This window comes from Papaver somniferum, chromosome 4 (genome assembly GCF_003573695.1).
Source record: "Papaver somniferum cultivar HN1 chromosome 4, ASM357369v1, whole genome shotgun sequence".
Lineage (NCBI taxonomy): Eukaryota > Viridiplantae > Streptophyta > Magnoliopsida > Ranunculales > Papaveraceae > Papaver > Papaver somniferum.
The window spans coordinates 9,777,706-9,849,794 of NC_039361.1; the positions used below are offsets into that span (position 1 = coordinate 9,777,706).

Sequence of the window (72,089 nt, forward strand, 5' to 3'; positions counted from 1 at the left end):
GAACTGAGATATACTCTTATTTAGAGAAAGGGGAATTCCCGAAGAAAAGATTAGAGGCACACAAATTAAAAAGTCGTGCGACAAATTATGAATTAAGGGATGGTGTTCTTTATAGAAGGTCATTCCTTGGACCTTCGCTCAGATGTCTTACGCGACAGGAAGGAATCGAAATTCTAAAGGCATTACACTACGGCGATGATGGAAACCATAGTGGAGGAAGATCACTCGGATATAGAGAAAAAATACAGGGCTATTACTGGCCATATATGCATGAATATGCAAAACAAGTTTCCATGAGATGCGAAGAATGTCAACGTCATGGAAAGAAGATACATGCACCTGGGGCTATGCTTAATACTTCAACAAATGTGTGGCCCTTCGGAAAATTGGGAATAGATATTGTTGGACCATTTATATCAGCAACAGGACAAAAAAGATTCCTAATTGTCGCAACAGATTATTTCACTAAATGGGCAGAAGTAAAAGCAGTTCAACATATACGCGATAAAGACATCTTCACATTCATTTATGGAAATATTATATGTCGATTCGGCATTCTTGCACAATTGGTGTCTGATAATGGGAAGCAGTTTGAAGGCGAAAATATAACAATGCTGCTCAATGCGTTCAAAATTCAAAGTGGCAAATCTACTCCTTTATATCCTCAAAGTAATGGACAAATAGAAGCTACAAACAAAACAATCGCAGACAACCTGAAGAAAAGTTATAAGGGCACAATAAAGGATGGTGCGAACAAGTACATGATGTAGTATGGGCTTACAGAACTACAAGAAGAGAAGCAACCGGAATGTCGCCATTTTGTCTGACATATGGAGTAGAGGCAGTGCTACCAACAGAAGTGATCATTCCTATCACAAAAAAGATAAGCTTGGGAAACGAATTTAAGTGCGGACTTGATCTTAACAAAGTTAGATGATTTGGAAGAAGTAAGAGAAGTCGCTTTGCAGCACATGGAAAACTATCAAAAAAGACTATCTCGAGAATACAACAAGCGGGTTAAAATAAGAGAATTTCAACCAGGCGAATTAGTTCTGCGCGAAATTCCAGTATATCAAAGAGGAAAAGATGGGAAATTGGAGAAAAGCTGGGATGGACCTTATATAATAAAAAGAATAGTTGATGAGGGAGCCTATGAATTAATGGATCCTGAAGGACGAAACACAGGTCGTAAACTAGATCTCCCTTGGAATAGACAATTTTTGAAAAAATATTATCCATAGCCACCTGCGAGTCAATTCGCATGAATAAACAGTTAATAGCCTGAAAGTTCATATATTGGAACAAGTTTGTAATGCGAGTATTTCGCTTGAAAGTTAAGAAATTCTATAAAAAGAAAAGTAAGACCTTGATAAAGGCTACAGAAAATGACATTTATTATCAGATTGGCTAGGAATCCGAATGTGGCGTGCACCCTAGTTCGCTCATATGCAAGAGGCAATATAGTAAGACCTATCGCACGTCATAATCGGAAAGACCTAGAAGTCATGACTCAAGGGAAGGCTACACCGACCCCGGAACTTGAGTTGTGGAGATTTGGGGTGAGAATTAAACAATAATGCCCATCCGGGAGAGATACCTTAAAATTTCAGTCTAAGATAGAAATCTTAGATTGAGAGCCTAAGGTGAGAAAGGCTCTCCCAAGGAGTGCAAAAACTCGATCAGGGCGCCGAGGTACACGGTTGAGTCAAGAGTGCTCGGGACGTCTGGAGCGTACCTTGCCACTCTTGACAAGTCCTGACTATGATGCACTCGGGTCCGAAGATACCCCACTTTGGGTGCGATCTTTCTGCCATAAACCCTATCGGTAGTGTATGCAAGATTGCGAAATCAACTGGTTGTTGAACAACCGGATGGGAAGAGCCATAATCTTAACCCGATATAGGTAAGCTTCCTTGAAGGGGCAATCATAGGGGAAGATAAGGACGACACCCTCCATTAGGGAGCTGAATTGTGTCAAAAGACGCAAATATCACAAGGCTTTTACTCATGGGAGTATTAAGACTTGTGATATTTATGCGACAAACCTAAAGAGGAAATAATACAAGCGAAAAAGATAAGACGAAATCAATGGGTCGATGTAATAAAATACAAAGACCTCTTGCGATTTCGTCGCACAAAAATAAGGCAAGATAAGACCTTTACATAGGAAGGCAAAATAAGACCTAAGTAAATTAAACAAACCACTGATAAATTCGCATGATTGTTTCTTACAAGGAACATAATAAGACGCAAGTATGGGAATTAAAACAACAATGTATTATCTTCCTTGCAACAAACAAATATGCGAAGGCTCAAAATATGTTGAAATAAAGAAAGGAAATCAAGAATGCTTAACAGTAGCGTCTTATTCAAAATACTTTTCAGACTTTAGCACTGGATCCAAGATTTTCAATCTTAGTACCGGCTTCATTAAAAGATTTCTCTTCTTCTTGCTGAATTTCTTCATCATCTTGATCTTTTTCATCATCGCTTAAAAAGTCAAAATCACTATCTGGCTCAGGATATTCTTCATCCGCACTCACATTGCATACGAAGATTTTTACTGTTGGAAAAGAGTTGCTTGAGAGAATTCCATCAATAACAGATTGAGCACTAGAGTGGCCTTTGCGAATAGATGCTCTTTCAAGATTTCTAGCATTTATCTCTAGAAAATTCTTCTGAAATGCAAATCTTCTTCGTGCTCTGCTTCGAGACGCAGAGAGAGAGAGAGCTCAAGGTTCCCACGAGATAATTCCAGATTTGCATATTCTTTGCGAACCTTGGATAATTCAGAATCTACAAAGAATAATAAATAACCATAAATAGAAATAAAGAATTAATATTGTGCGAAAAATGCTAAGAAATCATAATAAGGCAGTCAATCCTAGCTGACTACCTTGGAAGAATTTGGAAAAAGCAAGGGTATTGTCCTTCATACTTTCCATAGCCTTATCATATCCATCACCAACCGAACCACTGAGACGGGAGCGAATTTTCTTTTCTTCAGAAGAAATAGATTTATTCTTTTTCTTAAGAATGTCATAGGAATTCTTCAATTGACTGTATTGTTCTTGAAGCTGATTCTTCTTCATAGAAATATTTATATTATTCTGAATTAGTTTCTCATTCCGGGAGCTTAAATCTTTAAGCGAAGTATCGTACTGCTCCTTCAGTATGCGAAGAGTTCGCGCTTGGTTTTTATTAATTTCATGAAGAATTGAATACTGATGTGAAAACGTTGCTTCTTTCTTCGAGAAAGATAGTTTCTCCCTAGAAAGCGTATGGTTTTATTCTAATAAAGATTGATGAAGTAAATCAGCATCGCGTGACAATTTAGAAAATAAGATATTTGATCACTAAGAAAGTCAATTTTTTGAGTAAGACGGTCGTTTTCATGGAAAGATTGTCAATCTGATCAAGTGAATATGAATATTGATTATTCAATTTATTTTGTTGAGACTGCAACTTCACGTTATTCGCTTGGGTATCTTCAGAAATGAATTGAAAGTCACATCTCTCATTCGTTCGCTTCTGGTTTAAATCTTAATCAATGCACGAAGAAATTTACAAAAATGAATGTACGCGAAGGAATACAGAATACGATAAGTGAGTCAAATATAATAATAAATACCTCTAAGTTTTTGATTTTCGCGGAGAAGATTTTCAACCTCAAAATTTGAAATTTGGAGTTCTCCTCTCAGCCTTTGTGTTTCCTTTTCCAAAGAAACATTTTTCTGCGAAAGTTCCAACTGAGAACGGCAAGATTCAAAATGCTTTTCAGCAACCATCACACGACGATGAGAACCCTAAAAAGCAAAAGATGAGGTTAGTATGACTTGGAAGAATCATTAAAGAAGATAAAGTTAAGGTGCGAAGGATAATTACCAGAACATCTAGAGAAACATGGAAACTCGAGTCAATTTGAGAAAGGTACTCATCCCTTGAAGCTTTATCAACGGGAAATTCACATAGAAGCTTGCTTAAGGCAGAACAAGAGTGAAGATTGCAAGGATCATCAGTTAAAGATTCAGCATAGTGGATGACATCGGATAGAGTTTGAGCAACAAGTTTTACACTATCCAAAGCTTTCTTATTCAAAGGAAGAGAATTTAGTAAGGAAACAGAAGAAGGAGTAATAAAATCTGTTGGAATGGGGGATTTATTTTGAGAAAGGTTCGATTGAGAGATAGAGTTAATGGGTGAAGGAAAGACTTGATTTTCATGCGATGGAGTTGCAGAGGCAACAGGAGGACTGCTTTTTATTACTTGGCTAAGAGAAAACTCCTTATTCATAGGAGACTCTTTAAAAAGTTCGTCATAAGTAACATAGGCATTCTCATCCATAAGAGGATTTGTCGGTGAAGGAGTAGCAGAAACATTCTTCTCAGAAACCTGGGGAGATATATGGGTGACAGAAACATCTTTTTCAAGAGTTGGACTTATTATCAGAGTGATATAAGGACTAGTATGCGAAGGCTGAAGTATGGATACAGGAACAACATCTGTAGCGCTAACATCTAGAATAGAAAGATTTGAAGAGAGTGGTATGGTTTTGCGAGACTTTTTAACTGTATTACCATCAACCATCTCAGCATCGGAAGCCTGCAAATATAAAGTAGATAAGTAATAGAGGAAACAATATTTTTTTAAGATAATTGGGTATTCCTTACTTCTTTATTATGCGAAGCCTTCCTCTTGTGAGATTCCTTATTTTGAGATTCATTATCAATGCTCGGTGTCTTCTTCTGCGATTCCTTATTTTCATGTGAAGAAGACTTGGATTATTGCATGATTCGAAGAGCGCTAATGGAAGAGCTTTTACTGCGAAAGTATGGGAATTAGGTCATAAAAAAAAATTAAAAAAATAAAAATTTAAGAATGGTTAAAATCAATTGTCATCATGAAGAAAGGAAACAAACTTTGATTCAGAGTTCATGGTGGAAGAACAATAGCAGAAGAAATCAGTGACAACAGTGGAAATGGGTAATAACAGATGAAGATGAACAGCAACAAGAGAGAGAAGATAAATGATGAATAAGGAAGAGATTATTGTGACAAAACCCTTAAATATATGAAAATAAATAACCGGTTGAAGACGGTTCAAGCCGGTAAAAGGGAAGAAAATCGACACGTGTAGAGAGGAACTTGAAACCCGGATGACTGTCGACAAGGTATAATGGAAAAAGATAGGCATGTGCGATTTTCAAAAGGAGAATTTCTCATATCGCTCACTCTGAAGAATAAGCAATATGAGAAGAGGCAAATGTAGGAGTTAAATATCACACGCGATAATAATTACGCGAAGTGAAGAATACAACCTGAGTGAAGAGAATCGCACATAGAAAAGTTGAGATGACGCACTAGATGATGTAAGCAAAGTCACGAGTAAAGTGTGAATAATTATGCGAAGATGAGCGGTTGTATATGAGCGAATATGTCGCATAGTGATCCCGAAAATAATGGGATTCTTAGCTGTCATCCACTATGTAAAATCCTATATAAAGGATAGAGTCATTGTTTCTGGGAGGATTCTAGGACAAGTCTTGGAAAATAAATAGGAAGAGAGAGAAAGTGAGCTTAGGTTTCAAGTAGAATTTTTGTAATACTTGAATCATTCTTGTAAACATTCTTAATCTTTGGTTAATAAAAAAAGCGTTCATAATGATCACCTAGAGATTAAATCGATTATTGTGGAGTGTAGTTGTAAGATTTCTTACAACTATAGACTCAAAGTCGACAAGGTCCTTTTTGTGTCTGCTAATGTAAACCTAGTCAAATGGCAGTATATTTATTAATAAAGGTCCATGAATGGTTGAACTTGATTTCTAACTAATCGAAAGCTTCTGCTAAGTACTCCGATTACAATTAAAAACTCGATTTCTAACTAATCGAAAGCTACTGCTAAGTACTCCGATTACAATTAAAAACTAGGGTTTAATAAAATGAAGGAAATTTAAGGATACCCCAATTAATCTTTTCCAAAATATGGGTTTTTCTATTCGGATCTATGAAGAGAGGAGAGAAGACGAAGAGCCCCATTGTTTATTATCAATTTCAAACGAAGTGTAGTTGCAGGAAATCCTACACTACACTCCTCGTATGATTTTATTATTAATCAACTCATTTTAGGTTTAAACTCTTTATTTTATTGAACAATCTTTGAATATTCTTACAAGAAAAGATAAAGAAATCAAGAATGATCTCTGTTCTAGACTTTCTCTCTCCTATTTACTTGTTTCTTACTCAAATAAGATCTCCCTCATCTTTAAAACTTGAATGACTATTTATAGGGAAATACATAGTGGATGACAGCTAATTCTGTCCTTTATTTTCGGATATGGCTTGCGACATTCTCGCAACCTTACAAATGTTAATTTCGCAAGTTCTCTAATCTTCGCAGGACTATCACATCTTTCTCATGATCCTAACTGACGTCGTTTGTTATATTCTTCCTGAAATTGTTCTGCGATGCTATTGTGATGTGCCTTTGATAATTTCGCTGAGACATTATTGTTGCGAGATTCTGATCCTACATCTTGCCTCTTATCATATCTTCTCTACGAAGTAGAGAATGATGTCAGAAATGCCGCAGCTGTTTTCCTCTTCATATTATGCATTTATCACACGTATTCTTTCCTCCATTTATTTCTCGACACGTCTTTTGTAACCGTTGCTTTTTAATCGCTTATATTTTTCCGTATTAATCGTGTTTATTTTCTCGAGGAGAAATTCCCTATATATATATTCATTCCCACTCTCTTTTTCTTTATTTTTATTTTCTCTGCAACTTCATCGTTCTTCTGCAAATTCCATTATTACAATTTTTCTTCTTTCTTCTTCAATGTTTTAAGTTCTTCTTCATCTTCATACTAGATCTTCTTAGTTCGTAATTTTCTTTGAGACAATCTCCCTGCTATTATTTTTCATGGATTCATCAAGGTTAGACTTCTCTTTTCTTCTTTATGAGTTTTGCTAAGATTGATATATGTGAAATTGATCTTGTTTATTGCCTTATTTGATGTTGTTTATGTGATTCCCATACTCTTGTTATTTCAGCAAAAGCGGCTCCAAAACTAAATTTACAGTTCAGAACCCTAACATTCCCAAACCACAGCATAAGGTTGTCGCACATAAAAGGAAGATTGCGAATAAGAAGGTAGTAAGAAACACTATCTTTTTCTAATAACAATATTGTTGCCACTGTTTCTTATCTGGATTGTAATTCGCAGGGTGATAAAGATCTTAATAAACCTCTCAAGAAATCTCTCCACCTTAAAACTGTTCCAACTTCTGTTCCCTTCCACCTACTCATTTCTTCCAAATCTCCCGCGACGTCTTTGCAAGATAAACCTTTATCTTCAATTCGCGAAAATGCTGCCTCTGACTTCATTTCTTCTGCTGACCTTTCTATGATTGAAATTCCCCTTGTGGATCTTTCTGTGAATGAAACCTCTTCTCTTCCCATTGAGAATGTTTCTCAACCTTCTATCTCTAACAGTTCTCTACCCAAGTCTCTTCCTCTTTCGAAAGAAACCGTGGAAGGGATAGATATTGCTTTCAAAGTTTTATCTGAAATTCTGGATGATGGCAATAAATACTCTATTGATCTTATCAAGTCTAATGTTTGCGAAATTCTGAGCAAACATTTGGGTTCTGACAGAGCTGCTTCGCAAATAACTTTAGAAAAAGAGTGTAATGCTCTTCGTCTTGGAAATCAGAAGCTTCAGAATGTTTTGCTAGATCGTGAAAATCTTCGCAATAAGAATGATGAATTGAGAGGTATGATTTTCTTATCTATGTCTTTAATTTGTCTTTTCGATGGTTTTATCCTTCCCATGTTTAATTATCCTTGAAATCCTTCTTTCGCATGTTAAACGTTAAACCAGAAACGTATAATGGAGAGATATCAATTTGAATCTGTTGTTGAAGAAGCCCGTGTTGATAAAGAAATCTTGATGGATCAATATAACCAATTAGATAACCTCTATTCATATTCTCTTGATCAGATAAATAATTTTACCAATGAAAATACCCAATTAGTTCAAAGACAAGTTCTATCAAGTAATGAAGTATCTCGTCTTTATTATTCTTTAACTAAAGCTAATTTAGGGATGGAAACTTTATCAGATGAGAATAAAACCTTATCTCAAGAGAAGCGAACTTATTTAAACAAGATGGCGATATCTTCGCAACAACTTAGTATTCTCCAAAAAGTATGTGCTGACCAAGAGCAATCTCTTCGCTCTTTGAGAAATGAACTTAAAGAAGTAACAGAGTCATCTATCGCTGAAAGAGATACACTCATTCAAGGTAGAATAGCTTTAAGTGTAAAGGCGAATCAACTTAAAGAACAGTATTCCAAATTAGAAGAATCTTATTCTTCTGTTGCGAATAAAAATGCCTTTCTTATTTCTAAAGAGAAAAATCTTCAGTCTCGACTTAAAGGTTCAGTTGGAGATAAGTTTGATGACGTAATGGATCGTTGGGAGAATAGTTGTCTGTCTTTGATTCAGCACCTTATTTCGCAAAAGGAAGGTAGTCATAATAGTTTGACTGCCTTAATTATCTTTTCTTTGTCATATCTCTCTGAACTCCTTATATTAATAAAATTTTGTATTCTATCTTTCGAAGAGTCTGAGAAGAATCTTCATTATTCTATTTCTGTTTTGGAGGCTAAATATGCCAAAATTCGCAAAGAAAATGCATTGCTTGGCTCTACTATTACTGGTTCATGCGATCGAGCGGAAAGAAGACTTGATTATCTTGCTTATTTTAAGGATATTCAAGATAGGAATCATCAAGAGCACTTCTTCGCCAAGTTCATCTCCGGGATGAAGTCCTTGTAAATGACATTTTATTAACCAACTCTCTTCCTCCTACATCAATTGATCCTTTAGAAGTATGACGATGAAGTTCCTCGTCCTGCTGATAGTGATTATGATTACGAAAGCGGTGCAGAGGATAATTTCTTGGAAGATGAAGAAGAGGTTCCTTCTAAAGAAGTATCTGCTGGTGTTAATCAGAATGAGAAAAAATTTCTCCTGAAGAAGTAATTGCTGGCGATAATCAAGATGCTAGTCATGGCGAAGATCAAAACCGAAATGAAGGAGAGGCTTGCGAGAATATTGGCGAAGAATTTTTTGTCATCTCCTGCTACTGAAATTAATATTGAATCTTGAGCTTCTTTCTAGCTTTGTCTTCTTGAATTGTCTTATTTCTATCACTTTTGCGAATTACACTTTTCTACCAACTTTGGAATCAACTTTTTTTTAATATTTTGTTGATGAAATAATGCTTCTTGTGTATTGATTCCCATACTTGCCTCTCATTATCTTTCTTGCAAAAAATAATCTGTTCGAATACTTATATTAATTTGTTTTATCATATGGTCTTATTTTTCCTTCCTAATTAAAGGTCTTATTATGCCACCTTTGTCATTGCGACAAAATCGCAGGACGTCCTTGCACTTTCATGCAAAAACCCATTGATCTTGCCTTAACTTTTTCTTTTGTATTATGGCCTCTTCAGGAATGTTGCGACAATATGACAGGCCTAAATATTCTTGCGAAAATAAAGCCCCATGACATTGCCGTCTTGCGACGAAATCGCAGGACGTCTTCGCACTTTCATGCGAAAACCCATTGATCTCGTCTTATCTTTTTTTTTATTATTGCCTCTTCAGGATTGTTGCACAAATATGACAAGCCTTAATATCCTTGCGAATAAAAACCTCATGACATTTGCGTCTTAAGACATTCATCAGCTCCCTAATGTAGGGTGCCGCCCTTATCTCCCCCCTGGTTGCCCCTTCAAGGAGGCGTACTTCTACCATACAAGGTTAGCTCCTCCCATCCAGTCTTAACAACAACCAGTTGTTTTCGCAGCCTCTTATCCCTTTTACCTATAGGGCTCATGTTTACGAGACTGCACCCTAAGTGGGGTTTTCTTCGGGCCGAGTGCAGTATGAGCCAAGACTTGTCAAGAATGGCAAGGACGCTTCAAACGCCCCCGGCACTCTTGACTCAACCGTGTACCTCGGCGCCTTGATCAGAATCTGCACTCCTTGGGAGAGTCCTTATTACCTTAGTCGCCCAACCTAAGTCATATGCTTAAGCTGAGAATCCAAGGTGCCTCTCCCAGATGAGCTTTATTGACCCCAAATCTCCATGACTCAGGTTCCGGTGGCGGTGTATCCTTTCCCTGATCCACGCAATAGGTACCCCCTAATATGACGTACTTTAGGTCTTACATTTTCCTCTTGCGAAATTTTATTCGCGAACTAGGGTGTACGCCATAAAGGTTCGCCTCTTTCTTTTATGTCATTATTCTGTGATTATCTCTGCGAAAATTTCGCACATTATGATCTTGTGTTTGATATGAGTAATCTTGCAATTATTCTTTCAAATTCCATAACTTCTCAAAGCTTCTTACGGATAATATCTTTTTAAGTACAACCTGTTCCATGGTCTGTCCAGTCTATGACCAACATTTCTTCCTTCTGGATCCATTAATCTATAAGCTCATGTTCCAACTATTTCCTTAATGATGTAAGGTCCATCCCATTTTTTCGCTAATTTTCCACCATTTTATCGCTGATATATTGGTGTTTCTCGCAGAACTAAATCTCCTGGTTGAAATTCGCGTACTTTGACACGTTTATTATATTCTCGAACTAATCTTCGCTGATAATTCTCCATATGTTGTAAAGATTTTTCTCTTCTTTCTTCTAATTCATCAAGTTTGTTTAAAATTAATCCCGCACTAAGATTTTTCTCCCAAGCTTCTCTTTTTGTTGTCGGAATAACAACCTATGTTGGTAACACCGCTTCAACTCTGTATGTTAAACAAAAAGGTGACATTCCAGTAGCTTCTCTTCTAGTTGTATTATAAGCCCATACTGCATTATGTACTTGTTCGCACCATGCTTTGTGATGTCCTTCCAATTTCTTCTTTAATATATCTGCAATTGTTTTATTTGTTGCTTCTAATTTCCCATTAGCTTGTGGATACAAAGGAGTTGACTTTCCACATTTTACCTTGAATGCATTAAGTAACATTTCTATATTCTTCCCCTCAAACTGTTTCCCATTATCAGATACCAACTGTGCAGGAATTCCAAATCTGCAAATGATATTTTCGAATATGAAGGTAAAGATATCTTTGTCGCGAATATGTTGTATTGCCTTCACTTCTGTCCATTTTGTGAAATAATCTGTTGCGACTATTAAGTATCTTCTTTGTCCAGTTCCTGGTAAAAATGGACCCACAATATCTAAGCCCCATTTTCCAAAGGGCCAGACACTGGTTGAAGATGACAATGGTGCTCCTGGTGCATGTATTTTCTTTCCATGCCGCTGACAATCTTCGCAACGTCTTGATATTTGTTTTGCATCTTCATGCATGTATGGCCAGTAATAACCTTGAATTTTTTCTCCATGTGCCAAAGATCTTCCTCCACTATGATTTCCAGCATCTCCACTATGTAACATTTTCAGCACCTTTTCTCCTTCCTCCCGTGTCAAACATCTAAGTGATGGTCCACTAAAGGATTTTCGGTATAACAACCCATCTCTTAATTCATAATTCTTTGCTTGGCTTTTTAACTTGTGTGTTTCCAACCTATTTCTTGGTGTTTCTCCTTTCACCAAATATGCATGAAGTTCCATTCTCCAGTCTGCGACATTGTTTACTTGTTCTTCTTTTTCATTATCTATTATCATCACATCCACATCTTCCTCTTCTTTATTGATTGATGGTGACAGAAGTGTTTGTATTTTTATGCATCTCGTAGTTGGATCTGTCATCATGCTTAAGATGAAAGCAAAAGCGTCTGCGAGTCTATTATCTTTTCTTGATATGTGTCTCCATTTTATTTTTGGGATTTTCGCTGACAATTCTTCAACTAGATTCTTGTATTTCTTCAAGGATGGTTCATTTGTAGTATACTCTCCTTTTATTTGGCGAATAACTAGATGCGAATCACTAGTGATCCTTGAATTTTCTAGTTTCATTTCTATTGCGAATTTTAAGGCATGTATCACAGCTTCATATTTTGTTTCATTATTAGTGGATGCAACTTCTAATCTGAATGAAAAAGCCATCTTTATTCCTTCTGGAGAGATTAAAACAATTCCAACTCCATTTCCTTCTCCATTTGATGACCCATCTATTTGGTTCTGTTAATAAATATTTTGGATCTCCATGCTCTTCTTCTACATCCATCATTTCTTCTACTGCTTCATCTTCTTCTAAAGGAAATTCTGCCAAGAAATACACAACAACTTGTGATTTTGGTGAATACAAAATTTCATATTTAATATCAAAGTGGCCTACTTGTGCATTCCATTTCTCCACCCTTCCTGATCTTTTAGAATTCTTCATCACCGATTCAATTGGTACTTTTGTTAATACCTTTATCTTGTGTGCTTGAAAGTATATGCAGAGCTTAAATGATGCATAAACTAATGCTAAGATTAACTTTTCAATCTTTGAGTAATTTTTCTCAGCAGTATTAAAAGTTTTGCTAATGTAATAAATGGGTTTCTCCACTCCTCCGTCTACTCGCAATAACACATCACTTAGTGCATGCAACGTTGTCGCAAGGTAGATCAATAATTCTTCTCCTGGTTCTGCTTTTTGTAAAATAGTTATATTCATAAGATGTTCTTTGATTCCTTGAAAAGCCTTTTCACATTCATCACTCCATTTGAATTGCACCCTTCTTGAGTATATCGAAAAAATATTTGCATTTGTCTGATGATCGCGAAATGAATCTCCCCAGCGAAGCTAGAAGCCCATTCAACTTCTGTACATCTTTTATTGTTGCTGGTGTTGGCATGTCACGAACTGCTTGCACTTTCTCTGGATCAACCTGTATTCCTTCCTTTGATACAATGTAGCCTAAAAAATTTCCCGATGCAACTCCAATAGTACACTTCTCAGGATTCAATTTAATGTTATACTGCCGCATTTGTTCAAAAATCTCCCTCAAATCTTGTACATGGTCTTTAGATTCTTTACTCTTTACTAACATGTCATCCACGTATACTTCTAACGTCTTGTGTATCCATTTTGCGAACACCTTCTCTACCATTCTTTGGTATGTCGCTCCCACATTTCGCAAACAAAATGGCATTTTCGTGTAACAATATAAAACTATAGGGGCAAAGAAAGCAGTATGTTCTTGATCTTCTTCAGCGAGAGGGATTTGGTTATACCCTTTGTATCCATCTAAAGATGATACCCTATTGTTTCCCGCTGCGGATTCTACCATTTGAGGAATATCTGGTAATGGAAAACTGTCTTTGGGGCAAGCTTTGTTTAAATCAATGAAATATATGCAAATACTGATTCCTTTGTTTTTCTTTGGGACAATGACCATATTCGCTATCCATTCTGGGTATTTAGCTTCTCTTATGATTCCTGCATCAAGCATTTTCTGTAGTTCTTCTTCTATTTGGGAATGGTAAGTTGTTGCAATTTTTCTTATTCTTTGTTTAAATGGTCTCATATTTTTGTTAATCTCCAACTTGTGGCATGGAATTGATGGATCTATTCCCGGTATCTCATCCATGCTTCCTGCGAAAACATCTTTATATTCTCGCAACAAGTTAACAGTTCTTTCTTCTTCTTCCTTATCCATTTTGGTTCCAATTCTCAATATTAGAGGTTCCTCTATAGTCCCAACGTTTATTTCTTTTGTTGGTTCTGCGGCAGTGTAACTGGGTTTAGGTTCTCCCATTGGTGTTGGTTCTTTTATCGTTTTCATAGGCTCTTCTCCTTCTTCCGGAATTTCGCTGGGTATAACTTTGCCTTCTTTTGCCCTTATCATATATACTCTAAATTCTTCTTCTTTCTTTGCGTCCTTTGCCAATTTTCTGCGAAATCGTTTCTTTTTTGCTTGTCCTTCATAATGCTTTACTTCAATCTGATGACATAATTTCGCATTGTCAACATCTCCTATGATTTCACTTATTCCATTTGGAGTATGGAATTTAATACATTGATGCAACGTTGATACCACAGCTTTTATCGCATGTATCCATGATCTTCCTAATAACATATTATATGGTGATTCCATATCCACTACGGACAATGTTACATGTGTTTCGATTTCTCCAAGTGGAATTCGTACCACTATCTCTCCTTTAGGTTTTGTTGTGGATTTTCCGAAGCCGTGAACAAAATATGTTGAACTGGACATTTCTTCATCTTTAAATCCCATTCCCCGGAATGCGTGATAAAATATTATATCAACTGAACTTCCTGTATCAATTAAAGTTCTGTTCAACATCCATTGTCCTGTGGATTTTATTATTGTCTCCTTCTATTTTCGTGTAATAGGCACTGTGATGACCAACGAAGATGTGTGGTTCAAATTTTCTTTTGGTATTTCTTCCGCCATGAATGCAATTTTTTGCTTTTCCCAATCTTTCAAGGGTGATGTTTTTTCTACCGCCATAACTTTCCTTCCTTCAAAATTTCGTTTATGTATTCTTCCTTTGATGTTTTCATGAAATTCATTAATCATCGTTTTTTTATCATATTACACTCCAATCTTTTGCCATTTTCATTAATTCTATTCATCTTTATTCTAACTGATTCACTGATTTATTTAATCACTTTCTTGACTTGAATATTCTCAATCAACAATCTTCAACTTTCAATCTTCAATGTCCTGTTTCTAGCGCCATTATGTAGTTGCAGGAAATCCTGCACTACACCCCTCGTATGATTTTATTATTAATCAACTCATTTTAGGTTTAAACTCTTTATTTTATTGAACAATCTTTGAATATTCTTACAAGAAAAGATAAAGAAATCAAGAATGATCTATGTTCTAGACTTTCTCTCTCCTATTTACTTGTTTCTTACTCAAAAAAGATCTCCCTCATCTTTACAACTTGAATGACTATTTATAGGGAAATACATAGTGGATGACAGCTAATTCTGTCCTTTATTTTCGGATATGGCTTGCGACATTCTCGCAATCTTACAAATGTTAATTTCGCAAGTTCTCTAATCTTCGCAGGACTATCACATCTTTCTCATGATCCTAGCTGACGTCGTTTGTTATATTCTTCCTGAAATTGTTCTGCGACGCTATTGTGTTGTGCCTTTGATAATTTCGCTGAGACATTATTGTTGCGAGATTCTGATCCTACACAAAGGAGACGATCAATTTTTATCTTTCAGTTCGGGGGTATACAGGTTTAATAGATTTGATGGGGTATGTAGATAAGTTCTGTGGGTACATAGATAAAGGGGAATCATTAGTGTTTTTGAGGGTATAAAGAGGAACGCCCTAATAAACTCTGTAAAATGGTACTCCCTCTGTTTCAAGAAGACCGTCCTCTATTTCATTTTGGTCTCTTTCAGAATTGTGTCCAGCTTCTGTTTATAGTCGTATTTTTCCAATGAACTCTCTGATATACCCTGAAGTTTTTTGTATTCATAAATTCTTTTTTTAATGGGACCCAATCTAAAACATTAATGAAATTTGTATAATTAAGAAAACAAATATATCCTTCACTCCTTTTTGTATTTCCTATTTTACAATCCCATAATAATTTTTGGTAGTTTTTAAAACTAATAATTTTATTGAAATAAATTGGGCAAGTAATTAAAGATAGGCATGTAAACTGCTATGGTCTCCTTAATATTTTGACAAAGTCAAAACGGACTGTCTTTTTGAAACGGAGGGAGTATTAGGGCAGTTCCAATAAACCAGAGATTTGCCAATTTTGAGCCCACCAAAAAACTTCAGGTTTGGCCATTGCGACAAAAGAAGAGAAGTGCGTCTCTTTTTACACCGCCTGACTCATTTCCAATTGTCGGAGACATAGGTTCTGCCGCACGGTTAAAGTAAGGACGCCAGAGCTGTATATATCAACTGTTGCGTGCCTTTAGGTTTGTCGCCTAACGGCTAATCCAATGGTCGTACACCTTTTCGATAACTTCTCTTATCTTTCATAAAACTTTCCTAAAATCCTGATTTCTAGCTAAAATGTCAAGCGATTTGCGACAAAAATTCAATACGATTCGTGGTGTGAAGTTCATAGTGAATGAAGATGAATATCTATTTGTAGGAATTATGATACAAAATACGCTATCAATGGTTTCCAACAAATGGGGCTACATTTTATCGAAAATAATTTGAAAATTTTAAAGAAGAAACTAGTAACATCTATCATTATGATAGTGACGGGCTTTTTTATTATTTTCATTTTATCATCAAAGAAATTGGTGAATATGTAGCTTTGATTATGCAAATGTACCGATGCAAAAGAAGTAGTGATGGTGAACCAAATTTGGTAAGAACAAATTTGCATTTCTCTTTATAGCGTGTATTTGCAAATAACTTTTAAAGACTGATAAACTTTAACTTTGGCAGGAAACTTCTAAATTTGATGCAGGCTGGAACAATAGAACCCGAAGTAGCATTTCTCAATGCATCACTTGTAAGATATGTTGTAAAATTTTGTTAGTATCTAATCAGGAATCCAGGATTCACTATCATGGTCCTTACTTATAGTATGTTTATTATCAATAAACAAGCCGATAATAGATGTTTTTCCGCTCCTAGCAGGCTAGCAGCTACGCCGAAGACTTATTTCCAAATCGTGAGATTCGCTGACAACACGTACTCTTCATTCTGAGCTCGTATACAACTACTCAGAGGCTAAACATATGTTGCCCTAATTTACCCAATCTTTTTATCTATCTCATTTTAGTAGAATTTTAACTCCAAGTTCTTTTTATTATTCTAGATTACAGAATCATTGAAAAGATTTGGCATCCCTGAAAGCACTACTTATTGTAAGGATTAAGAATGTATTATGTCTGAATCATGTTAAATCTGAGCGACTGTGTGAGTGATTGTATGAGAGAGTGTCTGATTTGTTAGTGTGCATGTCACACATTTTTTTCTGTTTTGTTAACTGTAACTGCCAGACTGTCTGTAATAGGCAATACAGTCTGTCTTTACAACCTTAAAATGCTTTCTCTTTCTTGTATTCAGTTTTCATCAAAACTTTAATAAAAGATTTTATTTCTTCTTCATTCTAAAATCTTTGATGGTATCTGTCTTCTAAAGAAGATTTCGATTCTTTCATCTTTTAATCATACTTCTCAAAATCAATTCCGTTACAAATATAAAGTTCAACTATCTCTTAAAATCTCTAGTATACATCAATACCAAAATCTTTCTTCATCTCTCTGATTCTTTTTTCTTTGAAGATTCAGATCTCTGTTGTTGGTAGTTTTTAACTTAGGGTTAAAATCGTAAAACCTTAGTCAAACAATGAAGTCACACTTGAGTAATAATGTCGCCACTAGCACATTTATTGGACCATTTAACATGTCTGTGTAAAATTACCGGGTACCTTTTTTATATATGACATGCTCCACTACAGAGCCCTCGGTACTGATTGACATCATCCCTGCACATGCCAGTCGTGCATGCTAGCCAAACGTGCCAATGGCATACCATGCCAGCCACGTCTCCGCGCCAAGGCATGCCAACCATGCCAGCCACACCACAGTGCCAATGGCATACCATGCCATCCACGTCTCCGCGCCAAGGCATGACCGGTGACGCCAGCCGCACCACCGTGCCAATGGCATGCCATGCCAGCCACGTCTCCGTGCCAAGGCATGACCGGCCATGCCAGCCGCACCACCGTGCCAATGGCATGCCATGCCAGCCACGTCTCTGCACCAAGGCATGACTGGTCATGCCATGCGAGCCACGTCTCCGCGCCAAGGCATGACCGGTCATGCCAGCCACACCACCGTGCCAATGGCATGCCATGCGATCCACGTCTCCGCGCAAGGCATGACCGGTCATGCCAACCACACCACCGTGCCAATGACATGCCATGCCAGCCACGTCTACGCGTCAAGGCAAGACCGGTCATGCCATCCCCACCACCGTGCCAATGGCATACCACGCTAGCCACGTCTCTGCGCCAAGGAATGACCGGTCATGCCAGCCGCACCACCGTGCCAATGGCGTACCACGCCAGCCACGTCTCCGTGCCAAGGCATGACCGATCATGTCAGCCACGTCTCAGCGCCAAGGCATGACTGGTCATGCCAGCCGCACCACCGTGCCAATGGCATACCACGCTAGCCACGTCTCCGCGCCAAGGCATGACCGGTCATGCCAGCCGCACCACGATGCCGATGGCATACCACGCCAGCCACGTCTCCGCACCAAGGCATGACCGGTCATGCCAGCCACACCACCGTGCCAATGGCATGCCACGCCAGCCACGTCTCCGCACCAAGGCATGACCGGTCATGCCAGCCTCACCACCGTGCCAATGGCATGCCATGCCAGCCACGTCTGCGCGCCAAGGCATGACCGGTCATGCCAGCCACACCACCGTGCCAATGGCATGCCATGTCAGCCACCTATCTGCGCCAAGGCATGCCAACCATGCCAGCCACGTCTCCGCGTCAAGGCATGCCAACCATGCCAGCCGAACCACCATGCCAACCACGTATCCAAGCCAAAACCATCATGTCGTTGGCTTCCAAACGAAGGATTGCAACAATCAATGGCCACCCTTCCTTCTGAGATGCAAATCTCAGCCATCCAAGTTTGCCACCAAACATGTGGCAACTTATGGCCCAATGCCAAAACTACACGGTTTGTACCAAACCCTAATTTTTGGTCGCGCCTAAAACATGCACGAGCATGCCAGCCATGCCTCCATCCCACTTGCTGCCAAACGGAAGGTTGCAACAATCAACGGCTACCTTTCCTCTCAAGATACAAAATCTCGACCGTCGAAGGTCACCACCCAGCCGGAAAACCTCCCAAGTTTAACTTTCCAAACAACAACAACATGCTAAACGTTTTCCACGAAAATACTCGAGACATCAAAACATGTCACAAACTGGGGGATGCTCATCAGGGTATTGGTCTGGCGGTTTACAACGTGCGTCGTACACTACGCCCATTACAAGAAAGTGTCATAAGAATGAGGCGGTTAGTAAACACAAGAAGTAATGGTGAAACGTTTCCTTTATTATGGAAACATCAATTCCAGGCGTTACCCATTACCGCTTTCTTCCATTTACTCAACTGTTTCCAATTATTACGAGACCAGGGTACGTTTCGTTGCGACTTGTATAAATAGGTTTCACCTATTTCCACCAAAAAAGAAGCTTGGTCAGGAATATACAACACTCAGAAATCATCTGTTAGATTCCACATTGCTAATGTTTCACTTTCTGATACAAGTCGTCAAACAACTATTCTGGTCTCAACACTCTCTTCGCTTCCCTCCCCAAAACCAACCCTTCTCCTTCACTTTGTGACCGAAGCAAGTCTGGAACGACCATTTATTGGTTTAGGCCGGGTTTGTACAGATTGATCTCTCGAATCTAAAGTACTCCCGTACAGTACATTGTTTAGGGTTTAGACTCATTTCTCACTCACATACACGAAATTTCCGAAATCAACAGAAACCGTTTTCACCCTCAAACAATCTCATTCTTTGATTCTTCGATACTGTTTTCATTTACATCTTTACAATCATGTCTTCTTCTTCATCTTCTGCTCTACCTTTTCAGAATATCACTAACTTTGTTTCTATTAAACTTCGAGATGATGGATCAAATTACTTAATCTGGAAAAATCAGTTTGAGTTTATTCTCATCACTACAGATATATACTAATTAGTTGATGATAGTATGGATCAACCACAAGAAACAGTTGAATTTGATGGTGACACTATACCAAATCCTCTATATCTCCATTGGCGCAAGATGAACAGATTCATAATGTCGTGTTTAAATGCCACTTTTTATGAAGCAATTTCTCGTTGGATAATTAGGTTTTCTTCAACACGAGATATTTGGGTTTTCCTGGAACGCAAGTTCATTCAAAAGTTTGCAGCAAAGAAGTCTCTTCTCCGTAGTCAACTTCATTCAATCAAGAAAGGTACCAAAAGTATTTCTACTTATTTTGATGATTTAAAGATTATTGATTCCCTTGCTGCAATAGGAGAAATTGTAGATGGATATGGTGTTGTAATGTATGCCTTAATGGGATTGGAAAGAGTATAGACAATTTGTCATATCTGCTCATAATAGAGATACTCCATTATGAGCAGTGGCTCAAAGTAGAAGATGATGAATCTTTATCAATTCTTGATTCTCAAAGTTCTGCTTATTATATTAAGCACAATAATTCTCATAATGCATCTATTTCTAAGTCTAATAATGATAATAAAAGCAAGAGTGTGATACATGACTTCAGCGAAGTTGAATGCCTGATTTGTAAAAAGAAGGGACACACAAGGAATAAATGTCATTTTAGGTATATTCCTAATAAAGTTCCATCTGGAAAGGCATAAGGTTGAGAGTAGTGGTGCTACAAATACTCTTCAACAAGCTTTTGCATCAATATAAGTAAATTTTACATCCTTAACTAGTTCAGATTGCAATGTTGGTTTTGTTTGGTTGTCTGACTCAGGAGCAACTGGTCACTTGATTAAAGATATTAATCTACTGGGTAATGCAAAGGATTATGATGGGATAGACAAAGTTATGGTAGGAGATGGTACTATGTTACCCATTGAGAAAACATGTAACATTGTGCTAGATACTAACTATAGTCAGTTTCATCTTGATGATGTTTTGTATGTGCCTACTATCAAACATAAGCTATTGTCCACTGCTAAGTTTACAAAGGATAATCAGGTTTCAGTAGAGTTTTTTGATTGGGGATATGAGATAAAATGTGTGAAGACTAGAAAAGTGTTGGCTGAAGGAAAAATTAAAAGTAATTTGTATCCAATGGAAGGTATTACTTCTTTTGCTTTAACAGCTTCTACTGCTACTTCAAATACTTCCTTATGGCATAATAGATTGGGTCATACTTCTGATATGATTCTTAAGAATATTTCCATTACTTCTTTTATCTCAGTTACTTCTGGAAATACATGTTTATGTGAAGCTTGTCAGAAAGGTAAAAAACATAGGCTATCATTCTATGATTCCAAGAGGACTACAACATCACCATCACATCTGGTTTACTGTGATATTTGGGGTCCATATCCAACTGCTTCATCTCTGGGCTTCAAGTATTATATCTTGTTCATTGATGATTCTTCTAGATATCACTGGATTTATCCCCTGAAGAGTAGAGCTGGAAACTTATCTTGTTTTCAACATTTCAACGCTACTTCAGAAAATATTCTCTCTGCTTCTATCAAGTACTTCCAATGTGATAATGCTCTTGAGTTACTTAAGGAACAGTTTAAAGAATATATGGATCAATATGGAATAGTTTTGAGAGCTTCGTGTCCTCATGTACATCAACAAAATAGCCCGGATAAAAGAAAGCACAGGCATATCACTGAAATGGGAAATACTATTTCCTTTGAAGCTTCTCTAACCAAGGCATTCTGGTATGATTCCTTCTTGACTGCAACTTATATCATTAATAGATTACCTACCAAAGTTCTTATCTTAAAGTCTCCATATGAAATGCTTTTCAATACTCTTCCAGATTACTCCTTCTTTAGAGTATTTGGTTGTTGTTGTTATCCTAATCTGGATCCTTATAGAGAAAACAAGTTGAGTGCCAAGTCTGCAAAATGTGTTTTCTTAGTTTGTAGTCCTATTAATAAAGGTTATAAATGTTTTGACTTAATCAACAAGAAGACATATATTACAGTTCATGTGAACTTTGATGAAGCTTATTTTCCTTTTGATGCAACTTCAAGTTCAACTATTACTTCTGCTTCTTCAACTGAACTTGACGATGATGATGCTTCTACTGATACTTCTGATGCATCTCTTCATCATTTTAATGAGATTTTATCTCCTATTATTACAAGATCCAGATCAGGGATTACTAAACCAAAATCATTGCCTACATACTTTGTTTCTCACTGTATGATTAAGTATCCTTTGCATTCAGTTATTACAACTACCAGTTCAGATTTTATTGAGCCAAAATCTTTCAAGACTGCAATAAAAATTCCAAAGTGGCAAGTATATATGAAGAATGAGAATATAGCATTGCTTGAAAATGATATATGGGATATGGTACCAAATGATCCTAGTTATAATGTGTTAGGCAATGAATGGGTTTATAAAGTTAAACTGAATGCTGATGGAACCATTGAGAGATTTAAAGCCAGACTTGTGGTTAAGGGTTATCAGATGGATGAAGTAGATTATTTTGAAACCTTTAGTCTTGTAGTGAAAGCTACAACTATAAGGATTGTTCTTACAATTGCTCTTACTAGAAATTGGTCGATCAAGCAATTGGACATTAGTAATGCTTTTCTTCATGGCTTTCTTGAAGAAGATGTTTATATGGTGCAGCCTAAAAGTTTTGAAGATCCTCAACATCCAAATTATGTGTGTAAGCTCAAGAAAAGTTTGTATGGTCTTAAATAGGCACCTAGAGCCTGGTTTGAGAGATTTTGTGGCACATTGATAGAATTTGGTTTCACTAGAACAAAACTGTGATCATTTTATGTTTGTTTATCAGTCAGGTGACAATATGATTGTGCTTCTTTTTTATGTTGATGATATCATCTTAGCCTGCTCTTCTACTGGTTTCAGTGACAGCATTATTAGTTTTCTTATGAAGAGTTATCTAGTTAAAGACTAGGTATTCTTCATTATTTCTTGGGCATAGAGGCAGACTTTCAGAACAACTCATATCAGCTATTATTAACTCATAAGAAGTATACATTGGAGATGTTAGAAAAGTATGATCTGCCCAACTGCAAGCCTTCAAAAACACCAGTTACTAAAGGACCAAGAGTGTCAGTGTCTACTGGTACTCCTTTATCAAATGTTACTGAATATAAGAGTATGGTGGGAGGTTTTCAGTATTTGACAATGACCAGGCCTGAGACCTGTTTTAATGTCAATTATGTTGCTCAATTTATGCAATCTCCTACTGATGAACATTTGTTGCTGGTGAGGAGGATTCTAAGATACTTAAAAGGGACACTAGGAACTAGTGTATTACTTTCTGCTTGAGATATTTCTGCTATTTCTGCATACTCAGACTCAGACTGGGCTTGCTATCCTGACACAAGAAGATAAACATCAGATGCCCCAATCTTTGATGTCTTTTCAAGGAAACTCTTTTTGTTGGGTTTTTTGTTAGCAAGTATCAATTGTTTGTAAACTAACCAGAAGTGATATATAAGGATGTTAGGGAATCACCCGTGTCGCTATTTCACACAGTTGTATTTTGGGACAGTGGGGCATACGATAGTCCGCCCCAATTTGGCTTAATTATTTATGTTATCCAAAACGTTAATCGATAAGATGTAGTCTGTTTCCCATTTTTGTTTCTCTCTTCCGTCTCTTTTTCTTCCTCTTTGCATATGGTTTTTCCAATCTCTCGTCTATTCGCTGTCCGATTTTTTTAACAATTTATATTCAGTTGTTCCTAGAAAAAAATAATAAAATAAATTTATTTTCAGTTATTCATTTAGATCCGAAAAACCAATTTTGATCCAACTGAGCGGTTGTTGTTAATGAAATTTCCATGGTTTAATGTTCTGAAGTCACGGCACGGGCTATTTCGCAGTTTCATAAGTTGGGACACATCACACATGCCGTTAACACCAGTTCATGTATTTAAAAGCTTTTCAGTGAAGATTCTAATTTTTTTTTTTGTTTGGAAATCCTATTGTAGTTTTGAACTTAGATTTTATCATCTATATTTTAAGTAAACTCGTAGTTAATCTGATCATCCAGCATCCGATTTTTTCCGCTCACCCAACATCGGGTTTTTCCAATTTTTTCTGCTCACCCAACATCGGATTTTTTCTGAACCGCGTATTGCCGTTTCCACCAAGGTTTGTGATGCGTCTTCTTCCACCCAATCTCTGAATATGGCCAAGTATTCCTCTCCCATATTTATAGGCATAATTCTCATTCATATTTATTTTGTTTTAATAACTGCGTAAAATGGCCTTCTTTTTTTTTTTTTTTGAGCAATGGCTTCTTTTCAACTTCATACATACGCCGGGACCATATGTCGAACTTAAGAAAAAAGAAAAAGATTTGAACTGAATTTCTAAAAGATACTTTCAAAAATCCCTTATGCAAATGAATCACATCTTACTTTCGAAGTGAATCCACATTTCGGGCTATCTCAAAATTTGTTAATGCACATATACTATCCATTGACTGATCTCGACACATGCTAAACATTTTTCATTTATTGTTACTGGTTAAAGCAAATAATCTGATTTAAAGTTGAAATGACCAATCCATTCAGAACTGTACTTACACCCCATGTCAACCCTTAAGTTATCCAGAATCCCCTAAATGGAATTAATGGACTGACAGAACACTGTAATCTACTCTTGGCTTATGGCAGTACATAGCGTTAACCATGCTATTGGAATTTCTACTTTTGATTTGCAATTGGAGACCACAACTCACCATCGTTGCCAAGAACTTCCTTATTACATGCACAACAGGAAACACACTGGCAAGTGGCAACCATTTTCAATGATAATTTCGGTAGCAACCGTAGATAGAAAATCTGCAATTATTTTCCTTTAATCAATATCTCCTTCTCCTAATGCATGAGCAGAATAATATGATGAGATGGTCTTCATCCGAACACCTGCAAACGAATAAGCATCAGAAGTGTGGTCATTTTGGAATAAGATAACATTCCTTGTACATTACACAAACTAAGAATATAACAATACTTGTCTGCTATCACTCAAACAATGAATAAAGTCTGTAAAAAAATAAAATAATAATAAAAAAAAAATGTAACTGGTTTCAAAAGAATATGACTGATGGAAAAATCTTCTGGCAGCTTAATTAATGAACACTACGTTTTAAAAAGTCTTCCTTGGCATATTAATGAACCTGTGCGTGTACATAACAGATAGTAAAAACACCAAAACAATATAAACCTTGAAAATAAATTATGGTATACCTTGGCGCGTTCCTCCATCCTTAGATCAAGCTTGCCAATCATAGCTTCAAGCTGCCGAACATATTGCAGTCTGGTAACTGTTTTTCAAATTTTGACTGGAATGTTGCCTACCTGTGTTTTTCCATTTGAGAAAAAAAAAATGTGCATGCCAATCAGCCTGCAGAATACTCCACCTGGTTTACATCTAATGACTTAACAGTCCCACATAGTTCTTTTAGCTCAGTTGCTCCTCTTATTATTATAACCTTTTTTTTACTACGAAACTGATGAGGATATGCATTACTATGCAAAATATTGGATATATTAGATATTGAAAGATGTCACCATATCCATCTTGCTAGTTGAGAGCATTAAGTATATTCACTGTCAGTTCAGACTCCATATAGACAGTTGAAGTAAACTTGGGTAATACCCAAACTTCATTTATGAGTTTACCCAAATTTAAGAAAGCAGAAACTTTCTTTGCCTTCGAAAAAAAATTGGATAAATGTACTGAGCACTTGCAAATGTTGTGGTTTTGTGCCTTTCTCATCCTCCACTGCAACAGTACCAAAACCAAAAGAAGTTAGCAAAGATATAAATTAAGAACGAACGAGACATGATCAGTTTCATCCATCTATTATATGCTGTTTGAAGTGAACTAATGGGTTTTTAATTCCTCGGATATAAATGTACAGATACAAAATGAAGAATGAAAAATATATAAATTGCATAATTTCTTTTTTGTGAAATAATAGATTGCAAATTTCTTTGAGATTAATGAATCAAAGAAACACCAAAATAGGCAAAAAAATTAGAACTGAAAACTTACAGAGGTAAGAAACTATCCTCCAATTAATTTCTGATTGCTTTCACCCTGAAGCTAAACTTCAGTTTGCTGAATTCGTACTTTGAGCTAGAACCAAATCAAATTCCTTAATTTCTTAACCGAACCCTGCGAATGCACCATCTGGTCAACGATGACTTAGTGTGAAAAAAAGCAGAAATAAAACCATTAATCTGAATATAACAAAATGGGGCTACATGAAAAGAAATATTAACATGTAATAAGTTGACTCCAATACACAATGAAATGAACCTAAGAGTATCATATGAGACTGCAAAAAAACGAATTGTAATATAGAAAATTAAGTTTTGATTACTTAATGCGGAGCACATATGAGGATCTAATTGGTTTCTTTGATGGATTTACTAATAACCCCACTTGGAATAAAGTGGTGGAACCGAAGAAGCAACTTACTGATGGTAAATAGAACCCCAAAGGCCAAAACAAAAGTCTTTGTCTTGATCACAATGTACTGTAAAACTACCTGAACAAAAAGGATCCCCTCAATTAGCTAGGTTCTCTAATATCAGCAACCCCTTTTCAATTTTCATAAAACTATACCAAAAAAAATGAAAAAATTTATAAAATGCATATATTTACTATCATCAGTAATATCTCTCACACAAATTTTGACATGAGTCATAAGACACATTTCATGGAGTCATTGGAGCAGTTGTCTCTTTAGGCGATTGGCATCACCTTGATCCAAGCACACCTTTCTTAGCAAAATTCATAAGGTTCACACCTGAAAGACATTTAGTGTCATATCCAAAAATTAAGGTTGATCAAATATGTGAGAGCGTCCTGTGTGCTGAGGATCCTACCTTTTGAAGTTTGCAGGTAACCTGTGATGCCATTGCTATCTTTGTTTGGGAAGCTACTGGCATTTAAACAAAATATCAGACGACAAGTCAAAAATTATGATAGATCAAAACAATATGACCTAACGTTATCACGTAAAATCAAAAGACTAAAAGAAAAGAAAAGATGGAGATAATCCTCAGAGCAAATTCTTGCTAGAATGAAATGAATGTGCTAGTTTTCATACTGCTGCATATAAGCTACGACATAGTAAACCTTTATAATACAAAAACTATACCATAGTTGGATATAACAGCATTACAACAAAGTGGTAAAGGGAGGTTTAGGAAGCCAGCATCCTATCAGCGTCCATGTAGAAAAAATAGAGATTGACGCAAATAGAGAAAGAGATTTCCATGGGAAGAAAAGATTGCAAACGCTAAGACTGAAAGCAAATTAACTATCAGAGTCTAAATTGTATACTTAGTGTAATAACGAAAACAATTAATCAAGCAACTAAATCAATCAACAATACATCACAGTTCACCGTCGCCAAATTAACCATCACATTCAAAATTGTGTTAATTGAATTATCCAACTCAATCAATCTACAATTGAACTACCAAACTCAATCAATATTCAATGCTTCAGCCGGGAAATCATACACCACTCATTTAAGTATCAAAAACAGCAAGCCATACCAAAAAATAAAAAGAAAAATAAGGAGAAAGAAAAAGAATCATAATTCTGAAACTCAAACCCCCCCTTATATTTTTAAATTTCAAAGAAGAAAAAGAAGCAAGTGACCTCGTTAATGGATGTCGAATCAAGACATAATAAAAAAAAAAGGAAGTTGAATACGAAACTAAACATAGCACTTGACATGGACTCTCAGATGTGCATCGTAGCTAATAGACAAAAGTTTTTTTTGGTAATTGATGGTGCTAAACATCAACGAAAACCCTAATGCAAAAAGGGAAAACTGTTTCTGTTTATCAACATCTATGGCAGCAGCCTGTGATAGAAAATGTAAACGGAAGGAAGAGAGGAGTCAAAATTTACATGTTGAACCGATGAGACTGATGCTGATCCCTGATTTTCGAAGACAATTTATAGAGCAGAAGGCAATTAAATCCATGGCGTGCTTTTATTTTGGTGTAATTGGAAATCTTATCATTTAGGCAAACCTAGAACCGTTACTGATTTAAGAAATTTAGAAATTGGTAGAATGGGAATTTGGAGCGACTATGAAATGTGAAGGAAAAGATGGAATTAATGGAAAACGAACGAAAGAGAATGAATCACAAATAATGGAAGGATTGAATCTCATATACTCCATTCATTCCTTTTTAATAGTCTGTTTCACAGAAAAATAGGCTCTGGTTCCTAATTGAGAAATTCATATGTTAGTTTTACGGACCACTTTTCTCTAAAATTATTTTGATGACAAGTGTCATGTGAACCATTTCACTTTATTTGTGTTGCTGACAAGTATCATGAGGACCACTTTCAATGATTAGTTCTCTTAATTTCTTTAATTTTCTCTAAAAACAAAACCAGCCTATTAAAAATAAACGGAGGGAATAGTATATAAGGATTTTATTTGGACGTTACAAACTTTCCTAGGGTTCGTGGTCCACAACAATAATGGATACATACATTTGCTACTGAAATGGGAAGGGGGATGAGATCACAGCCGCTAGTTGATACCAACGAATGTATCATGACTGCTGGGTGACACACCGGACACTACTGCAGTATAAAGATTGATAAGAGTTTGTTGTCTTAGAACCTGTAAGTTGCAACGGTATCAGCTCTGCCAAAGAAACTTTTAAGACTTGTTGGTTCTTAATAGTGAGTTCCGAGGGTTAATTGATCCAATTACCAGAGAAACATTTATGAAATGGGTGCAAGAGCAGTTTATAATGAACGTCTATGTTATGTTTACGTAGTCATTTCATCATGCAGGAAAATAATTTACATATCCAATAGTCTATCACAGAGTGAAATGCATAAAAGTTAAACCTGATTGCAGTCGGAGACTGTATGATAAGCTCAGAAATCTAACGACTTTTACAACATAGTTCATATCGAACAACTTTCTTAATAACATCGACCGGTGTTGATATAACCAATAACAACGACCCGTACTTATCCAAAAAATCATTATGGGAAAATTAACAAAGTGGCCAGCTTCCTACCATATATTTAATAAACCAGCCAAAAAATTTAAATCTTTTATAAAGTGGCCTTTCTGTTAGATATAACACCCGGTCCCACCAGAATGGTCCACAAAGCTGAATTAGTCAATCATGGGGCTTAAAATTACCACTACATCCTCACCCTTATGTTATCGATTCTTCTTGTTTATGTTTGTCTCTATCTGTATCTCAATTCTTCTCGTCGAACTCAGGTGATTGATGAAAATAGAAGTGATCTCACAAGCAGTCAATACCGAAGATGTGATTATTAGTGAAGAAGAAGAAGAAGAATGGTTTATTAGTGATATTTGGCAATTTTGAAGTTTTTAGGGTTTTACTGGATGCAGCAGCGAAGATGAAGTTGAAATCGTTGATGAAGAAATCAAAATCCTGGTAAGAATTTTAGAACCCACACGTTAATTAACTTAGTCTTTAATAAAAACACATGTTTAGATGGTGAAATCAATTGATTTCGATTGTTTTAATTCTACGGTTTGGGGCTCTTTCCTTTTCTTTTTTTGTTTAATCAATTGACTTGATTTGCAGCTGTGATTGAAGCATCGATGTAGAGAAGAACAAAAAGGAAAAAATACTTATGGATTTGAATTATTTGAACTCAAGAAGAGAAAAGTGCAGGATCGTGTTCGAAGATACGAAGAAGCTGTGAATGTTGAATTCCATGGGTTTTTGATGAACTAGGAAGTTAGGGTTCGTCGAGATGATGTGAAATGAAATATATATAAGACATTAAATAAATTGGGGAGATTGAAATAAATCAGGGTTTGAAGTGCAGTTCAAGTAGTTGTTGAGTATCTATGACAGATTTGAAGCAATGGGTTGAGCTCAAGTTGTGAGTAGTTTTGAGCTGAGATGATAGCTCATGTGGTGTTGTTTTTTAGAAAGGAAGAAGAGTTGTTGTGGTTGATTGGATAAGAAGATGGTGTTGCTGCTGAAATGAAATTGCAGGTGCAGTTGCAATTGGTGGTTGTTACAGGGAAAAATGAGAAGTGGATGCATATGTTGGCTCATCTTGTGATCATGAAGTTGTTGCAGGTGTTCTAAGTTCAACAAAATGCAAGGATTAATGGGTTTGATTTGTTTCTCTTGTTGCTTACAGGAAGATGAAGCTGAGATGACATTAGTGTTATAACTAGGTTTGATGTCAGTTAAGATGAGAAGGAGAGTAAGAGGATGGCTTTGTTTGAATGAGTCTTGGCTGAAGAGAAATCAAGTAGTTCTAGTGGTGTTGGAATTGTAGTATATGAGTTTTTGGTGCTATTGAAGGTTGATGTGGTTTTAGTGGAGCTGATAGGTGTCGGTGCAGCTGAAATGAAAGTGCAATGGGTTGCAGGTCCAAGATAACAAAACATTGTGCTGATACTATGCTGCAGAGAAGCTACAGAAATGACTTAGATGTATGATAGGAATGTGCATGGGTGAAGAGTATAATGGCTTGAATATTGCTCAAACGAGTTGACTCACCAATCCAGACTGACTCACCGAGGGTTAAACTGTCTTTTACTAAGGAGGTTAACTAACACGCGTGCATTTAACGACTGTTTACCGTTTTTTGAAAAAAACGGGATGGAAAAGGTCAATCACGGCCGCCTTATATAAACATTCAAAAAAACGGCCATTTTCTGAAATACATTACAAAAACATGGCCACTAAAAAGCCCAATCATTATAAAACAACCACATTATCCTTGCTGCAACCAGCTTTGCAGACTCCCATCTACAATTCCTGTACTCACGGATTCCACCTCAATAATCTCCACCACCATCACCACCACTCTTACCACTACAAAGTCATTAAAATCTCAACTCCCTCCTCTAAATCGAAAACAGGATCATCAGAAACCGTCAAGACGACCAAGTCGGAAACCCAACACCTCAACAGCTCTGACGGAAGAAAACCTTGAAGAGGTAAAACGTCGTCAAAAAGGCGAAAAGAAGTATGCAAACAGTAGTAGTAATCCTTAATCTAAAGAACTAACTGATTCAACTCTGATTATAACTCGACAAAGAGGATCATTAGCTGTAAGTGTTGATTGAAGCCCTACAAAAATAGCAACGTAAGTGGAAAAACTTCTTCTTCTAGTAGTTCTTCGATTTCCAGTGTGTTCTTCGATTTCCACTGTGTTCGTTAGGATACAAGTATGGATTTCTAGTTGTTTTAGGAATGATAAGAATGATGCAAATGGTGATTAATCAAGTAGAAAATGTCTTTCTAATGAACCATCTTATTCAGTCTATTCGGCCTATAATAAAACAAGGACGACTAAACTTGCATCGGCTCCATCGACAACAAACACTATGAGAAAACAAGTGTCAGGAGTGATCTCTAGCAATAACAACGAACCGGGGTTTGTGAAGAAAGATGAGAGTACACCAACATTACTGATGGAGGAAAATAAGAAGAGGCTATTGACCATGAAAGAGATATTCTTGAAGGCGAGAGCATTAGAGGATACACATATTGCCTTGGATGACAATGGTAACATTGTAGGTGGAGAAGCAATTTCATTCAAAAAGAAAATGAAGAAGAATGAGAAAAAATACGTTTGGGCCGATATATATAGACCTACGGCGTTGAAAGATTTCATTTGCAATCGAGATAAAGATGAGAACCTTCATAATCTGGTGAAGATATTACAACCCCATATTTATTTTGTTTAAATATGGTCGAATTAACTTGAATCTTGTTGTAGTTGCAGGAAATCCTACAACGACACTCCAATGTATCTAAACAATCACTCAAGTAATCATAATGAATTCTTTATTAACTTTCAAGGATTATAATTGGATACAATGGATAACAATGACTTTTCTTTCTCTCCAAACAAACTTTCTCTCTCCTACTTTCTTGTCTAACACACACTAAAGATCTCTCCTCTATGTGATGACTTCCTTCCTTTATATAGCGATTCCTCATAGTGGATGACAGCTAAGAGATCCACTATTTTCGGAATCACTATGCGATACATTTGCTCATTTACAATCATTCATTCTCGCATAGACTATACCTCGCATAGAACATCACACTTTACTCGTGATCTTGTTGACATCATCCAATGTGTCACTTCTGCTTTGCCATGTGCGATAGTCCTCGCTTACATCAGATAATCCTTACTTCGCATACTTATTGATATGTGTGATATTCCACTCCCACATTTTGCCTCTTCGTATTTCGCTTACATTGTGAAGTGAGCGATATGAGAAATTTTCATCCTATAATGTCGCATGTGTATATGTTTTTGTATTTTATCTTGCCGATACTCCTCCGAAATTCCAGTTTTCCTTAATTACACGTCATTTTAACCGCCTATTTTTATCCGTTCATTCCTCGCATTAATGAAACCTTGAAAAATGGGACTGATTTTTCCTTATATATCTTCTTTCGTCTTCTTCTTCTTTCTACTTTCTTGTTTTATCTTCTCTGTTATTGCTTTTTCTGATCAAAGCTAAATTCATTTCTTTTTACCTTCTAACCATTTCCATTCCCATTCCAAAAATGGATCATGTTGGCAAGAAGATGGAGACAGAATTCAATAGGTTGAAGAATGAATTCCATTCGAGAGGTTCTCTTCCCCCATCATCTGACTGTTCATCCAAACTTAGTCTTGATTTGATCAATTCCGATCAATGGAATAATCAAAGAGTTATTATTTCATTAGGACAACTTTCTATTCTTCCAATTCCCTTGTTTAAACCCGAAATACCCTTATTTTATGAAATTCTTGCTGATGATCGATTCGCACGGGGAATATTCCAACTAAGTGGTGATGCGATCAAAATAACATTGGAATATTCTCATCGCGCAGCTGGGCTACAATCCTCTTATCCTTAAGAGGTGAGAAACGAATAGCATCGTGATAAGGTCATTGATTATACCGAATATACTCTTGATAATTTCTTCAAAAATTATTATGTTGCAATTATGAAAAGAAATTTAACTAAATGGGCCGTTTGCTTAAGAAGAAAAGATGGTATCGTTGAAGATGATAGGATCATGAGAGATGTTGATTGAAATGACAAATCTAAAAATTCTGCTCGCAGATCTAATGACTCGAACTGGCATAATTGCCCTGTCATTCTAGAGGGTCCTTATATTTCTGGTAAAGCTGAGGATGGTTCTGATATTCGTCTTCCTGAAAAGTTTTCTTCTTACCAACCTTGGAAGTTTGTACTTTCCGAAGCTGAGAAAAATAAAGTGGTATGGGGCTTCGCATAAATGTTGTCAATCTCGCATAATTTCTTCCAATTTCTTATAGTCGTATAAATGTTCTCAATTTTTCATAATAATCCCACTTTTTGCAGACTGCTAAGAGGGACCAAACTTGACACAATGCATCGGCTTCGCAGAATAATAAAGTAAGAAAAATTCTTTTTGATTTTAACAATATTGTTGCCTCTGTTTCTTATCTTGATTATTCGCGTAGGTGAAATCTTTAGGTGATAAGACTTCAAGTAAAGGCAAGTATATTCCTAAAAGTCCTACGTCTAAATCTTCATCAAAAACGACATTTACAATGGGTGATCTCTCTAGGAAGCGTAAAATATATGATTCCTCTTCAAGTTCGGAGTCTAGTGAGGATGATATCTCTGTTTATGATGATTCATCAATTCCTTCTTCTTTGAAAGAATTGTCCAATATTTTTGCTGGAGATCTCCTAACTGCTGTTGATAATGAAGAATTAAATCGTTCTTTTGGAATGGTTTCTAAAATATGCGATGCTCCTACTTTAGATGATCCATCTCTTCGTGGAGCTTCCTCTACGATAAATCCAATCCTCCGATTCACAATCGGCTCTTTGGTAATATTTGCAATTTTACCTTTTGTTTTTTCTTTAGGCTTGCTTTATTCCTAATAGTATTACTTCCGTTGGTTCTCGCAGGGAACCCGTTCATCTTATGTAATCTCCTCGAACTACCAAAGGAGACTTAAAACTGAGAGTTCAACCAATTCTGATTTGATTCGCAGAGCCCGAGAAAGAAATGATGAACTCATTGGTATGTAGCCTTTATTTTCCTTGTTCTTTTATTTTATGCGATAATTCGCATTTCTTATTTTGTATATTCGCAGACCTGTATAATCTTTCGGATGAGGCTGCCAATCTTCCTGATGGTGAAACCCTTTTAGAACACCTTAATTCTTCTTTAAATATCTATCCCAACCAAGGATTTGAAATCTGAATTTGGAAGAATTAAGATTGAAATATGCTGCTCTTAGAAAAATCCATAGATATTTATTGACTACATTTAATAACTATAAACATCGTCTTCATGAGAGCCAAGAACAAATACAAGTTTTGGAAACAAAGAAGAATAAGCTTATTGATGAGAAAGACGAGATCACTCTTAAGGGTGCGAAAGCACTAGAAAAATTCCAAGAATTCATTGTTTAGGTTCAAAAAGAACGTGATTTAGTTTTGAGCGAAAAGAACATACTTGTCGAAGAAAGAAATTTAATTCGCTCTCGGCTTCTCATAGAAAGCGAAGTTGAATTTAGTTGGGCTGCTAGAGTTCTGAATGATGCTAGAAAAGGACTTAGCCATAAACGTGAGTCTTCAAGCTGAACATTCCACATTGGTTAAAGACATTGTTTCCAATTATGAAGGTCAAATATTTCTATTTTAATACTTATCTTTTTTCTGAGAATGACACATTTTTTTTATATGTATTCTAACTTTCTTATTCATATTTCGCAGATAAGGAGAAGAATTATCTTCAGAAGATTGAAGAGTTAGAAAATCGCTTAGCTTCTGAAGAAGAGAAGAATTATCCTCAGAAGATTGAAGAATTAGAAACTCGCTTAGCTTCTGAAGAAAAAGATTTATTTGCTCGTAACTCTAAGTATCAGCAATTGAAGAAGAACATCATCATCATGGTTTCAGACAATTGTAATGATGCTAATCGTGCACGCGAAGCTGCTGTTAAGAAAGTCTGTGTTGAGAATAACATCCCTCTTACAAAGTATAAATTTCCTGAAATCCCTGATAATGAACATATTTCTGATATTTCAGACAGTGAGGGAGAAGATGAAGAATCTGAAGAAGAAATAAGTGGTTCTGAGGTTGAGCGAGATGAAGATTAATCATTTTCATTTGTTGTAAATTCGTCGCCTTATGAATATTTCATGTAACCTTAACAAATGCACCTTTTGAGTATTAATTTTCACTCCTTTAATATAAATTCCCTTTGCTCGCATTCGCGTCCAAAATATCATTCTCTCGCATGTATATGAGTCTATCAAATGGGGCAAATAACATTCCCTTTGCATTCACATTCTTTCCTCTGTTAATTGACACATCTTGATAGACTTAGTATGATTAATTCTATTTTATAGTTCTTCATGCATTTAGTGCGAACGCATTTTCCTGTAAATTTCTACAAAACAAAATTAGTATAAAATTTTATGTTTCTCACAAGGTCTTATTTTTCCTTCCTATGTAAAGGTCTCATCTTGCCTCAATTCTATGCGACGAGATCGCAGGCGGTCTTTACATTGTAATGTATCGAACCATTGATCTCATCTTATCTTTTTCTTGTATTATTTCTTCTTCAGTTTTTATCGCATAAATATGATAAGTCTTAATACTCACTTGAGTAAAAAGTCTTATGACATTTATGTCTTTTGACACAATTCGGCTCCCTAATGGAGGGTGACGTCCTTATCTTCCCCCTGATTGCCCCTCCAAGGAAGCTTACCTCTACCGGGTTAAGGTTATGGATCTTCCCATCTGGTTAATTCAGTAACCAGTTGATTTCGCAGTCTCACATCCCAACACCGATGAGGTTTATGGTTGCGAGACCGCACCCTAAGTGGGGTATCTTCGGATCGAGAGCATCATAGTCAGGACTTGTCAAGAGTGGCAAGGTACGCTCCAGACGCCCGGGGCACTCTTGACTCAACCGTGTACCTCGGCGCCCTGATCGAGTTTCTGCACTCCTTAGGAGAGACTTTCTCACCTTAGTCTCTCAATCTAAGATGATTATCTTAGATTTAAAATTAAAGGTACCTCTCCCGGATGGGCATTTTTCGTTTTTTCTCACCCCAAATCTCCATGACTCAAGTTCCAGGGTCGGTGTTGCTTTCCCTTGAGTCATGCTTTCTAGGTTTCTCCGACTATGACGTGCAATAGGTCTTACTTTTTTTCCTCTTGCATGTATGCGAACTAGGTTGCACGCCACATTAGAATTCCTAGCCAATATGATTAAAATAACTTCTGATGCCTTTTATTAAGGTCTTATTATAAAGATTTTAATTTTTATTTTCTCGACATTGTATCACTTCATGAAACTAGAATTTGTCATTCCATTTTCAAATTTTGAGTTTATATAACTCTAGTACATGTATTTCTTATGAACTTATTTCTCATAAAGAAAGACATCTGCATTCTCCATATTACTCATTTATCCCCTTCAATTTTTGTATCTTTTTAAACTCGCAGATATTTGTTCGGAATACTATTTCGCATACCCCTTTGAATCTTCTCTGTGCGATAACTATTAGGGTTTCGCATACTTTTTAAACCCTGTTTCAGTACTCTGTTTTTTTGTTTGTCCAACTCTCAACTATATTGTATCCACCATTAACCTCTCAGCTCTTTGACTATTTGCAGCATGTTTTTTCCAATTTCTTTGCTTACTCTCTTTTTCTTCGCACTTGTCAATGTCAATTTCTTGACAATTTCTACTTTCAACTGTGTCTCCTCTTATAATACCAATACCCTAAGGTAAAGGAAATTTTATGCACTGATGAAATGTTGAGGCCACACCCAAGATACTATGCATCCATGGTCTTCCAATTAGAGCATTATAGGGTGATTCGACATCTACAACACAAAATGCAATATATGTAGGAATATTCTGAAGAAGAATTCTCATAGTCACCTCACCTTTTAGCTTGTTCTTCCATTGATGCCATAAATTTTGTATGTTCAAAGATCAATTCGTCATCCCTTCCACCCATGGTTTTATATGTAGAATAAAAGAGAATGTCAACAGAACTTCCGGTATCTATAAGTATTCTATTTATTCCCCAAGTGTTTGCTTCATCTTCTTCATCATCTTCTACTTTTGGCTTCAGATTAGATCATAATCTCACTACTAATGGACATTCATGCGACTCCCCTCCTCCTGGTGTTTCTTCCGCACTAAATGAGATAGTCTGTTTTTGCCAATGCTTCAATGGTGATATTTTCGCAAGATTAAGAATTTCCCTTCCATCAACATCTCTTGCATACACCCTTCTTAAGATATTGTCATGGAAGTCTTCTATGCTTCTGAATGAATGTACAATTGAATTACAATATTGGTTCTTTGCTTTCGCGCCTACTTCAATTACAAATGTATCCTTTGGTTGCTGTGTTAAGAAATGATCCAATTTTCCTTGTTCAATCATTCACAATATGATTTTCCTCACATTTATGCAAGCACTTGTCGTGTGACCATGAAAGCGATGATATACACAAAATTCTCTGCTCCTCCTCCCTGGTGGTGGTTAATCTCCTACATTATGTGGTTATGGGATTTCTTCCATTAGAATGACAACTTCCCAGACTTTATCTACTGTAGTGTTCAGATTTGGAAGATTTATTTGTGCTCATACTATCCTTCCAGTTCCTTGTCTTTTATTATAATATGGTTGTTAACCTCCTAAACTTTCTGGTGGAATATCCATTCTTTGCATTTTATTACTACCTCCATGATTTTGAAATTGTCTGTCTCTATATTCTTTGTCAAATTCTGCTTGATCTGCACTGCCCATGGTTATTAGTTTTTGTTCCATTTCTGTAATGTTCCTTCCTTGATTTCCCTGCGACGTATTCGCAACAACATTTGTCAGTCTTGGGAGTAAACTTGCATTTCCACCTTTCTCATCAGGTATTGCAACTGGGTACGACACCATATCTCTTTGTTTTTCCTCAAGTGTTATGTACTCCTCTTGAAATTCGCGCAGCTCTAACATTGTTATTGTATCCTTTATCCTAAATATTTGCGTATATAATAAATCTGTAGCGAAAAGAGCATTAATAAATGCAAGAATAAGGTGTCGCTCATCCACTCGTCTCCCCATTCACTACACATGGTTCTCCAGTGTGTTGTCAGATGACGCAAACTCTCATTTGTTTTTCTGCGAAGTCCAAATGTCGTCTCAATCCCTGGTCTTGACATATTATTGCTGATATATTGTCCTAAAAATACGTTCTGTAAGTGGTGGAATGATCCAATGGATTCTATTGGTAGTCCTTCAAACCATTTTAGTACTTCCCCTTCCAGACTCGCAGCGAAATATTTACACATTATTGTGTCATTGTTTTCCCATTGCAACAGAGATCGTGTGTAAGCTTTCACATGTTGTATTGCACAGGCGCTTCTATCAAATATGCTAGTGAATGTTGGTAAACTGCACTTAGGCGGTATCATTTCCCTTTGAATCTGTTTTCTAAAGGGAGTTTTCCCAGCTCCCTCCACTGCTTCCTCTAATTGTCTCCTTCCACCATTTCTTTTCGCAGTCATCATTTCTCTTAATTCCGCCATTTCTTTAAGAATTTCTTCACTGAAGATTTGATCTATATCTTCCCGCATAGGTCTTTTTAATCTTGCTTGCCTCAGTCTATTCTCATGATTATTCTGACGTATTGCTTCTTGTATCTCATATTCTTCAGTTTCTTCTCTTCTTCTCCTACGCCTGTCAGTGTTCGTTTCAATATGTGCTCTATCATGTCTATGTCTTGATATTTCTCTTTCTTGTGGTGCAACCCATCCTTGCTCTATATCATTCATGCGATGACGTTCGCCCCGCCTTACTCGATTATCATGGTTATTTTGACGTAATGCTTCTTGCAATTCTTTCTCTTCAATTTCTTCCCTTCTTTTTTGTCCGTCTCTTTCGTTCCTCACACGTGTAGCTTCTCTATCGCGTTCATCCCCTGCTCTCAACATTTCTCTTCCATGCAATATCATCTGTCCTTGCCTCAGATCCTCTTCTTCTCTTTCGAAATTATTATGTGTGCGATGTAGAAGTTCACACGGATGCTCATATTGATTAGTTCCCAAATATTGATCTACATCCCTTCTTCTTTGTTGGTCATGTGGATTATCATCTACTTGCATGTTTTCTTCAATTGCTTCCATGTGTTGTCTTCACCTAGTATCTTCTTGATTGGATCGACTTTGCCTTGATGAACTCCTGCTTGATCTCGACCTGGATCGTGTGGCACTTCTCGATCTCTTCTCTTGCAATCTTAGATTCTCTTCTCTTAATTCATCATTCTGACGTATCAAATTCGCATGCTCTTCATCTTCTCTTTGTCTTTCTGCAATCAATCTTTGTCTAAGCTCTGCAAGTGTCATATTTTCATCATTCCCCTCAATTCTTCATGTATCCCTAGTTCTTTGTATTTCCTCTTCAGTTGAATTTGTTTGCGAAGTATGAACGCTCACTCTATCATAATCAATATCATTATTCCGCTCTTGTTCACACTGAGGTCCAATTGGAATTTCGTTTCTTTGTTTTTCTCTTACTCTTTCTTCTTGTTGATCAAGATTTGTAATTCTTCTTCTTTCAACAATTATATTGCTCCTTCTGGCTGATGTTCCCTGTTCAACGGTAGATCTAAGTCTTGCCATCTTCAATTTCAAGATCTTACTTTTTCCAAGATTCTACGAATTTACTACCAGGATTTATCACCCAAAGCTGTTTCTGGCGCCAAAAATGTAGTTGCAGGAAATCCTACAACCACACTCCAATGTATCTAAACAATCATTCAAGTAATCATAATGAATTCTTTATTAACTTTCAAGGATTATAATTGGATACAATGGATAGCAATGACTTTTCTTCCTCTCCAAACAAACTTTCTCTCTCCTAGTTTCTTGTGTAACACACACTAAAGATCTCTCCTCTATGTGATTTCCTTCCTTTATATAACGATTCCTCATAGTGGATGACAGCTAAGAGATCCACTATTTTCGGAATCACTATGCGATACATTCGCTCATTTACAATCATTCATTCTCGCACAGACTATATCTCGCATAGAACATCATACTTTACTCGTGATCTTGCTGACATCATCCAATACGTCACTTCTGCAAGAAGATGGGGAATGCTGACATCATCCAATACATCACACTTTACTCGTGATCTTGCTGACATCGTCATCCAAGAAGGTGGGGAATGTAGCCATTATATATTTGAAGGTCCTGCTGGAGTAGGGAAGACGACTATGGTTTGGGCTTTCTTAAGAAAAGCTTTTGGAGTTGAAGATTTAGAGGTAACTAATACTAGTACTATATATACTTTAATAAGAGTGTCAATTTATTCGTTTCTGGCTGATGCCACTGTAGTAGCAAAACTCCTCAGTATTAAATTCTTTATCAGTGTTTTTTCTTCTTTTTCTTTTTTGTATAGACAAGGCAAGAGCGCGAGACATTTGAATTAAAGGGAGAAGCTGAACCAAGTACTGATGTACGTGTGAAACTATCATCTAAACATGTTGAGATAAACTTATCTCAACTAAATGGCTACGAAAAGCATGTGATTGCTGCCATAATTAGAGAAAACCAATCCTTGATGATCACAAAAAATAAAGTTAAGCCAAAATGTGATCCTACCAACTGCTACGGTACGTACGTATTATCCAATTATCCATCTACGACTGCGCGAACTCATCATCCCATCGATTTTCTACGCAAATTTATTTGTAATTATGTATGTTTGTGGATGCAGCAATTATTATCCATGAAGCAGACAAGTTATCCAGAGACTCACAACTTTATATAAGATGTCTCTTGGAACGGAATAATCAAGTGTGTAGCAAAGTCTTCTTTTGTTGCAGCGAAACTTCCAAACTTCAACATCTAAGATCTATTTCTACTGTTGTTCAACTCTTTCCACCATCAAACAAGGAGGTGGTGAATATGTCAGAAATAATAAGCTACTTCACTTTACACAATTCATATATGATAAGTTAAAGCTTTCAAAATCGAACCTAGCTAATTCTCAAACTATACATACTTCAGATTGTTCAAGTGTTGAAGTTTATTGCGGAAAAGAACGTATCCAACTGCCAATCCAAGTAGCCGAAAGAATTGCGGAAAACTCCAAACATAATCTTCGACAAGCTATTCGATCTTTCGAAGCTACATGGCACTTTTAATAAGCATCAAACCATGAACATCAATTAAAGTTCCGGTTTTACATTCTGATGATCTTATCAATTTTACGCTAAATATATATGCAGTAATGAGTTTAGTGAAGATCAAGTGATTTTAACTGGATGGGAAGAAGATGTAGCTAACATTGCCGAGAAAATTATTGAAGAGCAAAGCCCTAGGAAGTAAGTAGCTAGCTTTCGCTAAGTTATAAGTTGATCTAGTATCTAATGTATCACAACAAACATGTGTATTTTCCCAATCCACTTAACAAAGATATTTGCAGGTTGTATATCGTTCGTGGGAAGTTTCAAAATCTTATTTATCATAATGCATCTCCAGATTTCATTTTCACAGTAAGATTTCGAGCTTTATTTTTGCACAATGTTTAGTTTTAAGTTTAAATTTATTTACATTTCTGATCACTATAGAATTGGGTGTTGACGAGTTTCATATTTAGATTAGTGGTATCATCACCCAAATGATATTAACAAATATGGTTTTCGCAGAGTCTGGTCGGAGAACTAAGAAACGTCTGAGCGAGGAATTTCATTCTAAAATCGACGCCTTCTTTCTTGAATATAAAGTAGGAACAATAATATATACATTCACTCAGTCTAGTCCTATATAAAAAAATAATTAAGTAGTCATTTTACAAGGATTTCATAGTTAATTCTCGTACGCATATGTTTAAAGAATAACTCAGATGGACATTAGTGGCGTTTTCGATGGTGAGAAATCATTAGTACTGTTACACAGTCGATATAAAGAATCAAAGGGCAAGGGAAACATTGATCTTGGGAAGGATGTCCAGCATTTCATGATGATAGAAGGTACCTACCAATCACCAAAAACTTTTTTGTTACCCTTTTTTTTTTATCATGAGTCGGTTATCGTTATATCTTAAGTTTTAATCATTTTCTACCCATGGTAAAATCCTAGATCAAACTCACCTTTTTTTTTTTTTTTTATGTGTGTGTGTGAATATTTCTCCCTAGCACGTCCGCTAAGAGTAGGGCTGGCAACGGATAAATATCCGTCGGATATTGGAAGTACCGATAAGGTTAAGGTTAAGTATTATCGGATATCCGGTCTCCGATAATATCCGGCGGATATCAAAAATTCCATATCGATAAGGTTAAGGATAAGCTATCGGATATCGGACATTTATCCGATAAAATCCGATAACTAAGGAGGGTTTCTATCAGAGTTGACATAATTCACAAACCCTCATTGTTATTCCTTGATGAACCCACATCAGGTCTTGACTTTACCAGTGCTTACAGTGTAGTCGAAAAGGTGAAAGACATTGCTCGAGGTAGAAGTATTGTGCTTATGACTATCCATCAACCCTCTTTCAGAATTCAGATGCTCCTAGACCGGATTACTGTTCTCGCAAGGTAAAAATAAATGCTCAGCAATTTAAAGTTGCAACCAATACTGGGTTTTCTTGAACTACAGCTATAAGAACATGATTTTGCGTTTATATGTACTTGCAGGGGTAGGCTGGTGTATATGGGAAGCCCAACTACCTCTCTGGAATCGGCAGGCCAGTTCCTGACTGTGAGAACAGTATGGAGTATCTCCTGGATGTGTTCAAAGAGTATGATGAATCCACAATTGGGCTAGATCCTCTCATTTTCTACCAAAGTGAAGGAATGGAACCTGATCAAGTCACAGCGACTCCAATTCGTAAAGTCAAAACACCATCCCGTACTCCTCATAGAAACACAATCCCTCTTCGCAGTCAAGCATTCTCCAGAGGAAATCAGACACCTAGTTGGCATTCCGTCCAGTTAGAATATTTCGACGATGATGAAGAAGAAGATTTTGACAACTCTCTTGAGCGTAATACTAAGTGGAGTTTATAATCCAAGTGGAATTTATAATCCAAGGCTAGCTTATCAGTTTTATGAATATGAATATTTTCTTATCGGATATCGGATATTAACCTAACGGAAGCAGCCTATTCCGATACCGATATCGTTAAGAGGAAATATCCGATAGAATATCCGATTCCGATATCCGATATCCGATATGTCGGATTAAATCCTATAGGATGTCGGATTTCGGAAATGGATATCGGATATCGGTTATCCGTTGCCAGCCCTAGCTAAGAGCATCTCCAATGCTAGGGGTGAAGGTCTTAAAAAGACATGACACATATGATTTAACACTTTTTAACCAAACATTAATCTCCAATGCTAAGGTAAAGGTTAATGAAAATCATGACAAGGATGCCATCTCATAAGAAGGGGTAAAGGAGAAAGTCATATCTTCACCTTCTTCATGACCCTGGGTCTATTGACACAGCATCAAGATTTTATTCCAAAACTAATTTCTTTTAATTAGAAAATATTGTTATTGGGTGATAACTTCAAAGATGTTTTTTCCCCATAATTTTAACCCTTTTCCAAAATTGATTTTAGTGTAAGAAGACTTTAGCATTGGAGATGAAAGTTGAGGTAAAATGTCAAATTTTCATTTGTTTTAGCCACATAGGAATCACCCCCAATAAAAAAGTATTAATAAGACACCCACATAGGATGACTTCCACCCTTAGCATTGGAGATGCTCTAAGTGGAATAAAAAAGTATTCCCAAAATAAATAAAAAAAAGTGAATTTGGTGAGATGAATAGAATTTTCACTTAAATTTTTACCAGTATTGATCAAGGTTGAGAGTCCGTTTATGGTCTAGACAGATTTTACAACAAGCTTCTCTTTCAATACTGTGCATTACGGTTCACAAATAACCCAACTATGTTTCTCGACAGAATTTACAGCAAAGTTTATGAGCTACTACAAGGCTTATACGAAGAATAAGAATTTGAAACTAAAAGAAAAATTGTGAAAATGCGAGTGACTAAAGAACGTCGATCCAGCTATAAGGTACTTGAAACCTCGGTTTGGAACATATGCCAAGTTTCATTAGATGCATTTGTTCAAAATATCGCTATTCTTTATTCCATATACGTGATATAGTTAGAATCAATAGAGAAAATGTATGAAAATTGTGTATAACTGAAAGTATATATGCAAATGAATAGAAGGGACGATGTACATGATTACTTGATGTATGTACATGATTGCAGCGCCCACGTATACAATCGTAATATGTTTACTTCGCAAATGTTTTAGCAAGTATCATGATAACTATCCATACGATCAATAGATGTTATTTAGACAAAAAAAAAAAAGTTCAAACAGCGCAACCAAAAAGAGCGAGGAAAAAAAAAATTGGGGTGACAACAGAAATTCTATATGTACTTTTCAAATGTTTTATTTTATTTCACTTTTTGAAGCATTGTACTTGCCAGTTTGTCATTTTTTCTTACATTTTCTTTGAACTTCTTTTTTTGGAGAATATTTGTATTTTTGTATGAAAGTTCAAGTAAAGTTGGCAAATTTTGTTTGCTTATTCTTTAGGTTCTTTGGCAATTAGCATTAGCAACCAATAACGACTGAAATTTAAGTTTCTTCTTACAAATTATTTCACGTACGAAAGAATATTATCATGTCAGCATGATACAACAAAAATGCAAACTCGATGACTAAAAGTAAAGAGGAAAAACATGTAAATAAGATAGGGATTTTATGCAGTCATCTTGTTTGCCACCTCTGCAAGTGCCTTAGACGAAGACCCATTTTCTGCTAACACTACGGCAGAAGCATCTTTAAGATGTCTCATCTTAGATCGAAGTCTCTTCCCTTCTTCTCCTTGCATAAGTCCCCTAACAACCTTAGAGATCTCCTCACGATCTACAATCCCTTGTTCGTTCGCTTTCGGCCTCAATGCAACCTGCAAATCCTCTGAAAGCATCAACGCATTCATTTTCTGTTCAGCAAAAAGTGGCCACGCAATTAAAGGTACACCATGTACGACACTTTCGAGTGTTGAATTCCACCCACAATGCGATAAGAATCCACCAGTTGCGACATGGCTGAACACTTGAACTTGAGGTGCCCACGAAGGAACAACCAAGCCATAATTTTTGGTTCTCTCTATGAACCCTTTTGGCAAGAAGTCAAAAGGGTCTTTGATACTTTGGGGATTAAAGTACGTTGCATTTGCAACCTTATCACTAGGACTTCTTACAACCCACAAGAATCTCTGTTGGCTCATTTCTAGCCCCATAGCTAATTCAGTTAGTTGCTCACTGGAAAGCGTTCCACCACTTCCAAAGGAGACGAATAGAACGGATCCTAGCGGCTGATCATCCAACCATTTCAAACAACCCGATGGATCAGATACATCATCGGTGTCACCTGTCCGGATAAGCGGCCCAACAGGGTACACCGGCGGATTACCCGATTCGGAGCCCTTCAACGCATTGATTGGACCTGGTTCGAGATCGTTAAAACTATTTACCATGATGCCCTCAGCAAGTTTGTACCTTTCTGCATGGTGCAAAATCCATTTATAGGCCTCGTTTTTCTTATCTTGTGCCGGGTCGAGAAGGTCGACCCCATTGATAGGCACACACCCCGGAAGTTGAATCGGTTCTTGCACATCTCTGTACTCACAAGTGTAATCCTGATCTAATTTAGGCAAATGGAGAAACAAAGACAAAAACATAGCTGTCGATGGAAAAAAAATGTATGGTTTGACATTGAACTCCTTGGCAACATCAAAACCATCAGTACCAAAAAGATCAACAACAAAGGCAACAACTCGGCGAGTTGACGTAATGAGTTTAAACGAGTCAGAAAGTGAAGAAAGAGAACGAGTTACCGTGTGAGAAATCCGAGTTTCAATCTTATGATCACTAGGTAAATCAGTCAGATCAACCGGAGATAAAAACCTATAATCGATTGATGTTGGAAGAGAATCAAGAACCAATTTCTGAGCTTTGGATGGAGAATCGGTTTCAGTTGGAATCGTGAATGTGATTGTTAAACCATGATGAGAAACGAGTCGTTTAGCTAACTCAATGAGTGGGATAAGATGACCCATACCTGGAGTTGGTAGTATGATTACATGGGGGGTTTGGAGATTTTTTGAAGTTACTGCTTCCATGGCTGAATTACACAAGGGAATATGATGGTTTGGTGAAGATTAAGAGAAGGGTTGATGAACTATATATATATATACACAGAAAGTGGGCTGTAATTGATGTTAGTGACTGGCATGTGGATTGCCTCTTTAGTAGTACTGTATTTATTTTTCCTTTCAATGCTGGATTAGATTATTATTATTAGAAGAAGAACGACAGGTTGTTGGGACAGATTCTAGAAATGTGATGCATGGTATGCCGTAAGCAATGTGTAATCAATCATCACCTGTTTTGGGGGGTCGGAGGAGACTATCTAATTGTCAGTATTATAATTGTACCAAATTTCAAAGAAGGTAGGCAAAATTTTGTTTGTTCAGTTTTAGGATCTGAGTCTTTGATGTCAGCAATCAGCAATGACACGTTCAAAAATGCACGGTGGAACTAATTTGTTGGGCAGTCCATGATAGCAGAGCCGGCCCTCCCCTTAAGAAAGCCATTTTTTTTTGACACGATCCGCGGGCGGCGGGATTCGAACTTCTGACCTAACAACTTGCAAGTTCGTTTCTAGCCAACTGAGCTAGCCCCAGTTGGTTAAGCAGAGAAAGCGTTGCTTGAGGCCACAACACGGAGAAGGCCACAGATTAAAAATAAAGTCAAAGTAGATTTGAATTCTTGAAGTGTTTTGCATTAAGGGGCTTTTGGATGAACATATACGAGGTGGGGCTGTTTTCACTCTTTAATCCAATATAAAACAATTCCTTAATGTCTGCTCGGTCTATTCATTATCTGCTTCGGTGCTAGCTAGTTAAGCAGTTACCTTGGCGGTTAGTGTTATACAAGTGCTCATGGAAATGTGTGTCAAAACTTATCTAGGAATCTTTATATTACAGATAAATCAAATTGATTAACTAAGTTGTTAATTGACTAAGAAAATGTCCGAAAATTTAATACTACGTGCATTATTAACGGGTTTGCATTTAAAATTTTACACAAAACACACACTTTTTGGTCAAAGTATATTTTTAAGGATCGTTCTAAACAAATTGTGAAATTGAACAAGCTAAAAACCTTATAGGACCCGTCCCTCTAGGATTTGCAGGGCTTGTTTTGTGGGGCCTATCATGTCTCTCCGCAGTTTTTAGAGAGTTTAAAACCGGGTTTGGTGAAGAATTTTTGTATTTTTAATCCAAAATCTTAAATAAATTTTTGTTGTAAAATAAAAAAAATAGTTAGTGAAACTTCTTTCTTATAATAATAAGGCCCCAAAATAAAAATTGCTTAAGGCCACCTAAAATCCAGGACCGAGCCTGCATGATAGCGGTTCACTCTTGTATGTTTTGGGACTTCCAGTACTGATATATTTGGGACAATGATGTAGGAGTCCGAGGCGGAAACCAAGGTGGAAGTATATGTTGTTGGCCCGTTAACATGGTGTTGCTCCGATGTAATAGATTAAATATTATCTTGTTTCGTTATTTATCTGGGAGAATATTGTTTCTCAGAGTTACGCCTGTATTCTGGTTCTGTCGACAGACATATAACCAAGTGAGGCACAAGGTTTTCCCTTAAGGGAGTTATTCACAATCCAAGATTATATCCGCCAAACCTCGATCCCTTTTCCTCTAAACATCAACGATCTTCCAATCCATGACCGGCGATAAAAAATCACCCCATCCGGCGTTTGCCGTCACAAACATCAAAACCCTAATCCCCATTCTCTTAGACCCAAAGCACGATGACTATTCTTCATGGGTTTTCCTATTTGAACTCCATCTACAAGCGCACTGATTACTATTTCTTATTAATGGTTCGGTAGTTAGATGCTCTCTGTCGGCAATGGATGTTCTCTACTATGTCCAAGGATCTCATGTTTACGGTTCTAAAATCCGGCAAAACTGCAAAAGAGATTTGGGATCATCTTAAGAGCATGTTTCAAGACAACAAAGGCAGCTGCACCGCAACTTTTGAAAGTAAGTTTGTCAATCTTAAATTCATGGATTGTGCTGGTGTAGATGATTACTGTGATAAGCTTAAATCATTGTCCGATCGATTACGAGATCTTGATTTTCCCATGAATGTTAAGCGTTTGGTACTACAGGTTGTCAACGGTCTTCTGGAGGAGTACAATATTGTTGCCTCATTCATACAACAATCCATGCCAACCTTTGATGCTGTTATTTCTCAACTGCGTACTGAAGATATTCGCCGTGCACAACAATTACTCGTATCTTCGCCAACTGCTCTTGCCGCTGCAGACTCTTTCAGTGAAAATCCACTTGCTGCCTCTCCTGCGGATCGTGGTGCACCTCGCCCTCACCGTCCTAATATTGGTAAATGCGGAAATAGATCCACCTATTCGGACAACCGTTTCAGCCCTGTATCGAATCCCCGTACCTTTGCGGATGCACCCCTCTTGCCAACACCACCTGTTGTTCGCCAGACGCAGAACACTTCCTCACTGGGCTATCCACCCTACCGGACACCTTACTGGGCAGTACCACCATGTATGTACCCTACAGTGCCTCACTGGTAGCAACCCTCTTCATCCCGCAGACAACAACAGGGCACCTCCGTCTCACGCAATAACCATCTCCGTGGTCGATCAAATGGATATGGTCATGGCCAAGCTTTTCTATCACCTACCACAGAGTTGATATAGCCTTGTGACATTGCTGAGGCGTATAGATCCATGATCCTACATTCACCTGATGATGCATTCTATATGTCTTCAACTCTAGCAATGTACGATCTATTTTAGTTGGCAATGGCAATAGCATTCCAGTTACTGGTAGTGGTACCAAGCTCATAAACCTTCTATCCCATACTCTTTAGCTCAATAATACTCTTGTTGTCCCTGACATATCAAAAACTTAGTGTTTGTTCCTAAATTCACCACTGATAATTATGTGTCTGTTGAGTTTGATCCATCTGGTTTCTCTGTGAAGGACTTGAGTTTGAGGAAGACTATCATGCGATGTGATAGTTCTGGGGAGCTCTACCCTATCACTACATATGACGTTCCATCTTATATACCGTCCCTGTCTCGGCCCAGGTCTCTTGCCATTTGTTCGCCTGACGTTTGGCATAGTTGCCTAGGCCACCCCGGCAAGGCTATCTTAAATGTCTTACGCACCACATCTTTTATTCAGGATACTAAGGATCATTCTTCTAGACTTTGTGGTTCATGTCAAGTTAGTAAACACGTTCCATTGTTATTTTACGAATTTAATTCTATTACAGTTGCAACGTTTGATATCATTCACAGTGACTTATGGGCCTCTCTGTTACATGTCGAGACAGGTTTTTGTTATTATCTTATCTTGTTAGATGATTTCACAAACTATATGTGGGTGTACCCCTTAAAGTAAATCCCAGGTTTACAACAAATTCTTGGAATTTCGTTCTTTTGTCAAAACTCAATTTGAACGTGAGATTAAATGTTTACAATGTGACATGGGTCGTGAATTTGATAATTCCTCTTTTCATAACTTTACTCATGATAGTGGACTAGTTTTCGTTTCTCCTTCCCACAAACTTCATCTCAAAATGGTAAGGTCGGACGCATGATTCGCTGTATCAATGATATCACTCTTTACTCTTATGTCACATGCCTCCGTCCCTCCCAAACATTGGGATGATTCACTTTATATGGCATTCTACCTCCATAATATCTTTCCCACCAAAGTCCTCAATTTTCGTTTTCCTATGTCCGTCCTATATCGACGACAACCCATGTATGACCATCTTCGTACGTGTGGTTGCCTTTGCTACCCTAATCTCTCATCCACGACACCCGACAAACTTGATCCTCATTCCACTAGATGTGTCTTTCTTGGTTTTACCCTCAATCATTGTGGTTATCATTTTCTAGACCTGACCACCTGCAAAATCATTATATCTCAACATGTAACGTTTGATGAAAACGTTTTCCCATTTGCAGAAACTTCTTATGCTGGTCCTCACGACCTTGAACCTATTACTCCACCTCTTCACCATTCTTTTACCGATACCCATGCCTATCCGCCAGCCCCTCCATATAATTCTTCTTCTCCTGTCTACCGGGACTCTTCCACACCTCCTGCTTCTCATACTCTATACACACCACCTCACCGTCGCTCACCCAGTCTATTTCCCGCTGCCCAATCATCCTCTCCTTCAAGCACGGCTTCCTCCTCAGTCTCTACTGTTACTGACCGCTATGCGTCCTCCACAGCTACTACTTTTCCTGAACCCACTCCTCCCTCTTGTTCCTGACCTGCAACTCGTGCTTCTCGTGGCATTTTTCGCCCTATCCAGAAACTAAACCTCAATGTTCAATCTCAACACCATATATCTCCACTTCCGCGTTCCCACCTATATGCACTTAGGGACCCAAACTGCAATGCTGCCATGCAAGACGAGTATAATGCTATGTTGAAAACTAATACTTGGGAACTCGTCCCTCGTCCCCATGATGTTCATATTATTCGATCCATGTGGCTCTTTCGTCACAAATTTCATGTTGATGGATCCTTGCAGCGTCACACGGCGCGCCTGGTTGCTAATGGTAAATCTCAGCAGATTGGAGTTGATTGCTTTGAAACATTTAGTCATGTTGTTAAACTTGCTACAATTCGTACCGTGCTTACTATTGTTACTTCTCGTTTTTGGCATATACATCAGTCAGATGTCAAGAATGCATTTCTCCACGGTGATTTGACGGAGATAGTTTATATGCATCAGCCCCTCGGATTTGTTGATCCTGCTCACCCTGCTTATTTTTGTCGCCTAAGTAGGTCTCTTTATAGTCTAAAGCAGGCTCCTCGGGCGTGGTTTCAGAGATTTGCCAAGTTTATCACTTGTTGTGGTTTTCATGGCAGTGTATGTGATCCATCCATATTCGTATCACTTTGTATTGGAGACGGCCTACTTGCTCTTATATGTTGATGATGTTGTTTTAACTGCCTCTACTGATTCTCTTCTACATCGGTTCATTGATTTAATGAAACGTGAATTTTCTATGACTGATCTTGGCCCGTTACATCATTTCTTGGGTTTTACTGTCACTCGCTCATCTTCAAGATTATTTTTGTCTCAGTCTTTATATACACATGACATCATTGCACGTGCCTCTATGAAAAAATGTAGTCCAGTGGCTACTCCAGTCGACACTTATACGAAGCTCGGTGCTACTTCTGGCCCAGCGATCGGATCCCACTTTATACAGGAGTCTTGTTGGCGCTCTTCAGTACCTGACCTTCACCAGACCAGACATCTCTTATGCAGTCCATCAAGTTTATTTATTCATGCATGACCCTAGAGAGACTCACATGAAGGCTCTTAAGTGCATCCTTCGCTATCTTCAGGGTACTCTTGATCACTGGTTATTTCTCTCGGTTTCTCCTGTTAATGGCTTGACTGCCTACTCCGATGCCGACTGGGCGGGCTGTCCGGATTCTCGTCGTTCGACGTCTGGATATTATATATTGTTGCAAATGTTGTTGCTAAGACAACTTGGCTTCACAACTTGCTTTTTGAGCTTCATCTACCATTGCGACGTGCCACTATTGTATACTGTGATAATGTATAGTGCAGTCTATATGTCTGGAGATCTTGTTCAACATCAGCGCACTAAACATGTGGAGATCGATATACACTTTGTACGTGAACGCGTTCGTATCGGTGACATCCATGTCTTGCACATGTCGTCTGAAAATAATTATGCTGATATCTTCACCAAGGGTCTTCCACGACAGTTATTTTTCCGTTTTCGTTCTAGTCTAAGCATCTGCTCCTCTCCCGCTCAGACTAAGGGGGTGTAATAGATTAAATATTATCTTGTTTCCTTATTTATCTGGGAGAATATTGTTTCCCAGAGTTACGCTTGTATTCTGGTTATGTCGACAGACATATAACCAAGTGAAGAAAAAGGTTTTCCCTAGTTATTCACAGTCCAAGACTATGGTATTAGAATCCAAGCTATTATAAGTTTGAAAAAAAAATAAAAAAATAAATGCTAGTTTGAAAAAAATAAATGCCAGTTTGACGATATTCGATCACACATCTTCTACATTTTTAATGGAGCCGATCTGCTATGCCCTTCTGAAAAGAAGAGGGTACCCAAATACACCACATTCTTTTATTTCATCACAACATATTCAATCTCTACCGTATATAAACCTCTTGGAGCAACAATCACTCAAGGAATATTTCAACACGGAGTCCACTTGAAATAGGTTTAGTCCGGACTGGCCTAACAATGTGAGAATATCAAAGTCAAGTGGAGAAATCCAATACACTTTGGGTGATCATCAATGGATATGAAATCGAGACAATACTATGATAAAATATTCACTTGATAATAGTAAAACCTTATAAGATAAATATCAAGTGCCTAGTTAACGTACAAGTGCATTTACTTTAATTATAGTATAAAAACAATTATAATGTGGAAATAAAGTAAAACACACACCAGAATTTTGTTAACGAGGAAAACTACAATCTTGTAGAAAAACCCCGGGAGCTAGTCCAATTTTGAATACTCAATGAATTAAGACGCTACAAAAAGTAAACCTTCAACTTCGTGTAGACAATACTAAGTAAACCAAAATCCTAGTTACTCAGCTTCAGCAGTATTCTTCTTTTGATAATATCTAGAAGAACCGAAGTTCTCCATAGATATTTGATACTAGATATCCTAGCAGAACTGGCGTTCTCTTTAGGACTAAATCTAGAATATCTTCTTAATGGTTCACAACAACTTCTTCTTAAAATCTTCAAAGCCTTCAATCTTCGCTTTAATCTTCAAGGTAAAAATATGCAAAAACAAACTTGATTCCTTATTGATTTGTCGCACAGAACAGAGTCTGTTAACAATTGCAAATCAATGAATCTATCTTACGGATCTAGAAAAACTTAGATCCGTAGAAACGCTAAATCTCTTATCTATTTTGAGTGAGCCTTATATCAGACGAGAAGGTTCTCAAAAATAAACAAACTAGGTGCAATCAAAGATTCAACAACCGTTAGTCAATCAAATGAATAATCGAAAACTAAACTAACAATGCAATCATCTAGTTTCCCACCAACGGTACTAATAGATCTCCTCAATCCCAAAGAATTCATTAAACCGAGCGGCCGAAGAGATTTCGTCTAATTAAGTTACTTTCCTCTCCGAATAGGCGGCTCCACCAGTAACAACACAACTAGGTAGTTTTGCTGGCTCTGAGAATTAGTTTGCCCGAAATGCAAACTTCAATATTTATAGACCAAGAAAGTTTGGACACCAAGGAATTTCCAAAACCGAAAATATTCTCAAGATATGCAATATATTACCAAATTTGGTTTCCATAATTCCTGGAAATGCACTGTCCAAATATTGCCGAAATCTCTTAGAAAATTTCCCACTAGTAAATGCACATTACTAATTTTTATTTTCCAAATATAAAATTAAAAACCTTAATTAAAATATTCTCAATTTATTTTCGATCCGGGATTCTCCTTTAGCTATTAGGGAATATCTTTGAACAATAAAAGATAAGCGTTACTGCACATGTTCAAAGTATGTCGACATCTTTACTTTGTAAGTCCTTTTTCATACTTACAATCTTGGAACCGATTTTCCACACTTCCAAACAAGTTTAGAATTGGTTCATCTGACTTCCAAGAACTACGTTATTGATTATCCTATCAAATCACCAAACATGGGTTTCACGGTTCTACCAAAACAAGTTTCGGTTCTACCTCCACGTGTTAGTCACGGTAGTTATCAAAACTTGGTTGACTAGGTACTAGGATCGGTTCCCACATATATATGGTATCTAACTTGTATTCGGTGCACATTCCCATAGGATCGGTTCCCAATGTCTAAAAACGTGTTGCACATGTTCATAGGATCGGTTCCCAATAACTAGAAAAATGTTGCACCTCTTACAAGTATCGATTCCCCTTTTGTGATCGGTTGGACCTCTTACTAGGATTGGTTCCCCTTTGCCTAGAGTTGGTCATACCAATTACAACAAATCTCAGGTGATTACTTAAGATCAGTTTCACTAATAAAAGTCATGTCAATACAAAAGTCAGGCCTTGTGAATAGTTTTACCAAGAACATAAGCAAGTCAAGAGCGGTTATACTAAACACACACATTGGTAATTCAAAAGATTTGCAATAAATAAGAATACCAATAAGCCTAGCGATTTCCCTTTCGATTCACAAAACAAGTTCATGAATGTACTTCCTATAAACGAATGTAAAACAATGTTTCCTATGAATAAATCTTCACCGATACCCATACATAATCACAGTATCATTCATACTATTATGTTGATGTCTTATTGTTGACGGTGGTTTCTAGCTTAGGGCTAAAATCGTAAAACTGTATATCCGACATGACGTCATCATGACCACTAGCGCATTTACTGACCATTAGTACATTTATTGAATCAACCAGCATGCTTACGTAAGAATTACCGGGGTACCTTTTTTTTCTACACGGGTCATGTTCCATGGCAGAACCCTTAAACATTGACCGACATCACCTATGCCGAAACCCTAATTCCCATGTTACTGCTCCAAGGCATGCCCACCATGCCAGCCGCACCACTGTGCCAATGGCAAACCATGTCAGCCACATCTAACGCCCCAAGGCATGCCGACCATACCAGCCGCACCACTGTGCCAATGGCAAACCATGTCAGCCACATTACCGCGCCAAGGCATGCCAACCATGCTATCCGCACCACTGTGCCAATGGGAAACCATGCCAGCCACATCTACCGTGCCAAGGCATGCCAGCCATGCCAGCCGCAGCACTGTTCCATTGGCAAACCATGTCAGGCACATCTACCGCGCCAAGGCATGCCAACCATGCCAGCCGCACCACTGTGCCAATGGAAAATCATGTCTGCCACATCTACCGCACCATGGCATGCCAACCATGCTAGCCGCACCACTGTGCCGATGGCAAACCATGCCATCCACATCTACCGCGCCAAGACATGCCAACCACGCTAGCCGCACATGCGCCAATGACATGACCAAACACTTGGCCCCATGCCATGATGGCCTTCCCTTCACGGCTGCTAAAACAAAGGCCTGCAACAATCAACGGACATCTTTCAATCTTGGGAGAAAATCCTAGCCGTCCAAGGTCGCCAGCCAACGCATGGCAACCTTTGGCCCAATCCCTAGTTTGGTCACGCCCAAACCACGCCAAGGCATGCCGCGCCAATCACCTTGCCGCGCCAACTACCTTGCGCCAATCAAAGGCCTGCAACAATCAACCGCCATCTTTCAATCTTTGGAGCAAATCCTAGCCGTCCAAGGTCGCCAACCAACGCATGAAAACCTTTGGCCCAAACCACGCCAAGGCATGCCGCGCCAATCACCTTGTCGCGCCAAATACCTTTCCCCAATCGAAGGCATGCGGCCATCTACGGTCATCTTTTCATCACAGGAGCAAATCCTAGCCATCCGAGGTCGCCAGTCAACGCATGGTAACCTTTGGCCCAACACCAAACCCTAGTTTGGTCACGCCCAAACACTTGGCCCCACCGTGCCCAAACGTACGCGTCATGGCCTTTCCCCCACCATGCCAAGACATCCGCGCCACCTTGCCTTAGCCCCACGACCGCGCCATGGCTTTGGCCCCGCCATGCCAAGCCATCCACGCCACCTTTCCTTGGCCCCGCAACGCCAAAAGACCGCGCCATGGCCTTGGCCCCGCCATACCAAGCCGCCCGCCCCACATGCCAAGACCGTTTGCGCCATTCACCTTGCCGCACCATGTTGGCCTTCCCTATGCGGGTACCAAACGAAGGCGTGCAACAATCAACGGTCCCCCTTCTATCTTAGATGCAAATCTTAGCCGTCCAAGGTTTCCAAACAACTCATGGGAACCTTTGGCCCCAAAAACCTAGTTTGGCCACGCCCAAACCGCGCCAAGGCATGCCGCGCCCCAACCATGCTAGCCGCACCATGCACCAATGGCATGCCAAACCCTTGGCCCTACCATGCCAAGCCAATCATCTTGCCGCACCATGATGTCCTTCCCTATGCGACTACCAAACAAAGGCATGCGACAATCAACGGTCCCCCTTCTACCTTATATGCAAATCTTAGCCGTCCAAGGCTACCATCCAACGCATGGCGAACTTTGGCCCCAGCTTGGTCGCGTCTAGCAAATACAAAATCCTAACATTTGGTCGCGCCTAAACCAGATCATATTAAAGCCACACTGATCATACTTTCAGGTCACGGGTTACCAAGCAAAGGGTTGCTGTAATCGACGGCTAACCTTCTTCTCAAGATTCAAAATCTCGACCGTCGAAGGTTGCCACCGAGCCGGATAGTCCAAGCTCAACTTGGCGAACAACAACAACATGCTGCATGTTTTCCACGAAAACACTCGAGACATCAAACACATGTCACAAACTGGGGTATTCTCTTTGGGAATTGGTTTGGCGGTTTACAGTGTGCGGCGTACACTACGCTCGTTATAAGAAAGTGTAATAAGAATGAGGCGGTTAGTAAACATGGGAAGTAATGGTGAAACGCTTTCTTTTATGGAACATCAATTCCAAGCGTGATCGGTCATCACTTCCTCCCATTTACTCACCCATTTATCATTTTTTAATGAGACCAGAGTAAATTTCACTTCGACTTGTATAAATGGGTCTTACCTATTTCCACCGAACAACAAGTTCAGTCAGGAGCAATACAACACTCAGAAACATTCGCTAGCTTTCCATCTGTGAGCTTCCCATTTTCTGATACAAGTCGTGAAACAACTACTCTTCCAGAATCAACCTGGTCTCAACACTTTCTTCGCTTCCCTCCCCAAAACCAACTCATTCTCCTTCATTTTGTGACCGAAGCAAGTCTGGAACGGCCATTTCTTGGTTTAGGTCAGATTTTTACAGATTGATCTCTCGAATCTAAAGTACTCCCTTGCAGTACATTGTTTAGGGTTTAAACTCATTTCTAACACACACACCCGAACTTACCGAAATCAGAAGAAATCGTTTTCACCCTCAAACACTTATATACAAAGTTCAAAAGATAGACGCTATACTTCGTATTGTAATTCCTTAATACTATGTCTAACTAGAGTATTGATAAGCACGTATGTGATATATTTTATACCCATATTTATATTAGGTAGGACTCAATATTTTGGCTAATAATACTATTTTAGTGCTTTTGTAGAAAGTACAAGCGATTCCTATCATCCAGAGAATGAATGGCTAAAATAGAAGTAAAATGGAGACGAAAATGACATAACGCAGCTGGCCTGATATTTCCATATATCAGCAGCATGGAAGTCACTTCACGGCTAGAGAACATTTGAGTTGGTGGTACAAACAATTTCTTTGCTTTCTCAAGCACGTGACTGGCCCAATAGATGTTGGTTGTTCTTATCGCAAGGAGAGGGGTCCTAGAAGGGTTCATGATGGCTGAAATAATAGTCAGCAGTGGTGTGTATTCTGGAGTACACTTCAGTGAGTCTTTGGTTGAGCTAATGGACGAAATGCAGCCTGAAGTTGGAGTTGAAGTTGGAGTTATATTGAAATTATCGATCAAGAAATACATGAGTTCGTTATGCAATCGAAGGACCAAAGAAGTTGAGTTGCTGGTGGTGATTATCTCGAGTTCATAACAGCAGCATCACCAAGCTACTATGAACGGGTTTAATCTTGTGGTCAATGGAGCTCAAGCTACTAGTCCAAAATAAGAAGCCGAAGGTACTGTTGGGAGAAGAAGACCTGAGAGCTTAAACGTATGAGATAATGGAGGAGTTTTGTGTTAGCTGACTCGGTCCATTTGTATTGTGTTGTTTGGCCGAGATGAAAAGTTTTGGAAGAAATGGATGGTAATGGATTGGAATGGGCTGGTTCATACCGTTAGCTCTTGGTTCTCGAAATAATAGGCAGAAAACGATGAATAAGTGATGGTGGCCGTGTATGGAGTTTAAATGCTATGCAATCGCCAGTGACGAATGTTAGAATATCAGAAGACATGGAATTGTTGGTCTTATATGTACAGGTCAGATTTCAGCTGGGAATAGAAACTGGTGTTGCAGTTCCAACAGTTTGAGCTGGTCCTGCCTTATTGCAGTTGATAGAGGTGTCGTTGGTAGTATGGCTGCTCTCGTGAGATTTAAATGGTAAGTAGGTTGCTGAGAAGGTTGAAACTCGGTGATGCTGGCTGTGAAGAGAGCTCGGTAATGGAAGGACATGGAAGAAACACGAGCAGTGAATCAAACTAGTGGTATACGGTGCTGGTTTTGGTTGGATGGTGGAATATCTCCAGAGTTAACTTGGGAAGGACATAAAATAGAATTTCTTGGTCTGGATCTCGATTATGTTTGGACTGGGCCTTGGTAATTTCCTAGGTCGTATTTTGGAGTCTTGGCAGCACCTATATATATTGACATCAACAGAAACCTTTGGGAGGAGGCCGACCATGCTACTGAAGCCGCAACGGAGAGAGCCAAGAAGAGGAGAAAGGAACAGAGGCTGGCGGAGACGGATGCCGTCTACAAGGGTTTGAAGTTTTTGTGTTCTCCATTTCGTTTTGATTAGTGATTGATTCTTTTTAATATGTTTATGGCTTTTGAGAAATCCATGTTTTGCTAAGATTTTTGTAACTAGGGTTTCATGGATAAAGTTATTTCAAACATAGACCATTATGAAAATAAATTGGAATAATTTTGGTATTAGGCTATAAAATGAATATTTAAGTCTATAATTACGTTTATCGATTTTATTAGAATATGAGTTGTTGCATACCTGCTTCGTATGATACACTCTATTCATAAATTCATATAGATTGCAATTGTATTTGTTAGTATTTCATAATCCATGCTTAGGTTAAATCTTTTGATGGGTTATGCTTAGACGAAGCAAATGAAAATTGTGAATTTATAAATTATGTTTTCGATAATTTTCTCGTCATTGTAATTTGATAGGTCATGCTTAGATAATTTGATGGGCTATACTTGGGAGATGCGAGCTTATGATCAAAAACATGTACCAATAATAGGTGTTGCAATAGAACAAAGACATATACATAAATTTGGATTTGAATTCTTTTCGGTGCGAAATATAAATAGTAGTGGATGCCATAGACCCTGGTTACCGGCTCTCTCATTGCGAGTTCACTTTATTAGTTTGCTTTAATTTTATTATTTCATTTTCAATTTCAAAAATCCAAAAATATTGTTTCTAGTTAAGTTATTACAGATATTGATTATCGGTATTTCCACTGCTCCCTGTGGGTTGGACCCGTACTTGCCCCTGTCTACTAGTTAGACACCGTGCGATTGCGGATATATAGGGTTTCCCGAAATCCTATCAATTTTTGGCGCCGCTGCCGGGGAGCGGTTGTGAAATATTGTAATTAGTATTTATTTTTTATTTTTTTGGGATTTCTTTTCCCTTTTGACTTGTTTTGTGCTTCGGAATTTTATTTCAGGAGCATTTTTGAGAACGATGAGTGCTTTGCGCGAGACGTCGTCTATGACGCTTGGGTAATACATGTATGGGTCACGGTATAAGGAAGTTCTTGTTTATAATCGTCTCAGGTATGTAACTTGTAATTCACGTAATTTCGCTATGGGTGGTTATTCAGATGTGTATCAACCCCAATACCATGAGGGTAAAAAGGAACTTGATACTAGAAGTGATTTTATGAATTATGATACCGATATAATATCCGAATCTATTGTATCTTACACAACTCATGATCTAACTGATTATTTGTCTATTCAAAAGGACGAGAGTTGTGTTAGAGACGCCATTTATTCAGATAATGATGATTTAGAAAAACATATTTATACAAAAGATACTATTGTTGAGTCTGATGACTTAAAGACAGTGGACGTGCATAATGAGATATTTTCTAATCATTCAAATAATGAATTTCCTATAAGTCACTTAGTTGCAGATAGCTATGAGGAGATTATTCATGATATTGTTGCTCCGTTGTGCTCTTGTTTTTCTGATCCATCTAGTGATTTTCTGATTGCTGATGTGAATGTTGAACATATTGATATTGATCAGATAACTTGTGTCAATGATTTTGAGCCTTTATCTGTTTGTTTAGTCCACTTTTCTGATTCTGATGACCCTATGATTATTGATATTATCAATGCGTTACGACCTCCAATAGTTAATCAAGGTAACTTAACAACGGAAGTTATTTCCGCAGACTTAGAACCAGATTTAAGAGTTACTAATTTTGATAAACTTGAACCATTAGATGCATATATAGGTCATCCTGCTAATATTGATGATTATTTTCCTTTTCGCATTGTCAATACATTGCTTCCTATGATATGTAGTGAAGATAATGTGTCGACCGAATGTATTTTAGCTGATTTAGAACATGATTTAGAGTGTGCTTCCCAAATAGAAACTAATATACATTCTATGTTTATTGTCCATGTAAGTGATTTATTTATCTCGACAAAGGACTATATTCAATTGGGAATGGATTTACATATCTCTTTGGAGGTTTATAGTGTTTGCAGGTTCATATTCACAGCTGACCTGATTTGTTGGACTGATCCCCAACTTTTCAGACTTTATATATATGCTTTGCTGCTTACTTTGGTGCAACCTCACCTTATTTGGGGTTCTTTATGTGCGCAAACATGGATACGAAGATTATGCTTTATGGGAATCAACCCATACGATTTCACTTCATGAGAGTCCACCTATCAGATTTGTTTTCTTTCCTCTATCTTTTATTTGTTTGCTTGAATTTCCCATCTTAATTTTTACGTTGGATGACTCAATTACATTGAGGACAATGTGATGTTTAAGTGTGGGGGAGTGGCATTTTCGTTAGGCTTTTTTATTTTTTAAATAAAAAATAAAAAAATGCATATTATGACCAGCTATGTAGCGGGTCTAAAAATATATATATATATATAATAAAAAAAAGAGATGATCAGCTGTGTAGCGGGTCCTAAAATAAAAAAAATTATCGTTATGATTTTTAGAGTTACGAACAGCTGTGTAGCGGGTCTTGTGTATGACATTTGTCATGATCAGCTGTGTAGCGGGTCTTTTGTAGGGTATTTTCTATGACCAGCTATGTAGCAGATCTTGTGTATGATATTTCAAATTTTCATTTTATGACAAGCTGTGTAGCGGGTCTAACTCTCTCTTATGATATGACCAGCTGTGTAGCGGGTCAATTCTTTGTTTTGCTCGAGGACTAGCAAAATATAAGTATGGGGGTGTTGATAAGCACATATGTGCTACATTCTATACCCATATTTATATTAGGTAGGACTCAATATTTTGGCTAATGATACTATTTTAGTGTGCTTTTGTAGAAAGTACAAGCGATTCCTATCATCCAGAGAATGAATGGCTAAAATAGAAGTAAAATGGAGACGAAAATGACATAACGTAGCTGGCCTGATATTTCCATATATCAGCAGCATGGAAGTCACTTCACGGCTAGAGAACATTTGAGTTGGTGGTACAAACAATTTCTTTGCTTTCTCAAGCACGTGACTGGCCCAATAGATTTGGTTGTTCTTATCGCAAGGAGAGGGGTCCTAGAAGGGTTCATGATGGCTGAAATAATAGTCAGCAGTGGTGTGTATTCTGGAGTACACTTCAGTGAGTCTTTGGTTGAGCTAATTGACAAAATGCAGCCTGAAGTTGGAGTTGAAGTTGAAGTTATATTGAAATTATCGATCAAGAAATACATGAGTTCGGTGTGCAATCGAGGGACCAAAGAAGTTGAGTTGCTGGTGGTGATTATCTCGAGTTCATAACAGCAGCATCACCAAGCTACTATGAACGGGTTTAATCTTGTGGTCAATGGAGCTCAAGCTACTAGTCCAAAATAAGAAGCCGAAGGTACTGTTGGGAGAAGAAGACCTGAGAGCTTAAACGTATGAGATAATGGAGGAGTTTTGTGTTAGCTAACTCGGTCCATTTCTATTGTGTTGTTTGGCCGAGATGAGAAGTTTTGGAAGAAATGGATGGTGATGGATTGGAATGGGCTGGTTCATACCGTTAGCTCTTGGTTCTCGAAATAATAGGCAGAAAACGAAGAATAATTAATGCTGAATGATGGTGGCCGTGTATGGAGTTTAAATGCTATGCAATCGCCAGTGACGAACGTTAAAATACCAGAAGACATGGAATTGTTGGTCTTATATGTACAGGTCAGATTTCAGCTGGGAATAGAAACTGGTGGTGTAGTTCCAACAGTTTGAGCTGGTCCTGCCTTATTGCAGTTGATAGAGGTGTCGTTGGTAGTATGGCTGCTCTCGTGAGATTGAAATGGTACGTAGGTTGCTGAGAAGGTTGAAACTCGGGGATGCTGGCTGTGAAGAGAGCTCGGTAATGGAAGGACATGGAAGAAACACGAGCAGTGAATCAAACTAGTGGTATACGGTGCTGGTTTTGGTTGGATGGTGGAATATCTCCAGAGTTAACGATGGATATATCAAGCAGGTGATGAATCGATGGTTGATTTGAGCTGGCTCAAGCTGTGCAGGCAGTGGTGATGTGCTGTAACCGATAGAGAAGCATGAAACTAGGGACTCGGATGAGATTTTCCGAATGGAATTGGACTGAACTGGCTGCAATCAGTGTAAGGAAAGTGAACAGCTGCTGAGATAAATGAAGTTGTATGGAGCTCGCAAGAGTTTTGTACCAAACTGCTGAGGTCCGTATTATGAGCATGAGCAGCTGGTGGATCGATGTTGTACGATATTGATTGAATGCGACTGAGATGGAATTGGACGGTGAACGAAGATGTTTAGATGGCCAGGGATTCAGAGTTGGTGATGTGGCTGGACTTGGGAAGAACATAAAATAGAATTTCTTGGTCCGGATCTCGGTTATGTTTGGACTGGGCCTTGGTAATTTCCTAGGTCGTATTTTGGAGTCTTGGAAATATATATTGATATCAACAGAAAGCTTTTGGAGGAGGCCGACCAGGCTACTGAAGCCCCAACGGAGAGAGCCAAGAAGAGGAGAAAGGAACAGAGGCTGGCCGAGACGGACGCCATCTACAAGGGTTTGAAGTTTTTGTGTTCTCCATTTCTCGTTTTGATTAGTGATTGATTCTTTTTAATATGTTTATGGCTTTTGAAAAAGCATGTTTTGCTAAGATTTTTGTAACTAGAGTTTCATGGATAAAGCTATTTCAAGCATAGACCATTATGAAAATAAATTGGAATAATTTTGGTATTAGGCTATAAAATGAATCTTCAAGTCTATAATTATGTTTATCGATTTTATTAGAATATGAGTTGTTGCATACCGGCTTCGTATGATACACTCTATTCATAAATTCATATAGATTGCAATTGTATTTGTTAGTATTTCATAATTCATGCTTAGGTTAAAGCTTTTGATGGGTTATGCTTAGACGAAGCAAATGAAAACTGTGAATTTATAAATTATGTTTTCGATAATTTCCTCGTAATTGTAATTTGATAGGTCATGCTTAGATAATTTGATGGGCTATACTTAGGAGATGCGAGCTTATGATCAAAAACATGTACCAATAATAGGTGTTGCAATAGAACAAAGACATATACATAAATTTGGATTTGAATTCTTTTCGGTGCGAAATATAAATAGTAGTGGTTGCCATAGACCCTGGTTACCGGCTCTCTCATTGCGAGTTCACTTTTTTTAGTTTGGTTTAATTTTATTATTTCATTTTCAATTTCAAAAATCCAAAAATATTGTTTCTAGTTAAGTTATTAGAGATATTGATTATCGGTATTTCCACCGCTCCATGTGGGTTCGACCCGTACTTGCCCCTGTCTACTAGTTAGACACCGTGCGATTGCGGTTATTATATATAGGGTTTCCCGAAATCCTATCAAGTATAATCATTCACAACTTCGCATGTTATGTTTTCAATCTAAAATATTTGAAAGACACAAGATACAAATGGAATAAGTCAAGTTGTAGTTACTAACCTCAAGCTGAAGGAAAATGTCTTGGTGTCTTCAATCCTTCTTCAGATCTTTGTGAGTAACTGGAGCTTAATACTTCTATCGTTTCTAGTCTAACCTATCGAAATTGACTCTAGTTTACTTATTAAGCGACTCGAGTTTTGGAACTAAATATGACAACCAAACTTGACATACCAACGCTTGGTGGGTTCAACCGAGCAGTGCTCTAACAATCTCCTCCTTTGTCAATTTAGTGACAAAACTCTATTACAATGGAGATAAACGAATTACAAACATAACTCATTCTACATATGCTAAATTCACATTTCAACAACACAACAACCTGGAGATATTCAAAAATAAATGTCGTTGTTGACATTTTAATAACAAAGCTAATATTCCCCCTAAAGGTAAAATAGGTAGATTTTCGAAACGCACGTATTTGTTATTCCCTTTGCAGTTAAGATAACCACAAGTATCAATATGATATGTTACTTCCCATTAGTATATGCTTTACTCTTTCGTTGGATATAACGTTTAAGCACCAATGTCCTTTCCTTGGTGATGCCAAATCACTTGTTTACTCCATATATTTCTCCCCCTTTTTGTCACAAAATGACAAAGGAACGAGCAAATAAAGGACAAACCGAAAGGATCTCACAAATCTCAAAAGACTCGCAACCTATAAGAGTTAAGCACGAGGGTTCCACACACCATTTTTGATAACCAATATCAAAACCGAAACTACAAAGTAATTTTGTTTTGATATGTTACCAAGGAAACAATTGCCCGAAGCAATTTTTCCTACTAGTTTAGCAAACCAAAAAATAGACTAAGCACCTTAGTTCCTGTGCTAAACTGATTGTATAAATACAATCGCTTATTCGATAAGACCAAAATAAAGATCAGAATTGACTCTATTTTTCTCATCAGGTTCTAATTATTCAAACAATAAACTAGACATTTCACTTTAAACTAGACAAGTACTAGATTAGTTAACTAGCATTTCTTGTTAAGGCATTCGATTGGACTTAAATAACCGAAACCTCCACTTTGATAAGTCTAACTAAGATCAGAATTAACTTAGTTTCTCTTATCCGGAATCAAATTGGACTAAACAATTCATCCCGAAAACCTTTTCTTTTGTTAAGCCATAAACAATTCATACAAACCAAATAAATCAACTTGCATAATTATTTACCTCAACCGGAAGCAATTGAAACAACATAGACATTAAAGCACCGCAATTGCACCAAAAATTTGTAAGCCTAAACGATTGATACCAAACAATAAAGCAAGATAACAATAGTTTTTCTTAGCCGGAAAAAATTGAATCACACACACATCCATACACAAGTAATGGAATAAATATCAATTGTACCGAAATTTTGTTAAGAAAATTAAAGCAAAATATAAGCAATACAATCAGGCTTTTCTTAAACAGGAAAACGAATAACTAACAATTTGGTTACCTCAAATTCCGCATCCTCTTTTCCTCATTGTTTTGTCATCCTTTCGCAAAGACATAAGAACAACAAAGGCAACCTTTACCAGAGAAAGGTTGAAGTGGTTTTAACTATTACGAGCCAATAGTAATAAGCTAATACCAAAAACTCATATGTATACTGTATACACAACTTATGAGAAATAAATTGATAATAGTATAATCGTGACTCACATATGAGATTAATTGTCATCATCCTTTTATGATTATTTGATTAAGCAACCCAATAGGTTAGATATGAAATATGCTAAATCGGAAGTCACAAAATCAATAAAAGGTAACTAATATGAGACCTAATTATCTCATATAACGATGACAACATGAAGCTACATTCATTTGATCAAGAACGTTTAGCAAAACAAGCATTTAACCCGGTGCATACGCACCGCCTGTTTCAAAAGTGTACTACGTCGCAGAGGTGACCAAAATTAGATTAGTAGACATAATTTATAGCATTTTTTTATCAGAATCTTCAAACCTTCTCTTGATGCCGTCCTAGACACTTCCGTATCAATGAGTAAAAAGTGGCTTTGGAAAATAGATTCCCACATGTTGTATGGTTTGATCTTGGGTCCTCTTTATTTTCATCGCAAAACATACTTTAAAAGGAAATTTCCTTCTTCTTAATACAAAAGATAAGTTTGCGGCAGTAGGAGACAGTATCATCCTTGGAATGTACACATGAAACACGATGTGTTTCCCTGGTGTGATCTGTTCTTCAATAACCCTTTTACTAATTTGTTTTCCCATTAATCGGGTTCCGTTGCAAAGACCCATGCCCTCATTCATGTTCTGCAGTTAGAACCTTAAGTCTTTGAGAATAAAAATTGACACTCCAGAAGTTTTCCATCGAGAAGGATCCACCACACCTTGCGCATTCCCAAACGTGTGTGAAAATGGTAGTTTCAGACTGGCGGCACATGAACCATGCTCCTTTTGATTGTTATACAGTCGAATTTCGATAAATAAATGCTTTCGGGACCAAGAAAAAATATTTGTTTAGCGGGATTATTTATTTATCAATAAATGAATATTTTATTCATTTATCGATAAACGAATATTTATTCATTTAGACAATATTTTCTTAATTAAGAAGTTCAATTGTATAGGAGAAAATGTACAAGTATACCATAAAATGGTCAATTAGAAGAAAAAATCCAAGGATTAACTGATGTCATTTCTATTTACGTTATAGAAATGTGATGGACATCGAACATCATTTGAACTATCCTAACGAGAATGATGCAGTTATGGAGTTCAATGATGCAGTAATGAATACTGAAAATGATCTTGAACCAGATGATAGTAGCGTCGTACCAAATGTGTCATCTAAAGATGCTTTTCAACCGATTGTCACTTTAAAAAATTATTTGCTACAACACGAGCAAAATATTCCAGAAATTGTGCAAGCATTGCATAAAATGAAGGATACGGTATATTTTGGTTTGGGTGGAAGAAAAAGACAATCAACCATAAATGAATTTTGTTGAGTTCATTCCCACATATATTTTTACGTAAAATTTTATGATTATGTATTGTGGTTTATTTTTATATATTTCTTTATATATAATTCAGTGATTATTCGTTTATATTTCTATAGGGCCTTTAAGGATCCAATATTTTTTATTCACTAATGCATTAAGCGAGATTATTCATTTATCATCTTGTCCCAAATCGGGACCGAAGAAAATTATTCATTTATCGAACATTCGTTTATCGAGGTTCGACTGTAAGCTAAAAAGTTCAGCAAGTTAACATACAGAATGAAATGAGGATGCAGGAGTGGAGTCCGACATTTTCTTTGGTCCATCTTTCCCACCACCAAATACGTGTCAAGCCCCTCCTATATATTGCCATCCCGGTGCAATTAACCTGACTTGAGTTGAACTACATGTCACAAAAAAGGAGAATTGATATAAAGAATATCGATAGTTTCCAAAATATATACGAAATTGGTATGCGAATCATGCATAGCATTTAACTACCCACAGTCCCCCCCTAAGTAAAGTAATGGCAATCTGCATCTATTCTATCATATAAAGGGAACTACCCTTAGATGAAGCTGCAAAATTTTGTTCCTATTGTACCCTTAAAGTATTTTCATAACTACGGACTGTTGCCATTAACTAGGGATAGTTTTGACCTTCGAAAGATTTTGCATTCCCCGATGAATATTTTCAAAATTTAACGTATGGGGCGAGCCATGTCTTCTGTCACAAAAGAACTCTCTCGAGAAACTTTTATTTTTTTAATAAACGATCTCTAGAAAAATCAGCCCCTACTTCTGTAGATTCCCACTTTTACAAACTTCAGTCTTTTGATAGATGTTTTGGTGTATGCTTGATCGGACTTTTGCATAACATATTGAAGAAGGTAATGTTTCATAATACTTTGATGATTATTTTCTTTTGTTTCTCATTACTTCCTTTTTAAATCAATCATTAATCTTATTTTATGTATCTTGGTAAATCAATCTTTAAAGGGTAAGTTTAAGAGCCGGAGTTGGGACCATTTTGATTGAGTCTTAAAATCAAATCCTTTAACGGTAGTTTAATGGTATTTGTTCCTAAATTCTGATGATGATGGCAGGCGATGGGATGGTGTGATTTTTGTTTATATTATCACCATCAATCACAACAATATTCTGATTTTGATTATTAACACAGATGTAGTTGGGAACATTTTAATCAGGTCTTCAAAACCAATCCGGATTAAAACAGTAATGCTGTATGATGGCATGGTGTGATTTTGATTTTTATTATCACCATCAATCACAACGGATTATTAATATGTGTGTGTGTTAAAGTTTGCGGGCATCCAACTCAAAATTAACTGACAATGAGTGGAGCGGCCCTTTCATATTATATTTTAAGTTCACTATGCGGAAATTAGGGATGTGAGACTATTTGTCCTTTCACACCCTCCCTCACGTGTAAGGCTAGTCACTCGGCCTAACACGTGGACCTACGCACGTATGGGTTTTGGGTGTGCAAGTGACATCGATCACGGTCCACCCCACGTACAGGTCATACGAGTGACCAGTCATTCGGTCACGGGTGTACATGTGCCCACTCGGATCACGACGACAACTAATTCGGCCTACACTCCGTATATGGGACCTAGCTCTGATACCAGGTTAAAGTCTGCTCCATCCAACTCAAAACCAATTGGAAATGAGTAGATCGACCCTTCCATATTATATTTTAAGTTCATTATACGGAAATTAGGGATGTGGGACTATTTGTCCTTTCACAGTGTGCTTTTGATTTTGTCGATGGTATTTTGATTAATGTGTCTTGAATATTTGATTTTGATGCTCGTTAGCAATTTACCATGGGATTGATTTTGATTTTGACGATAGTAATGGAAAAGATGTGTAATACTGAGCCTAAATAGGATATGGCAGCTAGGCCAACAATTACAGCACGCGCAAAAGCGCGTGCCGGGTGTTCTTGTAAATAAATAACGAAAATGTATGTATCCTAATATTCCCACGGTATTCATTGAAAACAAATTGCATTTTTTGTTGACGAAACTCAAGTCTTAGGTACTAAATGAGACAAAAGACATGTATGGCTGAAGGATCCTCACATCTTGGGAAACCCAACCAACATTCGGTTTTAGCATTCATGTTTCTCACATCAACTTCAATGCCTCCGGCAAAGTTTGTCCACATAAAACCCAAATCCTGGTATCTGGTGAGGGTACATTTTTTCTCTTATCCAAGGGAACTTATCAACTCATCCTCGATTGTTCTTGGTTGTAGGCCGATTTGAATCCGGATTACCACTTGTATCGTAAAGTGAGTGAGCTGTCAAACACAGGGAACAAATCAAAGACAAATGAACAAATCAATGACATTATAAATGCTCATTGAATACCTGAACATGAGTATCAATTTTGTTTGATTTCTTGGTTATTGTTTTGTTATTTCCATGCCATTTCCTCTTTCTTGCTTCGTGTAGTGTCCTTAACTGATCATTATGGTATAAAACATGGAATGGAATTAACCAACACACTAAAAAGTTTACAAATTTGCTGCATTGAGGCCATCGCTAGAACACAACAACATTAACAAAAACGTTAGAAAAATAATCAAGGTGGACGTCTCATTGTCATGTACTATGGCTATATATGACATGACCAATAACATGAATTCTCCGTAAGAAATAAGAATGCAATATCAATATGAATGAGATGGATAACAACTTAGATTCGGAATATTTTGTTTTTGGAGGAAAAGAAATAACTGATTTGAAAGCAAAGATTGGTACCAATCGATCAAATTAACACAATGAATGAGAATTCCCAAATCCAACGTACTGTAAATCTATATACCTTAAGTTGATAGATCGAAAGGATCCTTGACAACCATGAGAGACAAGTAACTAAGATTTATTATTGAATCAACATAAAGCTTAACCATATGAAATTCAATGACGTGAAGGAGAAGAACAGGTTTTAGGTTTTAGAATAAAAGGATTCCCATGAAGCCGCGCGGCCCAATATTTCAATGGAACAGTTCACCAAAAGATCCATCTTATTATAGATTATGCAAGAAACGGGTTGTAGATGGTGGTGTCTCTTCTTATGTACCGATTGGTAGAGGACGTGTCTCCTCTTAGTAACAACGTAATGAAATTCTGTTTGATCTTGCATCCCTGAAAGGGTGTCATATTTTATTTTTTTGATAAAAGTTGAAATTGATTCAAAGTGCCAAGGAGGCACAAGCGGAACAACCAGTAAAACACTCCGTCATCAAAGAGACTGGCAGTGCTAAAAGAACCTAGCTGGGAGCAAAGTTACATATAAATCTTTGCTTCCCAATTATGTACCAAATCATCAAAATACAAACCATTAAAAGCTTGAGAGGGGAGTCCCCATTGAAACAAAAGTGATTTAACAGCTATGATTATATCAGTTAGTTCGTAATCCTTGTTGCGAAAAGTTCTTCTATTTCTTTCGATCCATAGAGCCCACTGTATCGCATAAGGAAGGTTGTTCCACATGAAGTTATGAATTGCATTGGGAAAATTTTTTTCCACGACTTAATGCATCTTTCCGTTGTCATATTTTAAGGTGATCCCTTCTGAGTAAGTAGTGCTTGTTAAGTGGTGGTCGATCAGATGCCAATGACATGGAAAGTTAATGCTGATGTGGCCTCACCAGAATCAAGTTTAATTGTGGGGACGTCATGTGTCTTCTAGGGTGTCCCTTATTATAAAAAAAAATATTCTGAATGTCATGAGTATTGAAACTTATCATTCGAGTGTCACCATGTGACTATATTTTGATTCATAATAGACCCTCTCTGAGGCGAAAAGTCATGTGATTGGTCTTGCGGCGCTGACTTAGTCGAACTCAAATCTTCTTCCTCCGCCTCCTTCGATCTTCTTCAAATCTTTTCAAATCAATCAGTAGACTATGTTAATCTGTTAATTTTTGATCTTTTTCATAGCACTTTTTCATATTTTTGTTACTGTTTTTTAAAAATCTGAAAACCCTAGTTATGACCTAATTTGATTTTCTTTTGACTGCATTGTTTTTCATCAATCTGTTCATTTTTATTAATGATTTCTGCTAAGTTTTAATCACTGGTTTTTCTTTTGATTATTTGGGTTACTCTATCTTATCTCTATTGATTAATTTTTCTCCTCTCTTTGTTTTTATTTTAGGTCATGAGCTAATGGAGGTGCAATCATAGAGTTTCAGTCCATCATCACAAATCTGCAAAGGAATATGGGTTTTGGAATTATTTTCAATGACAACAATTGAAGGTTCTTCTTTTTTGTGGTATGATTTGATTTATGAATCTCTTTCTTAAGGGTTTGGTTCTCTGCAACTTTTACAGAACAAATAAGGAAAGTTTTTACTTTGAAGACATCTGAGAAATGTGAGATCCTACAAATTGTACGGATTAGTTGCTGCTTCAATTACTTCTGCTAACATTTTATTTTTTACTTGAGCTGAGAATATTTTGGAAATGAAACATCTAAGTGTTGATTCTCTATCAAAGTATCCTTCTCTGTAAGGAAGAGTAATTAGGAGTATATGAAATGATGTTTCAGTCTGCATAGCAGCTCATTTAAGCAATTTCTCTCTCCCAAGACATCAAAAGATGTGTGTTTTACTTTTTAATTAGCAATAAAAAGGGATTATTTATTTCAAAGTGGATGGAAATCATCAAGAGTTACATAGAGTAATCTGTTTTATTATGATTCAAGAAGATTTTCAATTACATTTGGCTTTGTTTATTCTAGGTTTCTCTCTGGTAATGGGATTTTCTGAATTGATGAAATGAGAATATTTAGTTACTGACATTCATTAGTCTCTTTTCTAAAGTGTTGTTATATAAATTTACTGGTAAACTAGTTGCTTATTTTATTGATTATGGTTGGTTATCTTTAAGGATTGATCATACAAGAATCAAATTACATTTGGCAATTTGGTTTCTATTCTCAACTGTCAATTGGTCTACTAAAGTTAAGGGTTGATCCACCATTGACATCAGTTCCTCCTTTTAGCCCTCTGCTGATATCTCTTTCAATTCGGGTTGTTCGAGCTATACTGCAAATCATAGTATTACTGATGCTAACATGGTATGGTCAACTTCGACTTCATCTTTTGCTCAGACTGTCTTCTCCACTCCAGGATATATCTTTAGTTCTTCCTCGGAGATGAGCTACTGTTCAGATTTGATTATTCCTTTAAGCTCAAATGTTGGA

The 72,089-nt window shown here is 37.3% G+C and overlaps 1 protein-coding gene and 1 long non-coding RNA gene across 7 annotated transcripts; both read right to left on the reverse strand.

Moving 5' to 3' along the window:
• Positions 1 to 24,170: 24,170 nt before the first annotated feature.
• Positions 24,171 to 27,949, reverse strand: LOC113274714. 6 transcript variants are annotated; one of them, XR_003323171.1, is made up of 5 exons: positions 27,642 to 27,949; positions 26,603 to 26,655; positions 25,764 to 26,523; positions 24,953 to 25,490; positions 24,171 to 24,628 (listed from the first exon to the last, which is right to left on the reverse strand). It is a non-coding gene; the product is annotated as an uncharacterized LOC113274714 (long non-coding RNA). The 6 variants fall into 6 exon arrangements; XR_003323167.1 differs by having other exon boundaries at positions 26,603 to 26,658; XR_003323168.1 differs by having other exon boundaries at positions 25,764 to 25,886; positions 26,193 to 26,658.
• A 16,434-nt stretch (positions 27,950 to 44,383) lies between these two features.
• On the reverse strand, positions 44,384 to 46,059 carry LOC113274715 (hydroquinone glucosyltransferase-like). The gene has a single exon (XM_026524103.1). The coding sequence runs from the start codon at positions 45,960 to 45,962 to the stop codon at positions 44,538 to 44,540; it is 1,425 nt and encodes a 474-aa protein (XP_026379888.1). The 5' UTR covers positions 45,963 to 46,059; the 3' UTR covers positions 44,384 to 44,537.
• Positions 46,060 to 72,089: the final 26,030 nt, after the last annotated feature.

Excerpts from the sequence above, each read along its gene's own strand:
- LOC113274715 (XM_026524103.1), bottom strand. The coding sequence starts at position 45,962 with ATGGAAGCAGTAACTTCAAAAAATCTCCAAACCCCCCATGTAATCATA.